We start from the raw sequence: 72,089 nt of genomic DNA, 5'->3' as shown, positions 1-72,089 counted from the left end.
AAGAAGAGGTAGGTTTTAAACCGGATCTTCGTAATGCATCTGATTTATTTGGATGTTTGTACAAAAGCTTTTATTAGGATTCAGTATGATATCCCGCCTGTCGGGATCCCGGTGGTCAGGAAAACTGGCGGCGGGCGCAGCGTGTACCCTCGCATGCACGCATCGCTCACCACGCTTCGGGCCCAGTGGCGACCTTAGGTCCCCACAGGTTTATATCCCCCCTCGGGTGGTGGAGTGGACCAATGCCTGAGTGGGGATTCTGGCCGCGGTCGTAATTCTGACCGCCGGTATTTCACCGGGTGTCGGGATTCCGGCGCCAATATCCTGACAGCTGGGATCCGACAGCCGGCAACATGAATGCCTCCCTTTTATTACTCTTTTACATAGCAAGGATCATGCAGACGGCAGTAGAGTTGAATGAACTTTTGCTCAGCTCTTTGCCAGATCCTCCCACATAAGCATCTTCCCATAAATATAAAATAGTTACAAATTTCCGAAGGTGGTAGCAAATTAAAATGTAGCACAGAGGAACATCATCATACAAAGTAAAAAAGTATAAATCAAGCAAAAAAGCAAAATCCTTCTTATGTATTAATAGTTCATCACACATCTTAGATTGTAAGCTCATATTTATAGAGAGAGCTGGAGACACATGCTGTTCAGTGTGAGCACTTAACCACTTGCCTGGTGTGGTCACATGATCTGATGCGACCAGTCAGAAATGGCTGATGTGCGGCTGCTGGAGTATAATCTTCTAGCAGCTACCAATCTCAGAGGGACCTCCTGACCCCCCTGCTTCTTGGTTCCCTCCCCTAATGCCTGCCAAGCTGCCGATCACTGGGCAGTGTAATGGAGGCTGCCCTTACTTTGCCTTTGATCACCTGGTGGTTGCAGGGAGGAGCAGCCCCTGAAAAATATAAATTTGCAATGTCATGATGACATTGATCTATTGTCGAGTGTATCATCCATCGATGTTTTAATTGATGTTTACAAAAAATTACTCATGGGTATGAGCTGCTCGCACCTAGGGCCTAATTCAGACCTGATTGCTCGCTAGGGTTTTTTTGCAGCGCTGCGAACAGATAGTCGTCGCCCATAGGGGAGTGTATTTTAGCTGTGCAAGTGTGCGAATGCATGTGTAGCAGAGCTGTACAAACAAATCTTGTGCAGTTTTCCAACCACTCCCTGAAAACGGTCAGTTGCCACCCACAAATGCCTTCTTCCTGTCAATCTCCTTGCGATTGGCTGTGCGAATGGATTCTTCATAAAACCCATCGCACAGCAACGATCCACTTTGTACCCATGCAACGCGCTTGCGTATTGCGGTGCATACACATGCGCAATTCTGACCTGATCGCAGCAAAAAACCACTAGCGACGATCAGGTCTGAATTACCCCCCTAATTGGATACCCCCTTAGTGTCTATATATAGCAGTTGTCATATTGTATACGTGAGATCTGGATAACACCAGGGTTCCATCTACAGTAAATCTGGCACCAAGTCCACATCAATCAGCAGGGTGCACCATGGTCCTAATGCAGACCTGTTCGTAGATGTGTGAAAAAATGCATATCTACGATCAAAAGCTTTGACATGCGGGGGGATGCCCAGCACAGGGCAAGTCCGCTCCGCATGCCGGGGTCCTGCCCCCACCCCCACCCCGCAGACATGCAAAAGCGGTGCTTTCACACCTGCCAAGTAGTTCTCTGCCTATGCAGCCTAGCTGCGTAGGCAGACGGCTACCCGCCATGTTTAGGGTCGCAGCGACTGCGCGTGATGTCACACAGCTGCCGTGGCCCGCCCCACAAATGGTCCGGACATGCCTGCGTTGTCCAGACCACGTGCCGAAAATTCCACCATTTCCCCCTCCCAACATTAAGCGGAGCCAGGGCCAGTGCACCCCCCTGCAAACTATAAATTAGTGCCCTACTCCCCATACTTTATAAAGGACATTGATCTCACAAAGAAGGGGTGTAGTCACGCAATAGTACTCCCAGTTCAAATGACACCACACAGTAGCACCCTGATGAAGTCAGACTGTTGGACACTCCTGTCTTGACCCTCCATATTAAGATAAGCTATTTATTACATATAAATTTTTTTTAATATACTTTCTATTCAACCTTTACTCTATTTTGCCTCTGTTGGTGCTATAGCTTTTTACAAAAGAGTTTCCCCCTTTTGTTTTTTCTGTAGATATACACATTTTTTATCAGTCCTTTTAGGTCGTATGAATAGCCCCACCCTATACATTCTTCATGATATTATGTATATTCATCTAAGAAGTGCTGTTTTTTTAAACCTTTATATATATGTTTTTTGAAAATACATTTATTGAAAAACTCTTTTAACTCCCCCCAAAAAATGTATGCTCTGCCCATATTTTTCTTAACTTTATTGAGTCTTCTAAAAAAAACTATATTTTAAACACCATTGGTCGCCGGAACCCCTAGTACCTTATACTCTATAGTATGATCAATGTTGAAGTCACTAGTTAGACCACAGCATGAATATTGGTTATGGTTTTGGGCACCTTGCTGTATAAAACAGTTCAATTATAAAGAGAAGTTAGAGTAACTAGGTTTCTTTCCTTTGTAAAAAAAAATGTAAGCTAATTAATGTATAAATATATCTAAGGTCAGTCCAAAGGTTTATCTACAGAGCTGCATGCAGGTCATTCCACAGACCATACTGAAGACAAGGGGTTGCTAGATGCAAAAAGGAGGCAGCAAGTTTAACCATGGGCATAGGAAGAGCTTTGTACTGTAAGGGTATTTAAGCTGTGGAACTCCTTATCACATTATAGAAGTATTGGCCTTACCTACAAGATATGGTATCTGTAGCTATGAGTAGTAAAATTATGGGGGTGATTGATTGTGGTTCTTAATCCAATTTCAGGGGTGTAGAGCCAGGTAGCATTATTCTTTGTGTGAGGCTAAATTACTTTAACACTTGTGGTTTGACTTTGCTTCCTTCTGCACAATTAGAATTTCAAAGTTAGCCTGATGGAACTCTGGGGCCTATTCATCATCACTAATGGGCCCTTTACACATGCAGGAAAACACTAGCTTCTGCATGTTTTTAGTAACAGGCCCATTCATTATTGGTGGTCCGATGGATTGAGAAGATGGATCTGATTGGATCCTTCCACCCGTGCCGTCCTGCTCCATGCGCATGCACAAACTTGGGTCACGCATGTGCATTAACACTGCCTGGTGTTACGAAAGACTAGTTTCTTGGACTTGCAAGATGTCATAGAGAGCTCCAACAAAAGATCTGTGGACTTGCAAGATGCCATGGAGTACTTCAGAACTAATTGGGAACGTAGGTGCCTTGGACTTGCTAGAAGTCGAAGGAAGCTCCAGTTCTATTAGGGTGAGACTCCTAGAGCCCTCAAGAGGCTGTCCACCATTAGAAACCCCCTGCTGCTCCCTTAGTGCTTGTTGCGAACACCGGTACTTAGGGGCCCCCTGGACTTAATTCCTCCTGCAGTAGGAGCTCACCCAGTAGACCAGAGATCCCAGATAACACAGAATAAAGACTGAAGAGGGAAGATGTGGCAGTGTCTTTGTAGCTGAGACACAACTTGATGAGACTTTGGTACCAATGGGTCCTAAGTGATCCTCCCGTACCAAAGGTTGCTGTAAGGTTAAGTAGGACATTGTCAGATGCAGACAGAAAGTATGTTAGGAACGGCTGTGGCTGAGCTGTATGGGGTAACAGCAATCTGGCTAGATATATTAGAGCAGAAGTTGCTTGACCTTGCAGGACATTAGTGGACAGGTCAGGTATGCAGGATTGGCCGATGCTTTGCTTAGTAGGATGTCAGCAGACAGGGCTGGTATGCAGGATTGGTTGAAGACTGGCCTTGTAGAATGTCAGCAATCGTACCAGAAGTACTGGATTGACCGTAGGCTTGGCTTTGCAGAATCTCAACTGACAGACCAGGTATGCAGAATTGATCTGAGCCTGGCCTTACTGGATGGTTATGGACAGACCAAGAGTACAGTGTTTGCCGAAGCTTGGCTCTGGCTGAAGCTTGGCTCTTGCTCGATAGAGGTGACCTCGACGCGGTGTGCAAGCCCATATCATTGGCCAATTATATGCTAACAACCTCTTATTATATATTATATATTGTAATTTACAGTAATGATTGCACCCATCTCTTCCCCTGTAGTACCATAAACTCTCAGCAGATAGTACCTCTCATTACAACCACTAGGGTGTGCAGTCTAGACCCATTTCCACTGTATAGTCTATACCAGGGCCGTAACTACGTGTGTGCCAAGGGGGCTTGGCACACAGCGCAATTGCCCTGAGGGCGCAATGGCCAGCGGCATGTAATGAGTCAAATTGACTAATTACATGCCGCCTCTGCTGTGTGCGCCGCCGCCGCGCTGTGGAGGGGAAGACAGAAGCGCCGAGCAGCGGAGAGAAGGAGGAGGAGGGAGGGGGAGCAGGGAGCCGCAGCAGCGCTATTTGATTGGTAGTAAGCGCCACTGCAGCATCCCCCTCTCCTTCTGTATTGGCTGCTCGGCGCTGCTATGGATGCTGGGATGCGGTTCCTTCATCCCAGCATCCACAGCAGCGCCAGGCAGCCAATACAGAAGAAGAGGGGGATGCTGCAGCGGCGCTTACTACCAATCAAATAGCGCTGCTGCGGCTCCCTGCTCCCCCTCCCTCCTCTTCCTTCTCATCTCACTGCCTGCACCGAGGGAGCTGCTAGCACGAGGAGCCTGTCAGGTAAGTATCTCTCTCTCTCTCTCTCTCTCTCTCTCTCTCTCTCTTAGGGGGACACCGTCTGCCATAATGTGTAAAAAGGGGTCCTGGCTGCCGCATTGTGTAAAAAGGGGTCCTGGCTGCCGCATTGTGTAAAAAGGGGGACTTGCTGCCGCAATGTGTAAAAAGGGGTCCTGGCTGCCGCATTGTGTAAAAAGGGGTCCTGGCTGCCGCATTGTGTAAAAAGGGGTCCTGGCTGCCGCATTGTGTAAAAAGGGGTCCTGGCTGCCGCATTGTGTAAAAAGGGGGACTGGCTGGCCGCATTGTGTAAAAAGGGGGACTGTCTGCCGCAATGTGTAAAAAGGGGGACTGGCTGCTGCAATGTGTAAAAAGGGGGACTGGCTGCCGCAATGTGTAAAAAGGGGGACTGTCTGCCGTAATGTGTAAAAAGGGGGCCTGGCTGCCGCAATGTGTAAAAAGGGGGACTGGCTCCCGTAATGTGTAAAAAGGGGGCCTGGCTGCCGCAATGTGTATAAAGGGGGACACCGTCTGCCGTAATGTGTATAAACGGGAGTGGCTGTCTGCTGTAATGTGTAAAAAGGGGGACTGTCTGCTGTAATGTGTCAAAAGGGGGACGCTGTCTGCTGTAATGTATAAAAGGGGCTCTACCTGGTGTAGTGGCACTACTGTGCAGCGTAATTTGAATAATGTAGACTACTGTGCACCGTAGTATGAATTGCTATTATTTTGTGGCCATGCCCCTTCCCCATGAAGCCACGCCCCTCTAAATTTTCCGCGCGCCTACGCCGCGCACTGCCCCTGTCTTACATGGGGGGGCACCACTGTCGTTTCTTGCACACAGCGCTAAAATGCCTAGTTACGGCACTGGTCTATACTATGTATATAAATACACATCTGAAGTCTGAGATTACTTCATTCTTGACTAGCACCCCTCCCCCACCTTCCCAACTGGTTTTAAGCTGGGACCTACATCTGACTGTACATCAATGATTCAGGCATTATACAAGTAAGTTCTATTATTTTCATATAGTGTCAGTTTATTTGTGGGTAAGCATTGGGACGTGGGGTCCCCTGAACTGTTCTGTCTGGGCCACTCCGGGGCATCACACCCTAACACTTATAGGTCACTATTTTTTCACTACCTCCTATGTGTGTTATTTTATCCATGTATATATTTTTCACCCACTTTATATCTAATTTGAAAACACTTTCTACACTCAGTAACTACCTCTGCTTATCCTATACTTTATTACACCTCACTATTTTCTACTAGTGTGATGCCTTTGGGGGGGGGGGGGGGTTCGTGGCTGGGCTGATTTGGGGGTGCCCTGCGCCCCGATGTGAACCCCGAAGTGTTATAGACAGAGGTGACCTCGACAAGGTGGACAAGCCCATATCATTGGTCAATTATATGCTAACAACCTCTTATTATATATTATATATTGTAATTTACAGTAATGATTGCATAGTGTATCTGTACCCATTTCTTCCCCTGTAGCACCATACAATCTCAGCAGATAGCACCTCTCATTACAACCACTAGGGTGTGCAGTCTAGACCCATTTCCTCTGCAGGGTGTTAGTAGACAGACCTGGCGTGCAGAATTGTCAGAAGCTTAGCCTTACAAAATGTTGGCAGACTGGCCAGACATGCAGCATTGACCAAAGCTAAACCTTGCAGGATGTTATCTGACAAACCAGCTTTGCAGGATTAGCTGAAGCGTGGACTTTGCAGGATGTTAACTGACAGACCAGGTTTGCCGGATTGGCTGAAGCATGGACTTGCAGGATATTAACTCACAGACCAGGTTTGCAGGATTGCCTGAAGCAGACAAAGGGGCCAGGAAGATCCGGATTACAACAAAGAGCAACAGTAACTGAGAGCTATAACCAGCAAAGTCAGGCAGGAGTGTTTGGGAGATGAAGGGAAAGTGAGCCAATCTGGAGGCTCGCTGAGACAAGTCCCCTCTAAATTACATATTTCATGCAGCTGGAGCACTGCACATCCCTTTAGCCTGACGACAACCACCCATGGGATCTCCATTTTCTAGGCAACCGTCAAGGAAGCTGCCGGGCAGAAACACTGTGACCCCGAAGTGGCTCATAACACCAAGTTGGACCCCATAAGTAATGTTATTCTGCCATAACTGTAGCAATTAGGGACTGCAGAGATACTGTAGTTGATTTTTCGAGAAGCTGTCCCCGCACTGGAGCAAATATCAGAAACCTAAATATCAGGATTGTTACAGGCATATTTACAGATATGCTCCTTTGCTAGGTATATATTAGTGATGAGCGGGTTCGGTTCCTCGGAAACCGAACCCCCCCGAACTTCACCCATTTTACACGGGTCCGAGGCATACTCGTATTCTCCCGTATGGCTCGGTTAACCCGAGCGCGCCCGAACGTCATCATCCCGCTGTCGGATTCTCGCGAGATTCGGATTCTATATAAGCAGCTGCGCGTCGCCGCCATTTTCACTCGTGCATTGGAAATGTTAGGGAGAGGACGTGGCTGGCGTCCTCTCCGTTTATGAATAGTATTTGTGCTTATTGCTTAATTGTGGGGACTGGGGAGCAGCTGTATTATATAGGAGGAGTACAGTGCAGAGTTTTGCTGACAGTGACCACCAGTATACGTTGTCTGCCTGAAAAACACTCCATATCTGTGCTCAGTATGCTGCATATATCTGTGCTCACACTGCTTTATTGTGGGCACTGGGGACCACCAGTATATTATATAGGAGGAGTACAGTGCAGAGTTTTGCTGACCAGTGACCACCAGTATATGTTGTCTGCCTGAAAAACACTCCATATCTGTGCTCAGTGTGCTGCATATATCTGTGCTCACATTGCTTTATTGTGGGCACTGGGGACCACCAGTATATTATATAGGAGGAGTACAGTGCAGAGTTTTGCTGACCAGTGACCACCAGTATATGTTGTCTGCCTGAAAAACACTCCATATCTGTGCTCAGTGTGCTGCATATATCTGTGCTCACACTGCTTAATTGTGGGGACTGGGGAGCAGCTGTATTATATAGGAGGAGTCAGTGGCGTAACTAGAAATTTTTCTCCCCCAAGCCATAGAATTCTTCGGCGCCCTCCATAATTGGCAGTAGTAATGGGACAAATATGCGCGCGCCTACGGCGCGTGCCACCAAAAAGGGGTGTGGTTTCGTTGAAATGGGTGTGGCTTCGCATAAAGGGGCGTGTCATTGCAGGAAAAGACTACCTTATACCCCAGTTTTGCAACCTGCACGCCCAGACGTTAGCCACCACAGGAAAGAAAAATAAACCTGATTCATGCCCCTTACATTATTTGTCATTTTTCCTCCTTATAGTAATGCCCAGTATACATTATGCCACATACTGCAATGGCCCTTAGACATTATGCCACACACAATAATGACATGACACAATATGCACCCACTGTAATGCCCCCGACACATTATGCCACACACTGTAATGCCTGTGACACATTATGACAGGAATCGCAATGCCCGTTATACATTATGCTACACACTGCAATGCCCCTGATACATTATAGCACATACAATGTCTGTGACACATTATGACACACACCGCAATGACCCTGAGACATTATACCACATACCACAATGCCCGTGATATAGTATACAACACACCGTAATGCCTGACACATTATGACACACACCGCAATGTCCGTGATACATTATGCCACACACTGCAATGACCCTGAGACATTATACCACATACCACAATGATCGTGATATAGTATACAACACACTGTAATGCCTGACACATTATGACACACACCGCAATGTCCGTGATACATTATGCCACACACCGTAATGCCCATTGCACATTAAGTTCTACAGTAATGCTTCTAATTACTTTTAAATTACCTGCTCGTTGCCAGGGGTTTCATGCTCTTGGTTCCATGCACGGTGCCAGGGATTTTCATTCTCAGGGTGTCATGCTTGTTGCCAGGGGTTTCATGCACTGGGTGTCATGCTCGTTGCTAGGGGGTAGTGCTTGTTGGTAGGGCCGTGCTCCCAGTGCCACATATGCCCCCAGTGCCAGATATTTCCCCACAGTGCCAGGTACATGCCCCCAGTGCCAAATATACCCCCCCCCCCTGCCACATATGTCCCCAGTGCCAGATATTCCCCCACAGTGCCAGGTATATGCCCCCAGTGCCAGATATTCCCCCACAGTGCCACATATGCCCCCTCAGTGCCAGATATTCCCCCACAGTGTCACATAAGCCCCCTCAGTGCCTGCTCCCCCCAGTGCCAGATATTGCCCCACAGTGCCAGGTATATGCACCCAGTGCCAGATATTCCCCCACAGTGCCAGGTATATGCCCCCAGTGCCAGATATTCCCCCACAGTGTCACATAAGCCCCCTCAGTGCCTGCTCCCCCCAGTGCCAGATATTCCCCCACAGTGCCAGGTATATGCCCCCAGTGCCAGATATTCCTCCACAGTGTCACATAAGCCCCCTCAGTGCCTGCTCCCCCCAGTGACAGATATTGCCCCACAGTGCCAGGTATATGCCCCCAGTGCCAGATATTCCCCCACAGTGCCGCCAGGTACATGCCCTCAGTGCCAGATATTCCCCCACAGTGCCTGCTCCCCTATTCCCCCCCCCCGCCGCTCCTTTGTGTTGGAGGGACACGGAGGACACAGCGCTCGCCTCTCCCGTGTCCTTCCTGGCTCTCCTGCGGGTCTAATAAAGGAAGTGCCGGTTCGTGAGCCAATCAGAGCTCACGAACGACACTTCCTTTATTAGACCGGCCGGAGAGCCAGGAGGGACACTGGAGAGGCGCGCGCGGTGCCCTCCGTGTCCCTCCAACACAGCAGCGGAGGGAAGGAGACCGCAGATTGACATGCGGACGCTCGTCCGCATGTCAATCTGTTCGAAGTCAGTGGCGCCCCCGCAGCCCCTCGCCCCCAAGCCACCGCGAGGACTGCGGGGGCAGTAGTTACGCCACTGGGAGGAGTACAGTGCAGAGTTTTGCTGACAGTGACCACCAGTATATATAGCAGTACGGTACGGAAGGCCACTGCTCTACCTACCTCTGTGTCGTCAAGTATACTATCCATCCATACCTGTGGTGCATTTCAGTTGTGCGCAGTATATATAGTAGTAGGCCATTGCTATTGATACTGGCATATAATTCCACACATTAAAAAATGGAGAACAAAAATGTGGAGGTTAAAATAGGGAAAGATCAAGATCCACTTCCACCTCGTGCTGAAGCTGCTGCCACTAGTCATGGCCGAGACGATGAAATGCCATCAACGTCGTCTGCCAAGGCCGAAGCCCAATGTCATAGTAGAGAGCATGTAAAATCCAAAAAACAAAAGTTCAGTAAAATGACCCAAAAATCAAAATTGAAAGCGTCTGATGAGAAGCGTAAACTTGCCAATATGCCATTTACGGCACGGAGTGGCAAGGAACGGCTGAGGCCCTGGCCTATGTTCATGGCTAGTGGTTCAGATTCACATGAGGATGGAAGCACTCATCCTCTCGCTAGAAAACTGCTGTGCCACTCCTAGATGGGCCAGGTGTTTGTGTTGGCCACTTGGGTCGCTTAGCTTAGTCACACAGCGACCTTGGTGCACCTCTTTTTTTCTTTGCATCATGTGCTGTTTGGGGACAATTTTTTTGAAGTGCCATCCTGTCTGACACTGCAGTGCCACTCCTAGATGGGCCAGGTGTTGGTGTCGACCACTTGTGTCGCTTAGCTTAGTCACACAGCGACCTTGGTGCGCCTCTTTTTTTCTTTGCATCATGTGCTGTTTGGGGACAATTTTTTTTAAGTGCCATCCTGCCTGACACTGCAGTGCCACTCCTAGATGGGCCAGGTGTTTGTGTCGGCCACTTGTGTCGCTTAGCTTAGTCACACAGCGACCTTGGTGCGCCTCTTTTTTTCTTTGCATCATGTGCTGTTTGGGGACAATTTTTTTTAAGTGCCATCCTGTCTGACACTGCAGTGCCACTCCTAGATGGGCCAGGCGTTTGTGTCGGCCACTTGTGTCGCTTAGCTTAGTCACACAGCGACCTTGGTGCGCCTCTTTTTTTCTTTGCATCATGTGCTGTTTGGGGACAATTTTTTTGAAGTGCCATCCTGTCTGACACTGCAGTGCCACTCCTAGATGGGCCAGGTGTTTGTGTCGGCCACTTGTGTCGCTTAGCTTAGTCACACAGCGACCTTGGTGCGCCTCTTTTTTTCTTTGCATCATGTGCTGTTTGGGGACAATTTTTTTGAAGTGCCATCCTGTCTGACACTGCAGTGCCACTCCTAGATGGGCCAGGTGTTTGTGTCGGCCACTTGTGTCGATTAGCTTAGTCACACAGCGACCTTGGTGCGCCTCTTTTTTTCTTTGCATCATGTGCTGTTTGGGGACAATTTTTTTGAAGTGCCATCCTGCCTGACACTGCAGTGCCACTCCTAGATGGGCCAGGTGTTTGTGTCGGCCACTTGTGTCGCTTAGCTTAGTCACACAGCGATCTTGGGCCCTCATTCCGAGTCGTTCGCTCGGTATTTTTCATCGCAATGAAAATCCGCTTAGTACGCATGCGCAATATTCGCACTGCGACTGCGCCAAGTAATTTAACAATGAAGATAGTATTTTTACTCACGGCTTTTTCATCGCTCCGGCGATCGTAATGTGATTGACAGGAAATGGGTGTTACTGGGCGGAAACAAGGCGTTTTATGGGCGTGTGGATGAAAACGCTACCGTTTCCGGAAAAAGCGCAGGAGTGGCTGGAGAAACGGGGGAGTGTCTGAGCGAACGCTGGGTGTGTTTGTGACGTCAAACCAGGAACGACAAGCACTGAACTGATCGCAGATGCCGAGTAAGTCTGAAGCTACTCTGAAACTGCTAAGTAGTTTGTAATCGAAATATTGCGAATACATCGGTCGCAATTTTAAGAAGCTAAGATACACTCCCAGTAGGCGTAGGCTTAGCGTGTGTAACTCTGCTAAATTCGCCTTGCGACCGATCAACTCGGAATGAGGGCCTTGGTGCGCCTCTTTTTTTCTTTGCATCATGTGCTGTTTGGGGACAATTTTTTTGAAGTGCCATCCTGTCTGACACTGCAGTGCCACTCCTAGATGGGCCAGGTGTTTGTGTCGGCCACTTGTGTCGCTTAGCTTAGTCACACAGCGACCTTGGTGCGCCTCTTTTTTTCTTTGCATCATGTGCTGTTTGGGGACAATTTTTTTGAAATGCCATCCTGTCTGACACTGCAGTGCCACTCCTAGATGGGCAAGGTGTTTGTGTCGGCCACTTGTGTCGATTAGCTTAGTCACACAGCGACCTTGGTGCGCCTCTTTTTTTCTTTGCATCATGTGCTGTTTGGGGACAATTTTTTTGAAGTGCCATCCTGCCTGACACTGCAGTGCCACTCCTAGATGGGCCAGGTGTTTGTGTCGGCCACTTGTGTCGCTTAGCTTAGTCACACAGCGACCTTGGTGCGCCTCTTTTTTTCTTTGCATCATGTGCTGTTTGGGGACAATTTTTTTGTAGTGCCATCCTGTCTGACACTGCAGTGCCACTCCTAGATGGGCCAGGTGTTTGTGTCGGCCACTTGTGTCGCTTAGCTTAGTCACACAGCGACCTTGGTGCGCCTCTTTTTTTCTTTGCATCATGTGCTGTTTGGGGACAATTTTTTTTAAGTGCCATCCTGTCTGACACTGCAGTGCCACTCCTAGATGGGCCAGGTGTTTGTGTCGGCCACTTGTGTCGCTTAGCTTAGTCACACAGCGACCTTGGTGCGCCTCTTTTTTTCTTTGCATCATGTGCTGTTTGGGGACAATTTTTTTTAAGTGCCATCCTGTCTGACACTGCAGTGCCACTCCTAGATGGGCCAGGTGTTTGTGTCGGCCACTTGTGTCGCTTAGCTTAGTCACACAGCGACCTTGGTGCACCTCTTTTTTTCTTTGCATCATGTGCTGTTTGGGGACAATTTTTTTGAAGTGCCATCCTGTCTGACACTGCAGTGCCACTCCTAGATGGGCCAGGTGTTTGTGTCGGCCACTTGTGTCGCTTAGCTTAGTCACACAGCGACCTTGGTGCACCTCTTTTTTTCTTTGCATCATGTGCTGTTTGGGGACAATGTTTTTGAAGTGCCATCCTGTCTGACACTGCAGTGCCACTCCTAGATGGGCCAGGTGTTTGTGTCGGCCACTTGTGTCGATTAGCTTAGTCACACAGCGACCTTGGTGCGCCTCTTTTTTTCTTTGCATCATGTGCTGTTTGGGGACAATTTTTTTGAAGTGCCATCCTGCCTGACACTGCAGTGCCACTCCTAGATGGGCCAGGTGTTTGTGTCGGCCACTTGTGTCGCTTAGCTTAGTCACACAGCGACCTTGGTGCGCCTCTTTTTTTCTTTGCATCATGTGCTGTTTGGGGACAATTTTTTTGAAGTGCCATCCTGTCTGACACTGCAGTGCCACTCCTAGATGGGCCAGGTGTTTGTGTCGGCCACATGTGTCGCTTAGCTTAGTCACACAGCGACCTTGGTGCGCCTCTTTTTTTCTTTGCATCATGTGCTGTTTGGGGACAATTTTTTTGAAGTGCCATCCTGTCTGACACTGCAGTGCCACTCCTAGATGGGCCAGGTGTTTGTGTCGGCCACTTGGGTCGCTTAGCTTAGTCACACAGCGACCTTGGTGCACCTCTTTTTTTCTTTGCATCATGTGCTGTTTGGGGACAATGTTTTTGAAGTGCCATCCTGTCTGACACTGCAGTGCCACTCCTAGATGGGCCAGGTGTTTGTGTCGGCCACTTGTGTCGCTTAGCTTAGTCACACAGCGACCTTGGTGCGCCTCTTTTTTTCTTTGCATCATGTGCTGTTTGGGGACAATGTTTTTGAAGTGCCATCCTGTCTGGCACTGCAGTGCCACTCCTAGATGGGCCAGGTGTTTGTGTCGGCCACTTGTGTCGCTTAGCTTAGTCACACAGCGACCTTGGTGCGCCTCTTTTTTTCTTTGCATCATGTGCTGTTTGGGGACAATTTTTTTGAAGTGCCATCACGCCTGACACTGCAGTGCCACTCCTAGATGGGCCAGGTGTTTGTGTCGGCCACTTGTGTCGCTTAGCTTAGCCATCCAGCGACCTCGGTGCAAATTTTAGGATTAAAAATAATATTGTGAGGTGTGAGGTGTTCAGAATAGAATGAAAATGAGTGGAAATTATGGTTATTGAGGTTAATAATACTATGGGATCAAAATGACCCCCAAATTCTATGATATAAGCTGTTTTTGAGGGTTTTTTGTAAAAAAAACACCCGAATCCAAAACACACCCGAATCCGACAAAAAATTTTCAGGGAGGTTTTGCCAAAACGCGTCCGAATCCAAAACACGGCCGCGGAACCGAATCCAAAACCAAAACACAAAACCCGAAAAATTTCCGGTGCACATCAGTAGTATATATGAATGAGGAACAATGTAGAATACTAAAATAATAATTGCTGTTATTATTATTATTATTATTATTATTATTATTAAATATTGAATTAAAGTTAAAATCGTATATCTGTAGGAATCTCTGTCCTGATTCAAACTACTGAGTACTAGGAGGTGAATCAAGGTAAAAGTTTCAGGTCAGAAACATCTTGGCATTCAATGTACTTCCTAGGCATAATGTCAATATTTTGTTTATTTGGTCAAGTGTAGTACCATGCTATACTCAGAAGATGTCGCTGTTGTTATTGTTGACCATGGTGCATTTAGTCAGAAACAAAACTTTTCAATTTAAACACTGCAAAAAATGGTAAGTCATTGACCAATACGTTATTAGGATCTGATGCAGAGCAAAACAAATGCTCTATTTTCTTGTCTAGTTTTGAACAATGGTTTGATGTGGACAGTTCTTTGTGGGAGACCTCTTAGAAGTGGAGATGTGAGATATATCAGCATTTAATAAGAGATTTTATTCCCTTGAGTCAGTTTGAAGTTCAAACATTTGGGCTTCCTGAGGCTACATCTAATGGGTCTGTTCCAGAGCCCCTGAGAGAATACTGCAAAGAGGGAATACTGTAGGCTAATGTTTCAAGAATAAGTGAGGGATGCTCACTAAATAGACTTTTACATTGCAAAATTTCTTTCTACTGGTGCTGAAAATATCAGAAGTATGTATTTTAAATCAAAGTTTATTGAATTGGGTTGTACTAGAAATGTTCGGTAAAACATATAGGCGATGCTTCATCAAAACATGGCTAAGTATATGTTCTAAAGACATTGGGCATAATTCAGATCTGATCGCAGTAGCAAATTTGTTAACAAATTGGCAAAACCATGGGCCTAGGCCCTCATTCCGAGTTGTTCGCTCGTTCTTTTTCATCGCATCGCAGCGATTTTCCGCAAACTGCGCATGCGCAATGTTTGCACTGCGACTGCGCCAAGTAAATTTGCTAAGAAGTTTGGTATTTTAATCACGGCATTACGAGGTTTTTTCTTCGTTCTGGTGATCGTTGTGTGATTGACAGGAAGTGGGTGTTTCTGGGCGGAAACTGGCCGTTTTATGGGAGTGTGTGAAAAAACGCTGCCGTTTCAGGGAAAAACGCGGGAGTGGCTGGAGAAACGGGGGAGTGTTTGGGCGAACGCTGGGTGTGTTTGTGACGTCAAACCAGGAACGAAACTGACTGAACTGATCGCAGTGGCAGAGTAAGTCTCGAGCTACTCAGAAACTGCTTAGAAATTTCTATTCGCAATTTTGAGAATCTTTAGTTCGCAATTCACTCCCAGTAGGCGGCGGCTTAGCGTGTGCAATGCTGCTAAAAGCAGCTTGCGAGCGAACAACTCGGAATGAGGGCCCTAATTCAGACCTGGTCACAGCAGAAAATTGTTATCTAATGTGCAAATCCATGTGCAGTGCACAGTGCCGTAACTAGACATTTTAGCGCTGTGTGCAAGAAACAGCATTGGTGGCCCCTCCCTCCCACATCGTATTTAAAATAGGGCTGTAGACCTGTGCCAAAAATATAGGGTTGTGGCTTCATGGGGAAGAAGCGTGGCCACAAAATAATACCAATTCATAATATGCCACACAGCAGTGCCACTTACACATATTACAGCAGGCAGTGTCCCCCTTTTACACATTCAGGCAGGCAGAGTCCCCCTTTTTTCACATTACGGCAGGCAGAGTCCCCCTTTTAACATTATTGCAGGATAGGTCCCCCTTTTACACATTGTGGCAGACAGAGTCCCCCTTTTACACATTACGGCAGGCAGATTCCCCCTTTTACACATTACAGCAAGATAGGTCCCCCTTTTACACATTATGGCAGGCAGAGTCCCCCTTATATGCAGTACAGCAGGCAGAGTCCCCATTTTACACATTACGGCAGGCAGATTCCCCTTACATCCCCCCCCCCTGCCCTTAGAGTGTAGTAGAATGTAGTGTAGTATAGTGTAGTGTAGTGTACTGTAGTGAAGTGTACTGTAGTGAAGTGTAGTGTAATATAGTGTAGAGTGTAGTGTCTGTGTAGGCACTTACATGAGGTTTACGTTCTTCCTGCGCTGTTGCCGGCTCTTGTACAGAACTGACTCCTCTGCAGAGTCTGTACACTTCACAGACAGAGAGGTGGCAGGCCGCGGGAGCGCAGCAGCACAGGGTGGATATCCTGTCCAGCGCTGCTGCTGACATTACACAATGATCAGCAGCTCCAGCTGGTCAGAGCTTGGGGCTGCTGCAGGTGCCAGGCACAGGGGAGTGGGAGGATGACCGTCAGTGGGAGGGATATGCAGCCACTCAGGGTGTATGTAGAAGGTGCACCTACAGGGAAAGTGCGCTGTGGGCAATCCACCTTCTGCACACATCTAGTTACGGCCCTGTCATTAATATTCAGTTACAATATACTGCCATACCTGGGATTCAGACCTATAACCTGTTGAACTGTAACCAAACACCTCACTCATTGAGCTATTTGATCCTGCATAAATACTATGAACACTATATGAAGCTACTGGTACTTTGTAAAAAAAAAATCAGTATTGCAATTGAGCAGCTCTATGTAGTGTGCAGCCACACATCCAATCTCTTGCAGTCACACATAAATAGATCTGCTCAGCTGCAATGCTGATAATTTTTTCACAAAGTACAAGGTAAGCTTCAAATAAATAGAATTATCTAGCTTAGAATTCTCTAGCTTTCTATGTAAGGGCAGATAGCTCAATGAATAGAGTGACTGCAATGCCACAGGAAATGGGCTCAAATACCGGGTATATCAGCATCTTCAAATGTAATAAAGGACAATGTGACTGAATAACAAAGAAATCTCAAGTTGAGTTCATGAATGTTTTATAATTATATGTGACAGAAGGGGTCAGATTAGGAGATGGGCGGTGTGGAGATGCTGGGCTTCAAAAAGGGGGGAAGCTCAAAGTGAAAGTAATTAAAACAGATAATTGACAAGTGCCACCAACTGCGCCCCCTACCCTGCAGCGCGATGTGCGGTGCCCCCTCCGCACACACCTAGTTACGGCCCTGGCAGTGCAGGTGGGGCAAATATGGCATGTGCAGAGATTAAATTTGGGAGGGGTGTGTTTAAACTGAAATCTAAATTGCAGCGTAAAAATAAAGCAGCCAGTATTTACCTTGCACAGAAACAAAGTAACCCGCCCAAATCTAACTCTCTCTGCACATATTATACCTGCCCCCCCCCCCCCCGTAGTGCAGATGGTTTTGCCCATTAGAGAACAATTTTGCTGCTGCGATCAGTTCTGAATTAGAACCCATGTGCCCTGCAGTGGGGGCAGGTGAGATAGTTAGATCTGGGTTGGTTATATTGTTTCTGTGCAGGGTAAATACTGGCTGCTTTATTTTTACACTGCAATTTAGTTTTCCGTTTGAACACACCCCACCCAAATCTAACTATCTCTGCACATGTTATATCAGTCTCCCCTGCAGTGCACATGGGCCCTCATTCCGAGTTGTTCGCTCGCTGCTTTTAGCAGCATTTCAAACGCTAGGCCACCGCCCTCTGGGAGTGTATCTTATTTTAGCAGAATAGCGAACGAAAGATTAGCAGAACTGCTACTAAATAATTCCTTGCAGTTTCTGAGTAGCTCCAGACCTACTCCTAGATTGCGATCACCTCAGTCCGTTTAGTTCCTGCTTTGACGTCACAAACACGTCCTGCGTTCGGCAAGCCACTCCCCCGTTTCACCAGCCACTCATGCGTTTTTACCGGCCACGCCTGCGTTTTTAGCACACTCCCTGAAAACGCTGAGTTTACGCCCAGAAACACCCACTTCCTGTCAATCACACTACGATCACTCCAGCATTGAAAAAACGTCACTCGAGCTTGTGTAAATCTCCAAAGTTTTGTGTTAAATTACTTAGCGCATGCACGCTGCGTACCATGCGCATGCGCATTTTCCACCTAATCACTGCGTTGCGAAAAAAGGCAACGAGCGATCAACTCAGAATGACCACCATGGTTTTGCCCATTTGCTAAAAAATTTGCTGCTGCGATTAGGTCTGAATTAGGCCCATAGTTAGAAAGGTACAAATGTTCTTATTATCTTTCATTATTATCCTTTATTGCACAAGGAAAATGACAATAATACATGCAAGCAATGCAATATGGTCAAACAGACAGAACAAGGAGAAATAAGCAAACAGATAGTAAGATCGTAAGATCCTGATTCAGAGATATTATTAAGGAATTCATGTGTAATCCCGGCGGCCAGGATGCCGGCTGTCAGTATCGCAACAGCGGCATCTCACCCTCAAGAATGCCGGCAGTGGAGTGAGCGCTACGAGGCCCCTTGTGGGCTCGCTATGCTCGCCACGCTATGGGCTCGGTGGTTCGCTGCTCTCGCCACAGGATCTATTCCCACTCTATCGTGGACCAAAGAGTAATCTGGCCATAAGCCATATCTTTATACCTGTTTACAATCAACTCTTCTCCACTATGACCCTTTCCTTCAGCAACCTCTCCTCCACCAAATACAACCAATCATCCAGTACATCTACCCCACCATCTACCTGCTTAACCTCCTACTGCCACCCTCCTTCATAACCAACTGTTGCCACACCATCATGGAGCTCACCAGGGGCGGAACTCTGGGAGGCAGTGGAGTCGGCTGCCGCCGGGCTCCTGACCTCAAGGGGGCACATCTCCTCCATTGTCTCCAGCTGCCTGACCCTGAAGATCGTTCGCTGCGAGGACCTTTCATGTCAGTGACACGGAAGCTGCCTCCTCGTATATACAGAGAGCTGGCTGTGGCTACAGCTAGGGGGAGCTCCAGAACGCAGCTCCTGCCAGGCCCTTCCAGATGAGCTGGCCAAGTGAAGCTCTCTGTTCCTCCGTTGGGCTGATAGCAGCAGGTAGGCACTGGCAGCACTTGCCTCAAGCTGCACTGTGGGGGTATGTGTAGTTGGAAGGGGTAGGGGTGCTGGGGGGTCTTTAATAAATGTTGGCAGCACTGTGTTTTATGTGTGCATGTTTAAGTGAGGGTTGTGTGTGTAAGTGAAGGTAGCATGTGTTTGTTTTTGTTTGTGTGTGTGTTTTTTTTTAAGTGAAAGAGGCGTGTGTGCGTGTAAGGGAGACTGTGTGTGTGTGTGTGTGTGTGTGTGTGTGTGTGTGTGTGTGTGTGTGTGTGTGAGAGAGGCATATGTGTGTTTAAGTGAAAGAGGCACGTGTGTGTGTGTGTGTGTGTGTGTGTGTGTGTGTGTGTGTGTGTGTAATTGAAAGAGGTATGTTTGTGTGTTTAAGTGAAGGAGGCATGTATGTGTGAGTTTAAGTGAAAGAAGCATGTGTAAGTGAGAGGTGTTTGTGTAAGTGAGAGGCGTGTGTGTAAGTGAGAGGCGAGTGTGTAAGTGGGGAGTGTGTGTGTGTTTAAGCGAAGGAGGCCTGTGTGTGTTTAAGCTAAGGAGGCGTGTGTAAGTAAGAGGCGTGAGTGTAAGTGAGAGGCGTGTGTGTGTTTAAGTGGAAGTGGCGTTTGTGTGTGTGTGTTTAAGTGAAAGAGGCGCTTGTGTGTTTTTTACATATATATATCGGCACACCACTGCGCCAAAGAATCTACATTGTGACACGCTGGTGGGTGAGGGAGTACCTTAGGTGTGCTATAAAGGTATGCTGGTGTCTATTGTATTGTGATGACTGACTTGGAGTACCGTCCACTTTGCTTGTGTATCTATATTGCTATTGGGAAAGTCACCTGAGCACGCTACTACTGTTCACCATGAGTGCCGGATAGCTACATATGAAGGTGTGTGTGTGTGTGTGTGTGTGTGTGTGTGTGTGTGTGTGTGTGTGTGTGTGTGTGTGTGTGTGCGTGTGTGTGTGTGTGTGTGTGTGTGTGTGTGTGTATACAGTATGTAGGGGGGGGGGGGGGGGGGCACCAACATTTATCATGCCTCCGGGCGACTGGGGCGAACTTACGCCACTGGAGCTCACACATAAGGGCCAGATGTACTAAGCCTTGAAAAGTGATACATTTCATGGTGATAAAGTACCAACCAACCAGCTCATGTCATTTTTCAAACCCAGCCTGTGGCAAAGCAGTTAGGAGCTGATTGGCTGGTACTTTATCACAATGAAATTTTTCACTTTTTAAGGCTTTGTACATCTGGCCCTAAGTGTCTTAAACTCTACTACTATGCCCCTCTACTTTACTGATTGCTATTAATGTCTCTTCGCATTGCCCCATCACCCGGTCAACAGCCCTGCTAAAGTGTCCCACACTTGATCCTTTAGTCTCTCTCCTACCCTCTTTTAGCATGAAGGCCTTCATGGGCAGATCCTTCTCTTGTCGCTCATGTCTGTCCTATTACATTACCCGGCATATATGCTGAGCTTGTTTTTCCTGTACACCTTGTGACTTGGACTTTATTTACATAGAAATAAACAGTGAGGGTGATGATATCACCCAACATATTAAATGGTTAAGGGAGGATATTTAAAATTAAAATACATGAACCTCTGCAGCCATGCAGATGGGGCAGATATACTAAGCCTTAGAGAGTGATAAAGTTTAGAGAGATGAAGCACCAACCAATCAGCTCCTACATGCTACAGGCTGTGTTTGAAAAATGGCAGTTAGGAGCTGATTGGTTAGTACTTTATATCTCTCCACTTTATCACTCTCCAAGGCTTAGTACATCTGGCCCAAATAATTATAGAATATATCTTACTATGTACACCTGTAAAGTACACAGACTTATACTTATGTATAGAGAAAAGGCCAAACCAAGGCAGATGTGGGCACAGCTGTCTACTGTATTCATAAGGCCATAGCATTATAATGAACGTTAACCCCATCAGTATGCTAAGAAGCTGTCCTCTATCCAAATCTGCATTCCACTAGAAGCAATGCTATGTCAGGTAGAACTTTATTGGGATACCTAGGGAGGACATTATGCTTTGCAAGCTATAACCACATAGGCACAATGACAAGGTCTGCCCATATAGGACCAAATGTATTAAGCCTTAACAAGAGATAAAGTGGGGACGGATAAAGGGGGACATTTACTAAGCTGTGATAAGAGCGGAGAAGTGAGCCAGTGGAGAAGTTGCCCATGGCAACCAATCAGCACTGGAGTAACATCTATAATTTGCATACTATAAAATGATACAGAGCTACTGATTGGTTGATGGGGAAATTTCTCCACTGGCTCACTTCTCCGCTCTTATCACTGCTTAGTAAATGTCCCCCAAAGAGTGATAAAGTACCAGTCAACCAGCTCCTGTTATTTTTCAAACACAGCCTGTTACATGGCAGTTAGGAAGCTGATTAGCTGATACTTTATCACTCTTTGGGGGGTATTCAATTGTTTGAAAAGTCAGTTGGGTGTCTGTTTTTTCCTATCTAATAGACAGGAAAAAATGGGTGTAGTATTGTATGCCGGCGGCCGGGCTCCCGGCGACCAGCATACCGGCGCCGGAATCCCGACGGCCGGCATACCGACAGCGTGGCGAGCGCAAATGAGCCCCTTGTGAGCTCGCTGCACTAGCCACGCTGTGGGCACGGTGGTGCGCCATGCGTGCCACACTTTTTATTCTCCCTCAAGGAGAGTCGTGGACCCCCAAGAGGGAGATAAAGTGTCGGTGTGCCGGCTGTCGGTATGCCGGCTGTCGGGATTCCGGCACCGGTATACTGTGCGCCATGATCCCGACAGCCGGCAAACTGAAGACCACCCGGAAAAAACAGACACCCAACCGGCTTTTCAAACAATTGAATATCCCCCTTTATCCGTCTCTACTCTATCTCTTGTTAAGGCTTAATACAGTTGGGCCTCAGTCACTAGATTCTCTTCTGCAGAACCACAGTGTCACTTCCTTCCCTTCTTTCCTTCACACTTTCACCAAACTAATACTGTTTTATAAATTACAAACAAGAAAAAGAATTGGTTTCATATGGGTGCACTCCGTCCCCTTAACTTTGATTACTGTTAAAATACATTTTATTATTTTAAAAACAGGTATCAACAGAAAATACTCAATTAGAAGCCTGTATGGCCTATCAAGTATATCATATATGTATTGTATCCTTAGCCTAAAATAGGCTGTTTGAGCGAAGAAAAGAAATTAGAAAAAGAGTGGTGAAAGAAATATATAGAAATGTGAATAAAGATTTTAAATTATTATCTGTGTCACGTCTCTCATTTTTCTTTTTTCTTTTTTGGTACAAGTTCCCTTATGTTGGGAGTAATGATGCGTAATCCACAAACAGGAGAGTTAGTTTCTAGTTTGTGATATTATGTAACTCAAAGTGGTTACATTTTAGATGTTATTTTGTATCCATAATGGCCACTTTAACTTCCTGAATTGTGGCTCATAAATCTGACCCCTAGTGGGTATAGGTATTTTGTATATACTGGATGTTAGCCTGCAGCTGAACAATATCAAAATATGATGGTTATAGTGGTTATATTTGGGATTATAATCCTCAGCCACAAATGCTGTGGTTTTCACACTTCTGGTATTGTTATATTCTCCACGAGGTGACGGTGATATTACACGTTAAATTCCTACAACCATGTAATGATAGTAATGATATTATTAAGTTATTACAAATAAATTCCTGTGCTCGCAGGTAATATTGCTACAGATCTAATTGCTGGTCATTCGTATTAGGTGCTATACAAGCTTTATTGTGAATTACCACAGTCCGCATCAATCAACAACACTATATTCCAGAAAACGTATAATTCCTTGTTTTGTTGCAAATAACTATTATTACTGGTAGAGCATGCGTGTAAATGTGTATTTTGTGCACTTAATTCAGTGGGCATCCCTGCTGTATGGGACCATTATGATTGGACCTCCTGCACACTGCTCCGATCCCACAAGGCTGTCTCCACCCCTGTCTTAATAAAAACGGCGATGAGGCACATGCACATGCAGTATCAGCCATAACTCGTGCTGGGATTAGATAAATATATAATGCATTAGGGACGTGACACACTGTCCACCAATGCGCATTTCGCTCTGGTGTCGGGCTTCCTCAGGGCATAGTTTTAGGCTAAGGATACAATAAATATATGATATAATTGATAGGCCATACAGGCTTCTAATTGAGTATTTTCTGTTGATACCTGTTTTTAAAATAATAAAATGTATTTTAACAGTAATCAAATTTAAGGGAACGGAGTGCACCCATATGAAACCAATTATTTTTCTTGTTTGTAATTTATCATATTCTGATAATTGGTGGGTTGCACCCAATACGGATAGTCTGATAAAATATGGAGACATAATTGTCCTAATTGTTGAATCCAAAGTTCCCTGGAAAGAATTATCTACTCCCTGGTGCGGAAAACCCTTTTGTTTTTCTTAATACTGTTTTATGTATCATTAAAATTTTGCTATATAAAACTGAGAAAGGGGGAGTTATTCAATTAGGGAAATTGCCGGAGCTAATTGAATACCCCGCAAAGCGTATTGGAATAGGAAAAATACTTCTGCTATAATTGCGCTGCAGTCTCAACATCTCGGCATGACTTCAGCCTGTAGGTTGGGGACCGTTTTTGTTTTTTTGTTGTTATTTTGCTTGATACAATTAAATTAAATTTATACATACAGTGCTCTTGTGTGGAATTCTGCAATTTGCTGCAGGTTTCACTGGCAAGTAATGGGTTAAAATATGCTGCTCAGCGCCACACATACAATAGTTGCTATGGCAACCTTTATAATCTGACAGACAATTCTGCTTGACATTTCTTTTACCGCAACCTTCACAAACTCACTAAAATACATTCAATAGGCAAGGGAAACCACATAAAATATATGCAAATATATATATACACATTCTGTGACACTAGCTTTCATCTCTTAGTGTGATAGGTGGGAGTGAGGCCATCTAACAACGTAACAGCATCGATGGAGGACTGATTTATTTTACAGGATTTAAAAAGAAACTGACAAACCTGCGGCCTTTCTTTCATCACATTAGAACTTTATCCTGTACAAATATACTTATGGGTATACACATAAATAAATATATATCTATATACTGTATAGATCAAGGCTGCAAGCCTCTTAGGCTGCAAGCATCTTAGTTGCGAAGTATGTTAGTGCAAAGTGTGATATAATTTTTGGAGATATACGGAGATAAACAGGAGAGAAACAAAAGGACAGCGGACTATCACCCCCACCTCCAGAAAAGAACAGCAAACAACATAATACAGTGAGTTACCTATACCACTACCAGCAACAACTGCAGCCTGCACAGCCTGGACACTGAACTACCCGTCTGATCAAGTAACAGCCCTACTGCTCTCACACATTGCACCCACTCTCATTTACACAATCTACAACCACTGTGTATCCATCTCAGCCTTTCCGTTCCTTCCATTATTTCTTAAAATTCTGTTTGCACGGTCTTTTGCTTACATTATTATTATTATTTATTTATTTATTATTACCAGTTATTTATATAGCGCACACATATTTCGCAGCGCTGTACAGAGAATATTTTTGCCCATTCACATCAGTCCCTGCCCCAGTGGAGCTTACATTCTATATTCCCTATCACATATACACACAGACACATTCACGCTAGGGTTAATTTTGTCGGGAGCCAATTAACCTACCAGTATATTTTTGGATTGTGGGAGGAAACCGGAGTACCCGGAGGAAACCCACGCAAGTACGGGGAGAATATACAAACTCCGCACAGTTAAGGCCATGGTGGGAATCAAACCCATGACCTCAGTGCTGTGAGGCAGTAATGCTAACCATTACACCGTCCGTACTGCCCAAACAGGGCAGTACACCCCACATTCTCCTTGTTCATTCTATATTACACCCACACCATTCTATTCCTTTGAACACTACTGTACCAAATTATGGCTCCTCCTCGATCCTGTCACATACCAATCCTCACTGCCAGGTCTCACCCCCCAAATTCCAAATCACCCACACGCACTCAGAACCGAGCCAACATTATTCCCATCTCCCCTGTCCCCTCCCTTCATTTCTCCTGTGCACTCTGGAATGCTAGATCAATCTGCAACAAGCTGCCAACTATCCACGACCTCTTCATCTCCCACACTTTTAACCTTCTCGCCATTACTGAAACCTGGCTCTCCTTCTCTGACACCACCTCCCCTGCTGCCCTCTCCTATGGAGGCCTCTCCTTTACTCACACGGTCAGACCTGATGGTCGCCAGGGTGGGGCGTGGGCATCCTTCTCTCCCCTAACTGCACCTTTCGTGTCATCCCACCTGAGCCCTCCCTCACCTTCTCCACCTTTGAGGTCCACACTATCTGCCTCTTCTACCCCATTCACCTCCTTGTGGCAGTGATCTACCGCCCCCCTGGCCACTGTTCACCTTTCCTTGACAACTTTGCTGCCTGGCTTCCCCACTTTCTCTCCTCTGACCTCCCCTCTGTCATCCTCTGTGACTTTAACTTCCCTATTGACATCACTAATGCTGCTTCCACTAATCTTCTCACCCTTTCCACCTCCTTTGGACTTTCTCAATGGACCTCCACCCCTACTCACAATCTCGGCCACTCCCTCGACCTTGTCTTCACCCACCGATGTGATCTCTCTGATTTCTCTAACTCTTCCTTCCCTCTCTCTGACCACCATCTGCTTTCTTTCACCCTCTCATCCTCCTTCCTCCTCTCCACGCCCAGACCTACCACCACCAGACGCAATCTCGGGTCTCTCAACTCCACTTTCATGTCTTCCCTTGAGACTTTCCTATCTCCTCTTTCCACTATAACTTGTCCCAACCAGGCAGCCTCCTTCTCTTCCCTAACCGCTGCTCTCGACTCTGTGGCCCCCCTCTCCTCTGTCCCCCTCCGCCGCTCCAAACCCCAACCCTGGCACACCAAACTAACACGTTTCTTACAAAAATGCTCACGCTCTGCTGAACGCTCCCGGAGGAAATCTCACTCTCTGCCGGACTTCCTCCATTTCAAGTTTATTCTCTCCTCCTACAGCTCTGCTCTTTCCCTCGCCAAGCAATCCTTTTTCCAAGCACTCATCTCTTCTCAGTCCTCCTGTCCACGCCGTCTCTTTGAAACTTTCAACACTCTCCTTCGCCCCCTCCTCCTCCCCTCCCATCCTCCCTCACTGCTACTGACTTTGCCTCCTTCTTCATCTCCAAAATTGAGGACATCCAACACGACATCTCCCGCCGTCACCCCTCTGCTACCCCCCTGCCCCCTTTATCCCTCCCCTCCATCTATCCCACCCTGTCCTCCTTCCGTCCCACTTCAGAAAAGGAAGTCCACTCCCTCATCTTATCCTCCCCCCCTCCACCTGCCCCCTGGACCCCCTTCCCTCCCGTCTTCTCCTCTCCCTCTCCCCCACTGCCTGCTCCCACCTTGCTCACCTCTTTAACCTGTCCCTCTCTACCGGCATCTTCCCCTCGCCATTCAAACATGCTCTGGTCTCACCTATTCTCAAAAAACCCAACCTCGACCCCTCATCACCCACTAACTACCGCCCCATCTCTCTTCTCCCCTTCGCCTCCAAATTACTTGAACGACTAGTCTACAGCCGTCTCACAAGCTACCTCTCTGACAACTCCATCCTCGATCCACTACAATCTGGCTTTCGCCCACTCCACTCAACTGAGACTGCCCTGGTGAAAGTCACCAATGACCTGCTTTCGGCCAAATCCAGGGGCCACTTCTCTCTGCTTATCCTTCTGGACCTCTCTGCTGCCTTTGACACCGTTGATCATCCTCTCCTCCTCCGCACACTCCAAAATGCTGGCCTCTCTAGCACTGTCCTTGACTGGTTTTCTTCTTACCTCACTAACCGCTCCTTCTCTGTGTCTGCCTCCAGCACCACCTCACACCCTTCCTGTTGGTGTCCCTCATGGTTCTGTCCTTGGACCCCTTCTGTTCTCCCTGTACACCTCTTCCCTGGGTGCGCTCATTAACTCATTTGGCCTTCAATACCACCTCTATGCTGATGACACACAACTCTACCTCTCCTCTCCTGATCTGTCCCCCTCTGTCCTCTCTCAGGTTTCCGGCTGCCTCTCTGCAATCTCCTCCTGGATGTCTGAACGCTCTCTGAAGCTCAACATGGACAAAACTGAACTCATCATCTTCCCCCCCATCCAGAGCAACACCCCCGACCAATATCTCCATCATTGTTGACAACACCACCATCTCCCCCATTCCCCAACTCCGCTGCTTGGGCGTCACTCTTGACTCCTCCCTCTCCTTTGCACCCCACATCCAAGCTCTGGCACAATCCTGTCATTTCCAGCTACGCAACATTGCTCGTATCAGGCCATACCTCTCCCAGAGTGCAACTAAACTCATCATCCACTCACTGGTCATCTCACGACTTGATTACTGCAATGTTCTCCTCACTTGCCTCGCTTGCGCCCATCTTGTTCCCCTCCAATCTGTCCTGAACTCCGCAGCTAGGCTTATCTTCCTCTCCCGCCGCACCACATCTGCCACTCCCCTTCGACAAAATCTACACTGGCTCCCATTCCCCTACAGAATCCTCTTCAAACTCCTCACCCTCACATACAAGGCCATCTCTAATTCCACTGCTCCCTACATCTCCAACCTCCTTTCCCTTCATACTCCCTCCCGCCACCTACGGTCGACCAATGACCATCGCCTCTCCACCGCCCTGGTCACTGCTTCCCATGCACGAGTTCAGGATTTTGCCCGTGCTGCACTCCTTCAGTGGAACGCACTCCCCCGCTCCATTAGACTCTCCCCGACCTTGCAAAGCTTCAAACGGGCACTAAAAACCCAATTATTCATCAAAGCATACCCTCCCGATGCATAACCCAGTGCTGAAGCCGCGCCTCCACCCCCCTGCCTCATGCCGTGAACATCTCAGCTTTGCTTGCATACTGCCATCAGGCTACCTCCCACTTGCCTGCACCTCTTGTCATCTGTCTGTCGCCCCTCCCCACTAGATTGTTAGCTCTTCAGAGCAGGGCCCTCTTTCCTCTTGTTATCTAAGCCCTCCTCTCGACACATTTGACTCGCAGCTCTCCCCTACTCAACGACCATCTTTATCCTGCTAGTAAAGGCTCATCTCTATCTATGGCCATCAGCCTCTAGTAGTACGATGAGCACTCCATCAATACTTACATCTTAGCTGTATTATGTCTTGAGAACGTGTGGTGCTCTATTTTACCTGTACTCTATTTCTGTTATTTATTTACTGTAATGCTATGTTTGTCTCCCTGTACTGTCCTTTGTACGGCGCTGCGAAACCCATGTGGCACCTTATAAATAAAATGTAATAATAATAATAATAATAATAATATACCTATACTAATATATATATATATATATATATATACACAGTATATGTATGTATATATATATATACATATACATATACACCCACACATACTGTATATATTTATATATATAAAACAAATGTTCTGTAGGCGGCACTCACGACTCCAAAGAAAAAAAGAGGACGCTGTCTAGCTTGTATATGTTTACAAGCTAGACAGCGTCCTGTCTCTTTTTCTTTGGAGCCATGAGTGCCGCCTACAGAACATTTGTTACATATGGGTGACTGCATGGTCACTAATGGAGGGCACCGGCATTTTACCATCTTTTATACATTGCATTGAGGAGTGCCGCTAACCGACTGTCTATATATATATATATATATATATATATATATACAAACAGAGATCCCTGCACTCTCACAGACCACAGCCAACTACTAGGGTGCCAATCAAAGTCCAACCCCCTTGGGGGTGTGACCCAAAGTACAATACAGTATTTTCCACTAGTGGGGAAAGAATAGCACTCGCTAGATTTGAATCAGCCAAGTGAAATTATATTATACCGGTTCCAGTTGTCTGCACTGCTGATCTGTGATGTTATGCTGCTCGTTTGACTAAGCTGTGAAGTCCTTGAAAAAGGTCCTGGTGTGGACCGAAACGTTGGAGGAGGAAATCGCTACTTGGAACTGTGAGATTGACCTTTACATTAATATATAATTTCACTTGGCTGATTCAAATCTAGAGAGTGCTATTCTTTCCACACTAGTGGAAAATACTGTATTATATACCAGTCTGGACGCCACCCCGGGTGTTTGCAGGACAGGGCACAACAGTTCGGGTGCCCCAGGCTAGGGCAACCTGGGTTTAGGACTGGACCAAGAGGAAGCCCAGGGAGGTGTTGGGACTCAGCAGATTGTCTCTTTAATAGAAACATAGAATTTGACGGCAGATAAGAACCACTTGGCCCATCTAGTCTGCCCCTTTTTTTTATCCTTTAGGTAATCTCAACCCTTTTAGAACCTTAATTCTTTGTAAGAATATTCATATGCCTATCCCAAGCATGTTACATTGCTCTAAAGTCTTGGGCCCTCATTCCGAGTTGTTCGCTCGGTAATTTTCTTCGCATCGCAGCGATTTTCCGCTAACTGCGCATGCGCAATGTTCGCACTGCGACTGCGCCAAGTAAATTTGCTAAGAAGTTTGGTATTTTACTCACGGCATTATGAGGTTTTTTCTTCGTTCTGGTGATCGGAGTGTGATTGACAGGAAGTGGGTGTTTCTGGGCGGAAACTGGCCGTTTTATGGGAGTGTGTGAAAAAACGCTGCCGTTTCTGGGAAAAACGCGGGAGTGGCTGAAGAAACGGGGGAGTGTCTGGGTGAACGCTGGGTGTGTTTGTGACGCCAAACCAGGAACGTCAAGCACTGAACTGATCGCACTGGAAGAGTAAGTCTCGAGCTACTCAGAAACTGCACAGAAAAATCTTTTTGCAATATTGCGAATACTTCGTTCGCAATTCTGCTGAGCTAAGATACACTCCCAGAGGGCGGCGGCTTAGCGTGTGTACTGCTGCGAAAAGCGGCTAGCGAGCGAACAACTCGGAATGAGGGCCTTAGCCTCTACCACCTCTGATGGGAGGCTATTCCACTTATCCACTACCCTTTCTGTGAAGTAATTTTTCCTTAAATTTCCCCTGAACCTATGTTGTGTCAAAGATTATCTGGCAGTTGGAAATTATATTATTGTATTGCTGTTGATACACAGAAGTACCCCGCAATTTCATACATGAGATCCTATTCATGTAGGTCCGGTCCAGGTATTGGAGCAAGCACTCCCAGCAATCAGGCACACCTGTGCCACACTATTATAAAGCTCGTTAGGGCAAGGACTCCTGATGCCAACAAGTGGCCAGGCGATAGAGGGCGGGCCAGTGGATCAGAGACAAGGAGCTGAGATTGTGTACATGCTTTTTGTGAACTGGTGCCAAATTAAGGTACCCATTGAAACTTGCTGTGAAAAGTCTGTTTACTATTCTGTGGAAGTAAATGGACTGCTTTTCTTTCATACAACTGTGTCAGTGTCTTGTCGCTTGTTACTATATATATATATATATATATAAAATTAATGCAGCGCTGACAAAAAGTGCAAAGTGATCATAATTAGTCATAATAAGTAATTAGTCAGTTGCAGGATGTATATACCTCCAGTGATCCTATATATAGTATAATAAGAGAATTAGTTACAATAATGTAGTATTGTATAGAGATATAGAGATATAGTATATACCGAGGAGCTACTTAGGGTCCTAGTGGTGCTGAAACATCCAGGCAGTCCTCTAATTTTTAGTACCATGGGAAATGTTCAAAGTCCTAGCAAGCGTAGAATGTATATATATATATATATATATATATATATATATAAAAAAATTATTTTTTTTTATTACACAGTCTAGATGCGAAAGCCTTCACTCACTCATCACTACTTCTCTTACTTCCGGATATGTTAGGAAGATGAAATGTGACATAGGTATTCTGCAGGTGGGAAATAGGAAAACTACGTCATTAAAATTAAAAAAAACCTCCCATAAGGGTATGAAAAGGGGGTTGACATAATGACGTCATTACCAATGCGTGGTTTGCGTTGTGGGAACTATAACGGCCAAACGGACAATCGGATCAAAATTTGGGTTTTACCTCCAGTGTGTTTATTACAATTTAAAATCCAGGCCCCCATATTCCCCAGATGTGCCTCTACCTATGGAGAAATTATCCTCTGTTGAACAATAGCGTAAACTTCTTGGACATTTTAAAAAAATTTTCATGAGCCTGGAAGAGTGATGTTTGCAGCCAGCCAATCAGCAGCCACTTACATGGGAACAGGCCAATAATTGACTGTGAGCGGCCTGACTGTTAATCTACATTAGCCTGGCTGTTCCCATGGAAGTGGCTGCTGATTGACTAGCAGCTCTGCAAATTATGGAAACCACATAGATTCTGTCATTTGCGGAGAGGAGCGATATGTGTATACACATATAGCCAGAGCCGGCCCTAGGCATATGCAAACAAGGCAAATGCCTAGGGCATTTGGTATGCCTAGGGGCACAAGCAGCTTCTGCTGATTAAAATGATATGCGGTAGTGATGAGCGGGTTCGGTTCCTCGGAATCCGAAACCCCCCGAACTTCACCCATTTTACACGGTTCCGAGGCAGACTCGGATCCTCCCGCCTTGCTCGGTTAACCCGAGCGTGCCCGAACGTCGTCATCCCGCTGTCGGATTCTCGCGAGATTCGTATTCTATATAAGGAGCCGCGCGTCGCCACCATTTTCACTCATGCTTTGGAGATGATAACGAGAGGACGTGTCTGCGTCCTCTCAGTTCTTTCTTTGTACAGTGTGCTGCAAATATCTGTGCTCTGTGTTCTGCAAATATCTGTGCTCAGTGTGCTGCAAATATCTGTGCTCAGTGTGCTGCAAATATCTACGTTCTCTGCCTGGAAAACGCTCATATCTAATCTGCATTGTAGGAGGACATTGCAGAATTTTGCTGACCACCAGTTTATATAGCAGTGCGGTACAGTAGTCCACTGCTCTACCTAACTCTGTGTCATCAAGTATACTATCCATCCATACCTGTGGTGCATTTTAGTTGTGCACAGTATATATAGTAGGAGGACATTGCAGAATTTTGCTGACCACCAGTATATAATCTATAGCAGTATGGTACAGTAGGCCACTGCTCTACCTACCTCTGTGTCGTCAAGTATACTATCCATCCATACCTGTGGTGCATTTTAGTTGTGCGCAGTATATATAGTAGGAGGACAGTGCAGAATTTTGCTGACCACCAGTATATAATATATAGCAGTACGGTACACTGCTCTACCTCTGTGTCGTCAAGTATACTACAAAAGTTCAGTAAAATTACCCAAAAATCAAAATTAAAAGCGTCTGATGAGAAGCGTAAACTTGCCAATATGCCATTTACGACACGGAGTGGCAAGGAACGGCTGAGGCCCTGGCCAATGTTCATGGCCAGTGGTTCAGATTCACATGAGGATGGAAGCACTCATCCTCTCACTAGAAAACTACAGTGCCACTCCTAGATGGGCCAAGTGTTTGTGTCGGCCACTTGGGTCGCTTAGCTTAGTCACACAGCTACCTCATTGCACCTCTTTTTTTCTTTGCATCATGTGCTGTTTGGGGACTATTTTTTAAATCTGCCATCCTGTCTGACACTGCAGTGCCACTCCTAGATGGGCCAGGTGTTTGTGTTGGCCACTTGGGTCGCTTAGCTTAGCCATCCAGCGACCTTGGTGCACCTCTTTTTTTCTTTGCATCATGTGCTGTTTGGGGACTATTTTTTTAAATTTGCCATCCTGTCTGACAATGCAGTGCCACTCCTAGATGGGCCAGGTGTTTGTGTCGGCCACTTGGGTCGCTTAGCTTAGCCATCCAGCGACCTTGGTGCACCTCTTTTTTTCTTTGCATCATGTGCTGTTTGGGGACTATTTTTTTAAATCTGCCATCCTGTCTGACAATGCAGTGCCACTCCTAGATGGGCCAGGTGTTTGTGTCGGCCACTTGGGTCGCTTAGCTTAGCCATCCAGCGACCTTGGTGCACCTCTTTTTTTCTTTGCATCATGTGCTGTTTGGGGACTATTTTTTTTAAATCTGCCATCCTGTCTGACAATGCAGTGCCACTCCTAGATGGGCCAGGTGTTTGTGTCGGCCACTTGGGTCTCTTAGCTTAGCCATCCAGCGACCTTAGTGCAACTCTTTTTTTTCTTTGCATCATGTGCTGTTTGGGGACTATTTTTTTAAATCTTCCATCTTGTCTGACACTGCAGTGCCACTCCTAGATGGGCCAGGTGTTTGTGTCGGCCACTTGGGTCGCTTAGCTTAGCCATCCAGCGATCTTGGTGCACCTCTTTTTTTCTTTGCATCATGTGCTGTTTGGGGACTATTTTTTGAAGTGCCATCCTGTCTGACACTGCAGTGCGACTCCTAGATGGGCCAGGTGTTTGTGTTGGCCACTTGGGTGGCTTAGCTTAGCCATCCAGCGACCTTGGTGCACCTCTTTTTTTCTTTGCATCATGTGCTGTTTGGGGACTATTTTTTTAAATCTGCCATCCTGTCTGACACTGCAGTGCCACTCCTAGATGGGCCAGGTGTTTGTGTCGGCCACTTGGGTCGCTTAGCTTAGCCACACAGCTACCTCATTGCACCTCTTTTTTTCTTTGCATCATGTGCTGTTTGGGGACTATTTTTTAAATCTGCCATCCTATCTCACACTGCAGTGCCACTCCTAGATGGGCCAGGTGTTTGTGTCGGCCACTTGGGTCGCTTAGCTTAGTCACACAGCTACCTCATTGCACCTCTTTTTTTCTTTGCATCATGTGCTGTTTGGGGACTATTTTTTAAATCTGCCATCCTGTCTGACACTGCAGTGCCACTCCTAGATGGGCCAGGTGTTTGTGTCGGCCACTTGGGTCGCTTGGCTTAGCCATCCAGCGACCTTGGTGCACCTCTTTTTTTCTTTACATCATGTGCTGTTTGGGGACTATTTTTTAAATCTGCCATCCTGTCTGACACTGCAGTGCCACTCCTAGATGGGCCAGGTGTTTGTGTCAGCCACTTGGGTCGCTTAGCTTAGCCATCCAGCGACCTCGGTGCAAATTTTAGGACTAAAAATAATATTGTGAGGTGTGAGGTGTTCAGAATAGACTGGAAATGAGTGGAAATTATGGTTATTGAGGTTAATAATACTATGGGATCAAAATGACCCCCAAATTCTATGATTTAAGCTGTTTTTGAGGGGTTTTTGTAAAAACACACCCGAATCCGACAAAAAAATTTCAGGGAGGTTTTGCCAAAACGCGTCCGAATCCAAAACACGGCCGCAGAACCGAATCCAAAACCAAAACACAAAACCCGAAAAAATTTCCCCTGCACATCACTAATATGCGGCATGCCTATATTCTGTGTGTGACTGCGGTGGTATCTGCATAAGAAATGCTACGTTACAGTGTATTCCTGGAATTCACTGTAACATAGTATTTCCTATGCAGATACAGTCACAGTTGCATACAGAATATAGGAAACCACATATAATTTTAATCAGCAGCTTGTGCATCCTAGTCACATAGCAATGCAAATAACATGCATTTTCATCAAAAAAGGCGCACAACGTTAGCAGAGCTGCCAGCTGACTTAGGAAAGGCATCACCTGCTGCATGGCGTATTGAGGCAAAGTGTATGAAGACACATCTGTATCCAAGCAGAGGCAGAGGTCACAGTGTAAGTGGCCGTGTGAGTGCTGTGTGTGAGTGGGCTGGTTGTGCAATAGTGTTCTGCACATGTGTAAGGGGCATTATGTGTGTCATGTGTATAAATGCATTAATATGTGCGCCAAATGTGTAAGAGGCACTCTGTGTGTCATTATGTATATAAGGGCATTAATAATGTGCGGCATGTGTGTAAGGGGCATTATGTGTGTTATTATGTGTATCAGGGCATTAATAATGTGCGGCATATGTGTAAGGGGCATTATGTGTGTCATTATGAGTATAAGGGCATAAACAATGTGCAGCATATGTGTAAGGGGCACTATGTGTGTCATTCTGTGTATAAGGACACTAATAATGTGTGGCATATGTGTAAGGGACATTGGGGGTAATTCAGAGTTGATCGCAGCAGCATGTTTGTTAGCAGTTGGGCAAAACCATGTGCACTACAGGGGTGCAGATATAACATGTGCAGAGAGAGTTAGATTTGGGTGGGGTGTGTTCAAACTGAAATCTAAATTGCAGTGTAAAAATAAAGCAGTCAGTATTTACCCTGCACAGAAAGAAAATAACCCACCCAAATCTAACTCTCTCTGCAAATGTTATATCTGCCACACCTGCAGTGCACATGGGCCCTCATTCCGAGTTGTTCGCTAAGAGTCATCGCATCGCAAATTTACGAAATGTAAGTATCTGCGCATGCGCAAATGCGTGATTACGCATGCGCGAGTACATACGTACGACAACTGTGCAAAATTACTTAGAAAAAAAAAAGCCGTAACTGGCAACCGAAAACGAGGAGTGGCGTGGGCGTTGCGGAGGCGCGACTTCGCAATGCTCCGACATGGGCGTGAAAGTGGGCGTACAGTGTGGGAGTATGCAACTCGCAATGGGCGTGTTTTTAGCAAATAAACATTGTCGCTGTTAAAACTAACATAGGAAACCGTAGCAACATTCACGCAGCAGCAGAGTAGGTTTGCAGTTACTCTACATTTGCGAAGTACTGGTACAAGTGTGTATGCAGTAATTAGCAGTTAATTGGATATCACATTCATCTGATGTCCAATTACTTGTTAATTAATGAGCAGATGAAAGTTACCAACCAGCAATTGTCTGAACACACATTACATGTTTAGTCTACTCACATAGAAATCTCACACACTGCCAAATAAGGGTTTTTTTTTTTTTTGGAAATTGTTGTGTAAGCCTTTTTAAAACTTGTTTTAATGTGTGTAAGACTCCCAAATACAAGCAAATGAAAATTTTTGTCAAAGTGTTTGAAATCTGCATAATTGTTTAAAAATAAACCAACACCAACATAATGCAGCATACACTTTAATTAAGCCTTAAAAGTCACAATAATATTTGATTATAATATCTGACAATGTTTGAAATGATGTCCTGTTGACCCTAGATATTTATAAAAAGCGTCGTGTCTGTTTACTTAATATGGACATTAAAGTGTGGTGCAAAGCATACCTTTTTTTTGTGTTTTTTTCAATTTTTAAGGAGAATTAGCAGATTGGTCTACAAGTGTCTATATGCTGACCTAATCTTTCTGGAACTTCATTACCTGGAAGAAACTGCTCAAATTTTTGAAATATATTTTTTATTACTATATAATTTTTTGACAACATTTAAACATGGCTCCACATGAGTCGCACAGGCAGAGATGGACCAAGCAGCAAGCAGATGGCACTGACAATCATTAGATAGCAGAACTCAGTACTCTGCAAAAGTCTGCTTCTGCCAAAAGTATATATTTAAAGCATAAATAAAACATGACACACCCTGCCACACACACATTTTAAACCAAATGAGAAAGAATTAGGATCCACCACACAAACACAACAATACATAGCACACTAGTAAGAGGAAGATGGCTCTGGTGTTTATACACATAAACTCACAGGCTACAATTCATCCAAACAGAAAAAATACATTTCACTAAGAGGGAGTTATCCATTCTGGTCACACAAGCCAACTCCAAAAATACAGAGAGGCAACATCAAAAACATGGGTGCTGCCCATCTGGAGAGACATCATTTTCTTCTTTTTCTCCCCGCCTGAGGCTGTTCTTCTTTGGAAGGTCTGCGGAGCGACCTTCGTTGGGCCTGCCCAGTGGGCTGTTCTTCCTGGGCAGGGGCAGGGGAGGGAGCCGATGTGGGTGGCTCTCTGCCACTGTGGGCAAGGGAGACAGCGATGGCCTGGAGCCCTTGCAAGATGTTATTTGCAAGGGTTTGGAATGAGGAGGCAAGTTGTTCTTGGCCCTGCCTGATCTCTGCCAGACCTTGGCAGAGTTGAGCAACACCTTGCTCAACACAGGTTCGGTGCTCAGTGAGCCGGACAGCTATCTGGCTTACCTCCCGGATGACCCCGTCTTGAAACCGATTTAGGCTCTCACCATACCTAGCGATTTCAAGCAGGATCTCCGGGATAGCAGAGGGTTGGGTGGGGGGGCCAGTAGGAACCTGCAGAGGTGGGATTTGTTGGCCCACACTGCCAGACTCACTAGGTCCCTCCACCTCAGCCTCAACCACATAACCGGCCTGTGACTCAAACTGTTCACCCCCCTGTGCTGTGTTTTGTGGCAAGCAAATAGAAGAATGTGTGGGAAAAAAGTAGGATACAAAATTAGTTTATTATTATAAATACTGTCAAAATTACAGACAAATAAATGTGTAAACTTACCTTCCAAGTCATGTCCCGTCAGGATCTCAGGCAGGTCCGTGTCCATATGAGACACCCCTTGGCCCTCCTCATAACTGACACAGGGCATCGCCATCTCCTCCAAGTCAGTATACTCCACAGCGACAGGTGCTCCTCCACCTGTAGCCCTTGAGGCATTCCACTCCGCAGCCCTCTTTGCCTTCAGGCGGGATTTGAAGTCGGCCCACCTACATATGTATTGTGAAAGAGGGACAAAGTAGAGTCTTATTATTTGTCTAAGCTAATATATAGGACACGTGTTCTGCTTGTGTTTGCTAGACATAACATCACATGCAGGGGCGGATTGGGAACAAAAAACGGCCCTGGAAAAATTTGTACTAGTGGCCCCACATGGGCAGCATCAGGGGTTTAAGCTCTAGCCATGGGCCATGGCAGCAGCACCCTACCCCCATGACTTTCCAGATAGTGGGCATGTCCAGCATCAAGGGGGAAGTTAAAAATAAATAAAATTAAATATTATTAGCACATTATATGATACACATTCAGAATTTAGGAAACTATATAATTCTTTAGAAAGATATATTTTCTTGCTTATTACACCAACCGTATCCCAATCACTATTCACTCAGTCTTATATGTCAGCCAAGCAGGCAGACAGAGCATACACTAGATCATCTGCAATCACAGGCTAAGTGGCAAAGTCATTTTCACATATGCAAATTATTTAGCATCTTATTCATTATGTCTATAAAAAGGACCACATGTCCTCAAACAGAACAGGCCCTGTGGATGCACCGGCCCACCGGGAATCTTCCCTGTAAACACTATGGCCAACCCGCATCTGATCACATGTAACTACATTTTTTAGTCAACTTAGCACAGAAAAAGGACTGTCAATATGCACTTACCGTCGTCTCACTTCCTGTGATGTTCTGACGACAGAGCCAACTTCATTCACAGATTTGGTGATGTCTCTCCAGATTCGTTCTTTTGAAGCAGCCCCCATGTTTTTTGGCCCTCTATGGATTTTGGACATGGCCTGCGTGACCAAGACACGCAACTCCCTCTTAGTGAATGCAGGCTGTCTTTTCTTCCGTCTGGAGGTAGCCTGTGAGGTTTCTTGTTGTTCATCACCATCTTCCTCCTCACTAGCAGCTTCTGTCTGTTGTGTTTGTGTGGCTAAAGCCAATTCTCCCTCAGTTTGGTCACTTTGTGTGTGTGGCAGAGTATCCCCAGTCAATTGTTGTGGTTCAGAAGCAGACATTTGCAGAGTACTAGGTCCTGCCTCTTCAACATCCGCAGAGGCGTATTCCAGCATGCGCCGTTGGCAATCTATGCGTCTTTTCCGCAATGCCATCTCCTGCTCTGCAATGCGGTCCATCTCTGCAGCGATTTGCTCACGAGAAGCCATGTTTGTGATGACGTGTGTACGCCGAGGTGTGTGCTTATATACCTACGTGCGAATCGTTAATTCACACAGCTGTACACTGTTATTCTGGTTAATGATTGCACTGCTTATTTAAGGGCCTACTTTGCACGCTGTGAGTGTAGGTAGTTTGGAGTTTCAGTTGTTTGTTGGCTTGTGCGTGAAGGTGCTTGTGGAATTTGCAGAGTGAGTAATTGTCAAGCATACCTTTGTCATTTTGTTTGCGTTTTGAATCTAGACAGTGTTGCATTTGTTATGCGGTTTTTCGTTTGTGAGTATTCTTGATTCTTTTTTTTTTGTTTGTTTTGTTAAAATTTTTTCGTAAAAATTTATTGTTTTAAATATTTTAAAAACATAACTATTTTGCTAGTCCATTTGTGAAAATAAACCTGTGCTTCTTTGTTTTGACTGTCATTTGTGTTCTCTTGTAGGTGTTTGCTTTTGGGAGAAATATCCCTGGTTTCATTTATTTTCTGGGTGTGCTACTGAACACCAAGTCTTTTTTTTTTTTTGGAGCAGGTAAGTGCCCTTGGCCTGTGTTGGTGCCTGTTTAGTTTTAATGGTCTGTATGCTGTTTTTTGACTGTCATTTGTGTTCTCTTGTAGGTGTTTGCTTTTGGGAGAAATATCCCTGGTTTCATTTATTTTCTGGGTGTGCTACTGAACACCAAGTCTTTTTTTTTTTTTGGAGCAGGTAAGTGCCCTTGGCCTGTGTTGGTGCCTGTTTAGTTTTAATGGTCTGTATGCTGTTTTTTGACTGTCATTTGTGTTCTCTTGTAGGTGTTTGCTTTTGGGAGAAATATCCCTGGTTTCATTTATTTTCTGGGTGTGCTACTGAACACCAAGTCTTTTTTTTTTTTGGAGCAGGTAAGTGCCCTTGGCCTGTGTTTTGGTTTGCTGTTTGTGTTTCTTAAAAGTGTGGTGATTCTGTTTGTTTTCCATTTTGTCTAAAATTGAATTTTTGTTTCCCAGGATTGATCTGCAAAGTAGTGTTTGTGTTTCCTGGACTAGCTACTAAATGTTTTTTTTTTTTTTGTTTTTTTAATTGGTGTTTGTGATGACTTTTGATGCTCAGAAATGTTTAATTTTGTTTTTTTTTTATTTGTAAAAATAACATATTTTTTTAATTTTTCTTTTTATTAATTTCACATTTTGGCCATGAATTCAACACAGAAAAAATGTACGCTCCTGCAGTAAGTTTCCCCAACATTTTTTACAACATTTATTGTTTGAATATTTTTTATAAGTTGTTTTTGTATTTTTCACCTCGTTTTTTTTCTTTTTCAAAAAAGTGTGTTATGTCAATATTTATTGCTGCAGAAGCCCTACCTCCCCAACCCACGCCAGCACTCCCACCCCAACCGCCAGCCCCACAACCACAGCCGGCTCCTCATCAACCAAGGCAACGGAGGCGTGCTAGGCCACCAATTTTCCGAACCCGTGTCCTACTTTTTGGTATGCCAGATGATGTGGTGGTGCGTAGATACAGGCTGCCACCACATCTAATCCTAGACACTCTCTCCATAATAGAGAGTGATCTGGAGTCTGAAATTCGGTATCCTACAGCAATACCACCATTGACACAATTCCTTGCAGTGTTACATTTTTTGGCTACAGCCTCATATCAGCATGTTGTGGGAGACCTGGTTGGCATGTCGCAGGGCCAGTTCAGTAAGGTCCTGCGGCGTGTCTGCCAGGCTTTCCTAAAGCGGGTGAAGCAATTCATTGATATGCCTTTGGATGTTGGTGCCCTAGATGTGGTGAAGCGGCAATTTGAGGAAGGTGGTAGTCGCTTCCCACATGTTATTGGGGTTGTGGATGGCACACATGTTGCTATTCAGCCACCAAGACATAATGAAGAAATTTATAGAAACAGGAAACTGTTTCATTCTCTGAATGTAATGGTTGTTTGTGGGCCATCCCTCCAGATCCTTTCCCTGAATGCAAAATTTACTGGAAGTTCACATGATGCATATGTCATTAGACAATCAGGGATATGGCAGAGATTAAGATCAAGTCAACGAGCAGACATGTGGTTATTGGGTGAGTTGTTGCTCAAATATTTTTTTCTAAAAAAAGTAACTTGACAAATTTAATATTTCTAAATTTTGGATTTTCTTCCAACAGGAGACCGTGGATATCCTTGCACCCCCTGGCTCATGACTCCTTACCGTAATCCCAGGCCAGGACCACAGATGGCATTTAACTCCGCGCTTACTGCCACTAGGCAGCTGGTGGAGCGCACAATTGGTGTCCTTAAAGGGCGGTTTCGTGTGCTCCACCGCACTGGTGGCGACATCATGTATTCGCCGGAGATGGCAAGTAAAATAGTGGTCCTGTGCGCAATACTACATAATATCGCGGTAAGGAGTAGTGTAGAGCTTCCTCAGGCAGAGGAATTGCCTGATGAGGAGCCAGGGGTTGTTCGACATTTCGGTGGGGGGAGTGTTACACGGAGGGGGAGCCAAGTGAGGGCAAGGATTGTTGCCGAATATTTCAGGTATAGTGTTTTGAAATTTTCTAGTTTTAAAATTTTTAAAACACAGTATGCTTATGTTTTTTTAACAATGATGACATTTTGTATGATATTGTAAAGTGATTGTGTAAGGCTTTTGTTGTGTTGGAATGGGTAATTTTTGTTGGCGTCAAATTCCGCAAACACGTTAAGTTTACAATGTTTAGTTAGAAAACCAAATAATGTAATGTTGCTAAATAGTGTCCTTATTTGTTTTATATCCTCAAATCCTGATTATGTAAACAAACACACAAACAAATGATACTCAATGTTTCCCACTTTGTGACTGTCCAGCTGAATGATCACACGAACTGTGGTGAGTACACAGATATGTATAGTAATTTTAAATAAACTGTGTCTCTGTGTCTGTGTTTTTTTTTAAATTTTGTTTGATATTTGCTTCTGCGAATGCGTATTTCCGCTCGTGCGAAATAACACTCTGCTCTTCACAGCATTGCAAAGATCAATAAAGTTATTAGAAATGACAACATAGATTTTGGACCAATCACATGCTAACAGACGCTATAAATATATGCCCAAATAAGGAAAACGCCATTGCCATGATGCGTGCAGCACCGTTCACCAGGCGGGAGCTCCGCGTGCTGGTTGCGGTGATGGACCGCCGCGTAGGCCGCGTTGGGCGCTTCATCCCCAATCGGGTGAAGCGCGAGGCCTACGCGGAGGTCCGCCGCCTGCTGCGGACTCGCGTCCGCAGCAGGCGGACAATCATACAACTTGAGAGGAGGTGGAGTGATCTCCGCAGGAGGACTCCCGATCTGTTGGCGGAGATCCGCCAGCAAATCCGAACTATGCATACACGAAGTAAGTTACATTACATAAGATTATTAGCATAAATTGTGCTAATGGGGGAAATTCCAAGTTGTTTGCAGCAGGAATTTAGTGAACAATTGGGCTAAACCATGTGCACTGCAGGGGAAGCATATGTAACATGTGCAGAGAGAGTAAGATTTGGGTGGGGTGTGTTCAATCTGCAAAATAATTTGCAGTGTTAAAATAAAGCAGCCTGTATTTACCCTGCACAGAATAAAATAAGCCACCCAAATCTAACTCTCTCTGCACATGTTATATCTGCCTCCCCTGCAGTGCACATGGTTTTGGCCAATTGCAAACTATATTCCTGCTGTAATCCCCTTGGAATTACCCACAATTTACACTAAGTGGTAGGCTAATTGCAACCTTGAGTGTCCTTTTTTGGAAAATAGGACAGTGTGTGTGGTTAGGGCAAACAGTACTGACTGTAGCAAACTGTCACCAAACAAGTGCATGTTTTCAAGAAATAAGAACCAGCCAGGAAACTGTACACAAATACTTGATCAGTGCTGGCTATATAATAAGGTGCCTTGAATAGTGATCTGGTGATGTTGCCTAGACCAATCACTATGACTCAATGGACTAGATTAAGGAATGAGCTTCAAAGTAAAAGTTTGGACTCATTTTGTTTGCTGTGGCCAACATGAAGAGGATCTTAACATGTTTGCTTTTCAATTTTTAAAAACACTGAATTTTACATGGAACAGAACATTGATAATTCAAATTGTTTACTATGTAATTTCTCATGTAAACTAAATGTTGTCAATAATATCATTATAGGACAACAACAACGGCACAACTCTCCGCCCCCTTCCCCTTCCCAGTCCCCCTCCCCTTCTCACTCCCCCTCCCCTTCACAGTCCCCCTCCCCTTCCCAGTCCCACTCAGCTTCCCAGTCCCCCTCAGCTTCCCAGTCCCCCTCATCTTCCCAGTCCCCCTCATCTTCCCAGTCCCCATCAGCTTCCCAGTCCCCCTCAGCTTCCCTGGCCCACTCCACTTTCCACTCCCCTTCTCACCACACCTCTCCATCTCTTTCTGGGACCCCTTCTCCTCCTTCCCATACCCCTTCTCCTTCAACTTCTACATCACCATCTCAACCCCCCTCACCCTCTATTGCATTAACTTTCTCTCCGCCCCCCTCGCCCTCTCAATCAGACCCCCCCTCTGAAATTGCAGTCCAAATCCAGCCTCCTTCCCCCATCCAGCCTCCTTCCCCAATCCCTCCTCCTTCCCCAATCCCTCCTCCTTCCCCCATCCAGCCGCCTTCCCCCATCCAGCCAACATCCCCACCCAGTGAATGGGCAGAGGAAGCCCCTGAAGACAGTTCAGGGAGTCTTCATGTTGCCGTGGAAAGTAAGTTTTTTAAATTTTTTTTACAAATGATTACCCACTTACACTTACAATGACAAAACATGCAGTGTTGTACTGTTTGAATTCTTGGGCCAAGGACAAATATTTGTGTTTTTCTTCATGGTGTACATGTTGCCTTTACATATTTGTGAGTGTCATTATATGTACAGTGTGTATGTGTGCAATGTTTTGTGTGTCCACTCTAGGTTGACACTCATTAGGTAGCCAGGGTTGCCAGGACAACAGGGTTTATATGTGTTACATTTTCTGGTAAACAGTTAGACCTGAGTGGAGTTTAGTATGTTGTTGGTCTTTTACACTTGTGCCTGTGTAGTCTTAATATTTGCACTTACAAATCACATGCTTCACTTTGTTATGCAGCCTAATGACACACTGATTTGTGGTGTGAAAGTTACATTCACAAAATGACTAATTGTTCAAGTCAAACCTGTTTGCACTTATTTAGTAAGGGCAGCTTTCAGGGAGTGTGGGAATGCTAGGATATGTTGGCCTTCTGAAGATGTTGATATGCAGTGTGATGAGGCAGGACCAAACCCCTTAAAAAATAAAAATAAAAAAAAGATGAGAATGAATGCCAACATGGTGTAACAGTGACGAAGATGGAAGTTATCTTTAACATGGGATGTCGCCCATAACAACCAATACAATTAATCTTTACAATTGGGGAACCACTTCTACAAGATAATAATCTTATTTTGGCTTGTTTGCTATGGGCGACGCTACATCTTAAAATGAACTCACATAGTAGTAAATGTAGCCCATGGTCAAGAAAACTGTAATAAGTAACAAAAAAAGACTGAGCAGGCTTGTGTGTTTTTCTGCTAATGATTGTACCATAAAACAGCCATGATGTATCAACTTTGCCATTAAGCAGGCCTGTCCAAACTGCGCAACTGCAACTGTTGAGAAACTACACATCCCAGCATGCCCTGACACAGGTTTGGCATTCCCTGGCCCCAAAACTGAGTCAACGCATGCTGGTATATGTAGTTTCACACAAGCTTGAGGGATGCAGTTTGGACCTGCCTGCATTAAAGTGTGCTTTGTGCCTTGCTTGGATAATAAGCAATGTGAGTAAGTTAGTAATGTTTATGTTATCTCTTAATTTCAGATGTTGCCGTTGGAGATCCCACATCGTTGCAGGAGATTGTTTCCAACATGAGGCTCCATCTCCAGGCCTTGTTGGGTCTTGTGGACGCAATGGAAAAATTTTGTTAATTTTGTGATTTAAAAAAAAAAAAAAAAAAAGGATATTATCATTATTCCAGTAAAAAAAAATAATAAACTACTAAATTTAAATACTTCAGCGGCTCTTTATTATTTATTAATGCAATAAAGGAACAGCAGATTGCAGAACAAACATTTTTTACCTTAAACATTTCAAACATCTAACGTAAGTTATTTTAAAACACCAAATAAAACATGTTATTGGCTAAATAAATATGCAAACACCTTCATTCACATACAAAAACTCTACTTTAATAAATTCAGAAAACACATTAGACCAAGCACATTGCAAACATCTATATTTATATTAAACATGTAAATAAAAGGAGGCTCTTTTATGGCTACAAAGTGCACTTCAGGTATTTAAACAAATACTTAATTGATCATGAACATTTCAAATCATTCACTAATTGGATTTGTTATTGAGGAGGGCTTGTGGACTTTTAATTGGAAGGTGTTAGTCCACTTAATAGTATAAAAACAAATTGTGCTGCGTTTCTCAGCAAAAGTGAGCACTTTAACTGAAAAATGTGTAAATCTACTACAACTTAGTATTTTTACGAAGAAGTATGTGTTAATGCGATGGGTTCGCATTGCTGCGAGGATTTCGCATTGCTGCGATGTCATTTGGCGTACGCCCACTTTGTGTAATAATGCGTGCGAATGAGCAAAAATACGTTGGGGGCGGATGTTCGCAAATTTACTACATTAACGCAACTTTACTAATAGGTTGTGCGAACGAAAAACTTAGCGAACAACTCGGAATGAGGGCCATGGTTTTTTCCAACTGCTAATAAATTTGCTGCTGCGATCAACTCTGAATTACCCCCATTATGTGTGTCATTATGTGTATAAGGGCATTGATATTGTGCAGCATATGTGTAAGGCACATTATGTATATGAGTGCATTAATAAAGGTTGGCATAATGTGTAAGGACAATAATAATGTGTGCCATATGTGTAAGGGGCATTACTGTGTGGTATTATGTGTATAAATGCATTACTAATGTGTGGCATTATGTGTATAAAGTACTCTACTGTGTGGTGTAATGTATAGAAAGGGCACTACTGTGTGGTCTAATGTTAATAAAGAGCAATATGGTGTGGTGTAATGTGAATAAGGGGCACTACTGTGAGGAGTAACGTTTATAAGGTAAAGTGGTAGTACTGTGTGATGTAATGTGAATTAGGGACACTATGGCATGATAAAATGTGAATCAAGTTGCAGTACTGTGTGGCGTAATTTGAATTTTGGGTACTATTGTGTGTTCATGCTCCTTCCCAGCAAGAACACACCCTTTTTCAGACTGTGCACCGAATGTGCACACTGTTCCTATTTAAAATATAGGGGGTAGGAGCACCAAAATGAGGACTGCTATGGGTGAGGGGTGATGGTGCTGGGAAAGAGGTACAGGGTCAGAGGCGAAATTAGCGGCGGTGCTAGAGGGTACCAGACAAAATTCTGCCTAGGGCATCATGGTGGTTAGGGCCAGCTCTGCATATAGCTCCTCTAAGTCCGGCCTGGTTCGGGTAATGCAGGTTTTTATTTAACCCACTGGATGCCTACTGGAGAAGAGGACCAATCACCACAAGGATAGAGGAGTATGGATTTTTTAAATCATTATTATCCGTGTAGCGGATTTTACTGGAGAAGATGTCCTATTATCGGCCTGGTTTACTAGCTTGTTTGTACAAAGGTCAATAATACATTCTAATCCACAGAACACAGTCATATGAAATGAGTGAGCCAGCATATTGGAACCCTGTGCAGGAAATAGGTGCACTGGCAGCGAGCACTCAGTTTACATCCGTCTATGGAAATGGGCTACACTAAAATACAGCTGTGCTTAAATATAAAGCTACTAACATTCAGAAATCTATTTAGAAGCATCAGAAATTGTGGGGGTTATTACTTTGGTTAATACTAACTTACTTATTGGGCCTGACTCTGAGCCACATGCTGTGTCGATGTCGGACATAGCGGAGTAATTTATATACTGTGTATGCATCTAAGGCGCATCCCAATTGTGTTTGTAAAGACTCACAATTTCCAATGAACACACAAGGAAGTGTATTGAAAATGTATTGGGGCTTTCCTAGGTGGTGACATGGAGGCGGCTATTCAAGCTATTCAGAATCATGGAGGTAGACCATCTTATGGACGTGTTACGGGCACATTGCTGAAGTGTTTCCATACACAGAGCTTAATAGCTAACTGGAGGCGATACTCAGATAGAGGATCTCCAACTAGCATGGGGCTGGTACCAATACTTTTAGTAAAAGTTTAGTCCCCTGCCAAACTGCATGAACTCTATCACTTCTCAGCAAAAATCAAGTACTTTTGCAAGAGGGAGACACTCTATGGATCCTTTAATCTGCAAATGCCCCATAATGACGCATTTTCGGTCACTGATGCTTATTTAAATATGTAATCCTGCAATACAAATCCAATCATTGCACGTGGGTGAGTAAGTGAAGAAAAAGGCACATGAAACCACAAGTTAGTAGGTCATCTTTGTCATGAACCTGACTGTACTTCTCATGTTCCGTGGCTTATCTCAGCATATCCTGTAAACCTGCATTTGCTCCAGCTCAGCATGCAAACTGCAATCTGTGTTACATACTCCTGATTAGCCACCTGAGTAGGAATTTCTCTGTGAGTAATCAGCCAGATCCTGTGTGCAGCATTTGATTCTCCACTGTGCTCAGCTTTCTGGTGTTTGGGCCTAAATGTGAGTATCCTTTGTTCATTTTTAGAAGTTTAGGCTTCAGTGTTTTCATGGCCTTCTAGGCCTTAATCCACATCAGAGCCTAACGAGGAGTACTGCAGTGACAGGGTCTGATCATCTTACCATGATCTATCCAATACTGTGCCAGACTGAGACTCCCTTAATCACCTGACTCTATTCGCCAATCACCAAGCACCAAGAGGTATAAGTAGAGAGACCTGCATTTCAGAAGCTGCCATTTCCTTGAGTCACAGCTCAGTGTGAGCCTAGTAGCTGAGCTTCCTGAGCTAAACTGAATAGCTGCTCAGCTTCCTCATTGCAGCATATCCCTAATCACTGGTACAGCTAATACAAGTGATCCTGAAGGGCTGCTCGGCTTCATCATCGCAGCACATCCAGATTCACCGGTACAGCCAATCCCAGTGATTCTAAAGGGCTGCTCAGCTTAATCATCTCAGCATTTCCAGATTCAGTGGTAAAGCCAGTCTCAGTGATTCTGAAAGGCTGCTCAGCTTAATCATCGCAGCATATCCACATTCACCAGTACAGCCAATCCCAGTGATTCTGAAGGGCTGCTCAGCTTCATAATCGCAGTATATCCAGATTCACTGGTACAGCCAATCCCAGTGATCCTGAAGGGCTGCTCAGCTTCATCATTACAGCATATCCAAATTCACCATTTCCAGTCCGTTCCATCTTATCCTCAGCAGGTGGCCAGTCCAGGCCAGCTTATCCTCAGTCGGTAGCCAGCTGGATCCAGCAGTGTATCTCCAGCCAAACCCCTTTCATCATTAGTTCCAGTCGAACCCTGCTCAACGCTCATTCTCACCAAGTAAGGAGAGTGTAATACTAATATCTACAATATTCATCCAGTTCTCAGTTGCTTAATCTTCTGCTACACTCCTCCCTACTGAAGTACATTCACCATTCAAAGTCCCTGGTGTTCCAGTGGTCAGAATACGGCTCCCTCTGCCGAGTCTCGGGTTCGACTCCCGGTCAGGGATTGCTTCTTACCTCTACATCTCACCGTTTCCCTCAGACCAGCCAATTCTACACATAGGGGGTCATTCTGAGTGGATCGCTTGCTACGGATTTTCGCAGCGCAGCAATTATGGTAGAATGGGGCTTTTGTGGTTTTGCACAGGTTCTAGCGATACTTCCAGTCACACTGGCGGACACAAGGAGAGTGACAGGAAGTGGGAGTTTCTGGGTGTCAACTGACTATTTTCTGGGAGTGTTTGGAAAAATGCAGGCGTGGCCGGGCATTTGCTGGGCGGATATCTGACGTCAATACCGGGACCTTCATCGCAGCAATCATGCACAGAATAAGTAACTACAGGGCCGGTCTTGTTCTGCACAAAATGTGTTTGCTGCCGCTCTGCTGCACAGGCGTTTGCACTCCTGCAAAGCAAAAATACACTCCCCCGTGGGCGGTGACTATGCGTTTGCACGGCTGCTAAAAGTAGCTAGCGAGCGATCAACTCGGAATGAGGGCCATAGTCCTCCAGTTACCAGTAGAGACTTCACATAGACTCCGGGGGGTAAATTTACTAAGATGGGAGTTCTATTTAAGATGGAATGTTGCCCATAGCAACCAATCAGATTTCAGGTATTATCTTCTAGAAGGTGCTAGATAAATGAGAAGTAGAATCTGATTGGTTGCTATGGGCAACATCCCATCTTAAATAAAACTCCCATCTTAGTAAATTTACCCCCGGGTTCATAAAACAAACAGACATGACAATCTTCTTGGCATCTTTGTAAATGACCCTTAAATAGGTTTTCTACTTGGGTTGCTGAGTCTTAATCGATCCAGTCCTTCACATATATTGCCCCCCTTACCCCTGCTCACCCCATTACCTGAATCACCCATCCATATCACTTTTCATTGCTGCAGGCTACTTGCAAAGGCCATCCTATTTGCTGTACTACAGTTGCAGGATTGATTAAGAAGAGGTTGTACAAAAGTGGCAAACCTTTTTAGTGTGTGTGTGTGTGTGTGTGTGTGTGTGTGTGTGTGTGTGTGTGTGTGTGTGTGTGTGTGTGTGACTGTGTGTGTGTGTGTGTGTGTGTGTGTGTGTGTGTGTGTGAAGGGCACAATAAATTACAGGAGTACTATGTGTGCGCTCTTAAGGACCAATAAAAGTGAACACTCCAACAGCTAAATATAATAATTTTTTTAATGGCGAGTCTGGAGTCAATTGTCGAGAATTAATATTAATGATTATGTGTTGCCATAATAAGTATTCTATGATTGCATAAGTGGAAACAAGTTATAGCGTCTCAGATCTATTACTGTCTTAGTATCAGCAGTCTGCTAATAGCTTTGGATTATAGGCAGTTCCATACAATAACCATATAGTAAATTATGCCCAATGATTTGACTTTCATTTATATTAATATACTGTCACTACTAGTCCTAGGCGCTAAGTTAAAACCTCAGCATTTATATTTTATAAACAGATTTCTCTACCCAATTGTGTATAAATTGTCAATTTGCATAATTCTTTTTTATTCTCTAAAAAAACAAACTGGTGCAAAATTTTACAGTGAGTAAACAAGGTATTCTCATACCATACGTAGTAAAGCACAATTATAGAAAATGACAAATGGCTCTTTCTGTAGAGAGGATACATATCTCATGTGCGACTTTCCTGAGCGGATATGATGAACATAGGAATAGACAACAACCAGAGCCCTGATTAAATTTGTCGTGTTAGCACAGTAAGATCAAAATCTGTATCACTACTTACCAATTCCAAAACATTCATATCTCTTTACTAATTAAATTGCAAGTTGATGGATAGCTCGTATATAAACAGCCTGAAGTTTGAGCCCAGGAATATACAACACATTTTTACTTACACTGTGTGATGTACAATCGAGCATTAATGGCTCATTGCATGAAATATCTTTAGTGGTACATTTCATTTGGAAGTTTTGCTGAAGGAATATAAGCATTTGTAGAACTCTTTTTGCAAAATGTTTCTAATTTTCAGACATTCTACTTTTGTCAGCAAAATTATTATATAAAGAGAAATACATGTGTCGACCATATTAATGTGTCAACTTTTTCCCCATGTTGACAAATAGTGGTCGACCTATTGACTTTCAACCTTAGTACTGTCGACCTACTACCCAGATACCATAGAAATCCAATTGATAATTCAAGATGAGATATTATTCACATGCCTTACACTCCATTATTCAGGATTTAGCTATGCAGGGAGCTCAGTTTCCTTGCAACTTGGGGCAAAATGGATCAGGATGTGATGTCAATGGAGTAGGGCTTAGAATTGTGCAGGGGGGGGGGGGGGGGGTTGTTTTGTTTTTTCTTAATTGTGCAGTTTACACATTTACAGCCATAAATGAGGCCCAGATTTTGAAAGGTGCAATAGATAATGCGTCAGTACAAAAATTTATTTCAATGTAAGTATTAAATGTACTTTGAAAGTAATACAATTTAAATAATATTTTTTTTGCTACAAGAGCTAGTGGTATAATTTTTGTGCTGCATACTTTAGCTAGGGGAATCTGTTTTCATTTTACATTGTAAGAAAGTGAAAACTATATTTTATTATCCACCAACATTTATGGCCATAAAATAGGGATAATGAGACAAATGATGTGACTTTTAGCATTTATACTGCAGAGTAATAGTATAAGTGTGCTGTATATTACTAGAGGTTTGGTATATTATAAAGGGCCAGAAAAATATGGTGAGGGTTTTTTATTTTAATGAAAGCTTTTCATATATTTATACAATGTATCTTTTTTATTTTTAATGGCTAAAAGCAAAATCAACCCCATTTAAAAGGATTAAAATAGGAGAACTGCTCTGTGTCTTAGAACTCTCTGGAATTGGTTTTCTCTGCAGGGAATGACCTGTGATTGTGTAGCCAAGATCCTTGATGAAGGGGCAGATTGGAAACTGAAAGTGGCCCTGGAAAAAATCTGAAAGTAGCCTTATGTAGGCGGGACCTAATGAAATGTATAATGTGTTAGAAAAACATTAGCCCTAGTCATAATACTATACAGAGAACATCTATATGGATGCTTCACAATACCAAAGATATCCACGTGACCACCATACAGAACAGACAGCATCCCAGTATCCTCAATACACTACAATGAGCATCTCAGTGACCTCCATACGGTACAGACATCATTACATTGACTGCCATACAGCATAGGTAGCATCCCGGTGACCGCTATACAGCACAAACAGCATCTTAGTGACTGTCATACACAACAGACAGTACAGTATCTGCCATATTTTGTTAACCTACTACTCAGGGCCAGTTCTAGCCCTTATGGCGCCCGGGCAAAAATAGGGGCGTGGCTTCATACAGGGCGGGGTCAGTTATGCCCCCTGTAGAGTTGTGCCCCCATTTGTGCCCCCTGTAGAGTTGTGCCCCCATTTGTGTACCCTGTAGAGTTGTGCCCCCAGTTGAGTAGCGCCGCTTACAAAAAAATATACAAAAAATAAATTAATTAATACTTACTATCCCTGTTCCTGATTCCCGACCGCTGCTGACCTCTGCTGGTGCCGCTCCTCGGATCTATGGGAGAGACGTCATGACGTCTCTCCCATAGCACAGCATAGATACTAGAGGTCAATTATGACCCCTAGTGTCTATGTGCCAGTCCCACAATGCTGTGCGGTGCGCGATGACATCATCGCGCACCGCACAGCAAAGGTCCTCTCCACGAAGGGAAACTAGACGGGTAGCATCTAGTATCCTTCACATCCCCGCACAGCACTGCAACGGGGGGTACTGACCAACAGTAGCGGATCTTGCCATGGTGGCGGCGCCCTCCGGATGGCGGTGGCGCCCTCTGGAAGGCGGAGCCCCGGGCAAAAATCCTGTGTGCCTGTAGCAAGATCCGCTACTGCTACTACTACATGCTAGAAGTCTTTTCTGGGCACAAAGAACATAAAGAAAAAACACTACTTTATAAGTCTCTACTGTGCTAAGAGAACTATAAGAGAATGAGGAGAAAGCCAAACAACTGGAACCTTCTCCTGGTAATCTTTGCAAACTAATGCCATCTACAGGTGGTGTAAGTTGCGGGTGCCAAACTCCGGAATGCTTTGCCATGTGGAACTTGGTAAATGGGGGCTGCGGTGGTGTCAGAAATAAAACTGTTGTAGTCTCTTCATAGTGCATTCAGGAGTTCCTTAATATTTGTTGGTATCCCATAAATATGATTTGATAAATAGGCGGCGGCCCCTTTATATGAAAACCTTCACACAGTGCAGTACCTGTCATTTCGCTATTTATCCAATCCCTAAGAGTCTGAAGAAGAGGAACATGAGCTCGCATCTACCCACTCCAGAGGTTTTGAATGCATGAATCACCAAGTCTTTAAAATACAGAAGTTAGATCTCCCAGGAGCTACAAGTTTGCGCTGCCCAATGACAGACAAGCATCCTGCAAGTTAGTAACTCACTTCAAAGCCAGGTCCTCTGATTTATTTGTCCACAGTAAGTCTGGCAGTCTTGCACTGCACAACACCTCCTTAGAAACAGCCTCAGCCATGCCGTCTCTCCGCTACCTAAAATAAAGGCCCAAAATAAAATCACCAGTAAGAAAATTCCCAGTGAACCCTATGTCTGATCCACTCAGTTTCATAGTACACAACAGTTCCACTGAGGTCACTATACTTGATCAGTAAATTATTGGTTATCCAGAAGGACCAGTCAGAGACATCTGTACCACATCTTTTATCCTTTGATATCTTTGCCAATAATTTGCATAAAAGAGTGATTTTATCCACTTTATTATGTAGCTTTCATGCCTCTCCAGCTCTATAGTACACTCTTGATGAAACTAGTACTAGCACAATATCTGTAGTTACCAGCTGATCAGAGCAAGAAAATAACACTGGGCTTGTGGTTATAAACTGGCTGGAGCAATGAATTAGCTATCAACTATCTGGTGTTATTAGTACAATGTCTACATCCTTGAACATATTTTCCTAACATGAGCGACAAATGTTATTCTGTTACATGTATTGAGTGTGTTCTATGCCTTAAATTGTAAGCTTGATTGGGAAGGGCCTTCTAATTTATGTCATTGCATGTAATTTGTTTGAATCATGATCCCCTCAATTTACAGCAATGTGTAATATGTTGAAGCTTTATAAATAAAATATAGACCATTTATTAAAATAAAAACATAATAATAACTGTCATAATGTTTATTTTATAGACAGCAATGCAGCTTGAAATATTGTTGTATAGTTACTTTGCTAGAAAAGGTTAATACTTTTATCAATTTGTTTTTAACAGATGCTTAGGAGGGATGTAATAGCTTCTGATTTTGAAAAAACGGGCGATTTTCTGGAGAGTCTCAAGTTGTCATATGTAATAAAGTCTGCCACTAGATGCAAAGTTGCTAGACATGTTCCATGTCTAGCAACTTTGCATCTAGTGGCAGACTTTATTACATATGACATCTACAGAATGTCAAAATGTCACATCTGAAATGTCAACATGTCAAATATTGACATTCTATAGAATGCCAACATTAGGGTTAGGCTGCGGTAGCCAAGGGTTAGGATTAGGCTGCGGAAGTGGATGGTTAGGGTTAGGCACTAGGGGAGGATTAGGGTAAGGCTTAGGCTGCTGGAGGGGAGAATTATGGTTAAGCACTAGGGGGAGGGGTGGATTCAGTATGATTTACTGGCGGCCGGCAATATACCGACAGCAGCATCCCAGCCACCAGTATGCCGGAAGTGGGGCGAGCGTAAATAGCCCACTTGCGGGCTCACTATGCTAGCCACACTGTGGGCTCGGTGGCTCGCTGCGCTCACCACAGGATCTATTTCAACTCTGTGGGTGTCGTTGACACCCACAGAGTGGGAATAGTGTTGTAGCCCTGGTATTCCGGCTGGCTGCATAGCTGGCAGCCAGGATTCCGGTATCAGTATTCTGACCACCGGGATCCCAACAACCAACAAATTAAACGGATCCTAGATGGGTAGGCTGTGGGAGGGGAGAGTTAGGGTTAGGAGGATAGGATTAGAGTTAGGGGCATTACTAACTGCTGGATAACAGCTGGACATCATCATCATCTGACCACTGGACCCAGAAGACACCACAGGAGGCTCGCTAGCAGGTAAGTGATTGCTGTACTAATGTTTTGTCAACATTCTAATCATGTCAACATTTGAACGGTGTTGTCATGCTGCATTTCCACATTATGACCATATTGACATTATGATAGTCAATATAATGAATGTTGACAAAGTACACCCAACCAATTTGTAATGCTGTCTCAATGTTTCACATACCTCAGGACACTTAGCCATAACTGCCAATTGTATGACTGTCTCCTCACTGTCTTCTCTTCCCCTTACTGGATCTGCAACACACTTTATTTAAGAACTATACTTTAACACACTCTTTTTCTTCCAGACATTATTTCAAAATAAGATTTCAAACTTCCTTAATTTTTTCTCTTGCCCATGTGACATATTTCAATAAGACCAGTTTGTTGCTGCATCATCCAAAAACTTGTTTTAAAGTGCACATTTCTTTTTAATGCAAATCTCTCATTGAGAACTGGGTTTATAGGTTGAAAATCTTCCATAGTCTCATCGTTCTCCAGGCAGACCCAGCACCACACTTTTGTATTGACTACAAATCTTTTTGTATTTGACATTTTCATTTTCTGAAACATCATAATGTAGCTTAGCATATTACATAGAACATATTGCGTTATAGCTTCATCGCCATCTCCCAGAGCCATGGTTTGGATGCAAGTGCAGCTAGGATCTAACAGCAGCCAGAGTTTGCCATCAGAGTCTCAGCTTCAGGTTAAATACTGGGAACACACAATGTGGAATTCTGGAATAATTTTTAAGCATATCTAATACCAGACACAGCAGTGTCAGGTACGTGTATTAAAGGCCTTATGTTCAACTTTTTCCATGGAACTGTGCATCTCCCTCTCAGGCAGGCCAAGTAAGATCTACTTTTAGGTAGGAAATTTTTTCCATTCTGAACATTTTGGACTGTGTCTATATAAGGACCTACCAGTAAGATTTCAAGTGAAAAAGAATGGTTCTTTTAAGACAATGAACTTACTAATTAATATATACTGCTCTGTAACCTATATTTTTGATATTTTTTCTATTTACAATAGCTTGCTTTTATAACATAACATAACATAACATAACATATATATTTAAGAACTATTAATAGATCTGCAGATCAAGAGCTAGATGCATCATCGCTTGGAGAGTGATAAAATGCAGAATGATTATTTATTACCAGTTATTCATATAATGGTAATAAATAATTATAGAATGATAAACTACCAGCCAACCAGCTCCTAACTGACATTTTTCAAATAGGGCCTGCTGTGACATGTCAGTTAGGAGCTGATTGGCTGGTGCTTTTTCTCTCTCCATTTTATTACTCTCCAAGCGATGATGCATCTAGCCCCAAATCTAAATGTTCATATTGTTTTAACTTTATGGCCCAGATTTATCAAGCCTTGGAGAGTGATGAATTGCACGGTGATAAAGTACCAACCAACCAGCTCCTAACTGTCATGTCACAGGCTGTGTTTGAAAAATGACAGGTAGGAGCTGATTGGTTGGTACTCTATCACCGTGATATTTATCACTCTCCAAGGCTTGATAAATCTGGGCCTATTTAGTCTTTAATCAGTCTTATTAGATACACTTTAAAAACAAAACAAAAACATTGTAGCAGATGATATTCTATTTCATCATATGTTTAGTATTGAGGGGGGTAGTTATCAAAGCATGGAGAAGGATAAAATGGAGAGAGAGATAAAGCACTAAACAATCAGCTTCTAATTGTCATTTTACAGGCTGTTTTTGAAAAATGACAGGAGTTGATTGGTTGGTAATTTCTCTCTCTCCACTTTATCTCTCTCCATTTTTTGATAAATACCCCTTTAACATTTTGCAACAATTATACCTCCACCAACTAGTAGATACTTATCTAATGTATGACCATTTAGGAATATCTGATTGCTTTGCTCCAAAGTCCCATTTCTTCTTCCTTATCAAAGAGATTGGGATAACCTGATACAAAAATAAACAATCAATACATGCTAACTCTGTGGTCGTGATACAGACTTGGTAGCAAATTGGGCATAAATTCCTAAAAAAAAAAAAAAAAACTTTTATGGCAACTCATCAACAGAGGGAGTCTATTTGCTCCTGGTCTGTGGCATGCGCAAAAAAAAAAATTGCCTGACAGGCAATATATATATGTTTCTGTCGGTCTGCATTAGTTGCATTTGTATGAACACCCCCTTACTGTACTTTAGATATAAATATTTGGAAAGTCACATTTAATTTAAAACAAAGAATAAAAATTTACATAAGATGACTATTAAAAAAAAGGCTTATTCTAGTGCATAGACAAAACAAATAGCAAAAATTAAACTAGGCATAGGGATGAACTCATCAGTAAGGGTTAAAAATCGCTTTTCATTCAAGTGGCAGTGAGGAGCCTAAATTTTTTTATAAGGTACATATTTTTATTTTTTAAATTTGACACCATCGCTTTCTCAAAACAAAAATTACTTTATTTCAGTGTCACAATTTAATTAGCCTGCCAAGCAAGGTTTCGGAAATCTCCTAATCTTTTTGCATATTATTGAGAAGCCCTTTGAGCCATGATGTTCAGGAGACAATCACATGTGGAAAAAATAAGTGGAATTACATTAGTTAAATGTATTCCATATACAAAACCCACTATGCAAATAGAATGTTCAAGGTAATTAAGCCAAAGCTCATTCTTTTACGTAGCTCAAGGGAAGAAGAAAACAAAATAGGAAAAAAATACATTGTAGTTACTTGCTAAATTAACTAGAGACAATGGAGGACTGGCAGTGATTTAGCCTATAGGTTAATTATGTGCATGTATGCCATATAAAATGTGAATATTACTAAAATCATGTTTAATAAATTAAGCACACTTGGATTATGTAGAAGTAATACATATTGAGAATATGTTTAATTAATGCAGTATCAATACTGAGTTCTGCAACAGACAATTGTCAGCCAATTTCGTCCAATCCATGCATTCGTAACTTCCCCAGAATGCAACAGAATACAAATGCTATTGCCCTGCTAGAGTAATCAGATTAATTATTGGACATCAATGTTGTTTTTGGGCTGTCCAATCTATGATAACAGAAAAATTGTTCTGTATGAGCTGTGATAGTGCAATAAGGTTCCGGTATGAATGGTCGACAATGTTAAGGTCGACAGTCATTAGGTTGACCACTATTGGTTGACATTGACATGGTCAACATACACATGTTCGACACATGAAAAGGTCGCCATGGATTTTTTAACTGTTTTTGGTGTAATTTTTTCTTAACATGACCAGAAACCCCAATTAGTGTACCGCGCCCCCTTGTATGGCGAGCATGCGGGCAAGGTGCCTCGCTCCACTACTGCTGCGCTCGACACAGGTTACTATTCCCAATCGATGGTAAAGTATGAAAAATGTTAAAATCTATTAAAAAAAAACAAAAAACCATGTCGATCTTTTAATGTGTCGACCATTTTCACATGTCGACCATATGTCCACGTCGACCATGTCAATGTCGACCAATAGTGGTCGACCTAATGACTGTTGACCTTAACATTGTCGACCATCCAAACGGATACCGCGCAATAAGTATGGACACCATTAAAAAATACACAATGTGGAGGCACTAGTATTTCACTATCTGTAGAAGGTGAAGGAATTTGAGAGACAAAGATTGGAAACCGCACTGGTCTTATGGTGTATATGTATAATGATAGTTATCTGTAAATACTGATAATAAAATTTAGGGTTCAAATCCTTATTTCGGGGAGCAGATACGTACGGTAACACATTCCTTTTTGTATCAAAAGACTACCCATCAGTGGTGCTCCCCCGAGTCAGTTAAACATGGTGTGAACTTTGAAAAGAAAAAAGAAGACTCTTTTTGGGAAGCACTCATATACAGATAATATTGTACGACTCAATGTCAAAAAATAGCTAGCTAAAATACAAAATTTTTATTAATTCTCATTAAAAATGATTATTGGGGAGTTCAAAATGGCGCCAGTATATGTTTAAATAGTGACTTTGCGAAAATATGGGGAATGATGTACAGGATACAAGGTACCAATACCTAATTCTGGCCGAGATGGGTATATCCAGCTGTGGATCAGTCTGTGATTATAGGTTGCTCATTTGTTGGAAAAATGACCGTCATTTGTAAACTGCTATATATCCCAATTGGGAATTTTAATCCTAGCAGATGATTGAATCATAGGTCATAACCGAGACATAAGATAGTGCTCTATTAATAGTGACAGGTGGGCGGCAAATATTTGCAGTACCAGGGTGTTCCTTAGTAGTCTCCTATCCAAGTACTTAACCCGGCCCTCCACTGCTTGGCTTCCAAGATCAGATGAGATTGGGCATCTCCAGCGGGGTATGACCGCAGACCTTATGCTCACCCTTGTCACGCTGTGTCCAAAATTGGGCACAGATAAGAGCCAATTATTAATGTCGTATGAGCCACAAGTTTGAGAGAAACACAGCTGGTTTGATGTGAAAAGAAGGGGGGGATTTCTTATCACAGATGATAAGGTATACTCAAGGTTTAAATACCCATCTAAATAGTCAGGGCTTAAGTCGTCGCAGTATACATAGGGAAAAGACCTCTATGTTGCATAATTATCACATGCATATAAATCTGACATTGAATAAATGATATTATTATAATCATGCAAAAGAAGGGAACCTCCAAATTTGGTCTCCAAAGCCACAGATTGCATGCGTAGTTACACTATAAATTCTGAAAATCACCTGAGCAATGAAAAATACAATTCTCAAAAACCAACAGCGAGTTAATATCAACTGAGTTGACACAGTATGTATTCATATGCAGTGTAAAGGAAAAGAAAGAAGGCGTTTTGTTTTTGTTTTTAAATGGGGTCCAAGGTTTAACAGATGTATCCACATCTGCTTTTTTGATAAGGATATGGACCCCAATGCAGTTTGGTACTTATTCCTTTACTGTTGATAATTAGTGTCACTCAATTTTGTATAGCAGTCTGTGTAACATATAGGTAGGATTTTGATAAATACCTGTCCATGCGCTGATGCATAAATAATAAATATCCAAACCTGATATACAATTTTTTGGTTTAGATCCTACTTGTATGGAGAGGGAGATCCTGATGTCTGGAAGGTGCCGGCCGCGTCCGCCCGCGTCTGCCCACGTTGGGCTTGTTGCCGGGCTCCGGCCGCACTGTGCTTCCTGTTGTTCTGGTTCCCTAGGCAACGGACTTAGCCGAGAGCGGCTCGTTGCGGTCACGTGTGCGCACCACGTGACCGTGAGGATGTAGTCTCCTGACGTACGTTTCGCATGAAGCTTGGTCACAGGGCGTCAGTAGGTTCTAGCCTATTGGTTGGTCCTTATATTGGTGATACTGTGTGCTGATTGGCTCTAAGCAATAGATTGATAGGTAATTTGGCCTATCATAGTCAGTATCGTATTTGCAGGTTCCCATAGGATGGTGTGTCCTGATTGACAGTTAGAGGGACCATTGAGCAATAAGATGAGCGATCATATGGTTATTTTAATTAAAAAAAGAGCTGATAAAATTAATTCTTTTGGTTGATGTTTGCAGAGGATAAGGATATAGTGATAATATCATTTGTGGAACAGTTAATTACAGTATAAAACTTTGAAAAAGTGGAAGACACAGATTGTTAAAAGCATGCACAGCACTTAATGTGCCTGTGCCAGTATTAGAGTAATTATATACATAATAAGAAGGAATTATATACATAATAAGAGGGAAATACAGTTACAATTTTTATAAAAGGTTATTTTCTTATATATATAAATATATGAATTTAAAAATGGGGTATAGATATAGTAAATTGGTGAATAAGTGATCGTGACTGCTGAGACCTAAAAGTGTCAGATTATTTGTTATGATAATGATATGCAATTGTGTTTAAAAAAACATATTTGTGAAAGTTAAAATTATAAGAATGCTTATAAGTGGGGGGGGGCGGGAGGGGGGGGGGCGTGAGGGGGAAAAAAAGGGGGGGGAGAGGAAAGGGAGGAAGGGATTATTTTTAGGGGGAGGGGGGGGGGTTGTTGGGGGGGGGGGGTGGTTGGTTTTTTGGAAGGGGGAGGGGGCGGAAAATTTGTTATTGTGGGGACAAGTGATTGTAAGAGAATTAATTAATTGAAAAATATAATAGATATTATTAAAATTTAATTTTTATAAAATTCATTAATAAAATCATTGGTGGTTGTGGGCTATATTGTGAATTAATTATAGTATATGTACAAAATGTGCATTTAGTAGTTACATTTTTATAGGGAAAGGGGGGTAAAAAGAAAGAGAAAGAAGAAGAAGAAGAAGAAGAAAAAGAAAGACAAGAGGAAGGAGAAAGGAGAAGAAAAAAAAAAGAGGAAAAAAAGGGGGATGTTCGAGCACTGGGATTGCCGTATTTAGTTTAAGAAAACTCCATAATTGATGTTTTCATTCATACCAAAAGGGTGAATGGTGCCTAACTTGAAAATCCACTCACATTCTTTCTTCAAAAGGATGTCTGTCAAACTTCCACCACGTATTCCGAGTTTGATTTTTTCAAGTCCGAAGACCTTGAGATCCTCCCATCTGTTATCATGGTGTTGGTAAAAGTGGCGTGCTACTGTAGTGAGTGGTTTCATCTTTCTTTTATCAGAGGTGGCATTACGTATAGTCCCAATGTGTTCTAAGACACGTTGTTTCAGTGGGCGAGTGGTCATACCCACATATTTCTTGTCACAACTGCATTTGATGCAATAAATGACACCTTCAGTCAGACAATTTATATAGTCATTAATTTTGAATTCTGTCCCATATTTGTCTTTTACTTCCTTCACTACTTCAATATGTCTGCAAGCTTTGCATTTACCACAGGGATATGTTCCTGTTGTGGTGATTTTCTTTGTAGGTATTCTTTGAAAATGACTTTGAACCAGATGGTCTTTTAAATTTCTGGACCTTCGCCAGCTCATAGAGACACGTGTACCGAGTTTTTCTGATAAGTCGGGGTCAGTATGCAATACATGCCAATGTTTTTGTATTGCTTCACTGACTTCCTTCCATTCATGGCAGTAGTTACCCACGAATCTGATAGTATTTGCGTTTTGTGTAGTTTCTCTCTTCTTGAAGATAATGTCATCCCTGGAGACAATCTCTGCATTCCGAGAAGCTTTTTTTATGGAAGTATTACTGTACCCTCTTTCACGTAGTCGTTGGGCCAGTTCTATGCTCTGTTTTTTGAATTTGTGATCATCTGAGCAGTTCCTGCGTAGACGCAAGAATTCTCCTTTTGGTATATTTTCTATGGTGGGATGAAAGTGTGAACTAGTCTGGTGCAGCAAGGTGTTTGTCGCGGTAGTTTTACGGTACAGACTTGTGGCGATCATTCCCTCTGAGTCCTTGTATAGCATTAAATCCAGAAATGGTAGCTCCGTTTGGCTGATGTTATGGGTGAGATGAAGATTGAGATTATTGTCATTTAGGCACTCTATGAACTGATGTAACAGTTGTAGGTCCCCTTCCCATATCAAGAAGATATCATCTATATATCTTGTCCACATAATGATATTAGATGTAAAATCATCATGGGTATCCTTGAAGACGAATTCTTTCTCCCACCATCCTAAGAAGATGTTCGCATAGGTGGGCGCACAGGCCGCCCCCATAGCAGTACCCCGTGTTTGGAGGTAAAACCTGTCATTAAATACAAAGAAATTATAATGCAATACAAAGTGCAACAGTTTGATCAGAAAAGTATGAAATTCCTCCCAGCCTTCATTGTGCAGAAAATATTCGACTGCTGCTATACCTTCTGTGTGACCAATTGAGGTATATAGCGCTTCTACGTCTAATGAGACTAAGTATTGGTTGTCCTCCAATTTCACGTCATGCAGTTTCCTAAGTATATCTGCTGTGTCTTGTATATATGAGGGAAGACCCAGTACAAGATGTCTGAGGTGCAAATCCAGAAAGATGCTAGCCTTTTCAGTTAATCCTCCTATACCTGATACTATTGGTCGTCCAGGTGGATTTAGAATATTTTTGTGCACTTTTGGCAGCATGTAATATGTAGGAATTTTTGGATTCTGAATATGCAAGTATTCATATTCTTGTTTTGTAATTACTCCTTGTTCTCGGGCCTGAGTGATAATTTTAGAGTAGACCGACATGTAGTTATCCAGGGGGTTAAGAAGTATCCTTTTGTAACAGTCAGTGGATTCTAATTGGCGCAATGCTTCTTTAATATAGTCTGTTTTTGGCCAGATCACAATATTACCTCCTTTGTCCGAGGGCTTGATTAGGACATCCTGCCATGTTTGTATCTCCCTCATGGCCTTTCTTTCTTGATACGTCATATTTGAGTGGCGATGTTTTTTATTGGTGTGAATGATATCAAATTCTTTTGCAACTAGTTTTTGAAATATCTGAACTTCTGGACATATTTGTTCTGGTGGGTAGTATGTAGATTTCTTCTTGATAGCTGGTCTGATGGGTGGTCTGTGGTCCGTGCGATTTGACCCATATTGGTCTTGCTGTAATTCATGTAATGCAGCCAGTGCTTCTTCCTCCATTGCTTGAAGATCTGGGATTGCGGTTTCTTCTGTTTCTGGGGTTTCTCCTCTTGTAGTAGTGGGAGTTGTTTTATCACTGTAGAGTTTTGTCAATATTAATTTCCTTCCAAATAGTTTCAGGTCCTTCTCCCATCTGAACCTTTCAAAGTGTCCTGTGGGAGAAAATGTCAGACCTTTACTTAGTATGGATTTTTGTGCATCCGTAAGTATATGTTCGGAGAGATTGATGATTTTAAGTTTATTATCATGTTGTGTGTTTTCCACCATAGTCAAGAGACTGGTGGTTGTCATCTCCTCTGTGTGTTTCGGGTCAGAGGGGGTGAGAAATCCCATTGCTGCTGGCCTCTTCTTCCTCTTCCGCCCCCTCCTCGTCTTCCTCCTCTTTGTCTTCCCCGTACCCTCCCTGTTCGGGGGTTCCCTAAAAAAGAAGTGGAAGAGGTAGTAGAGGGGGGGGATTGTATTGGCTGCTACTTGTTTGTCCTCTGGATCCCAGATGTTTGTCGGGTATGTAGTCAGCAGTGTCTTCTGTTCCAGATGTTTCCGCCTCTGAGGATGAATATTCACCTGTATATTGGGTTGTATTTCTTTTCCAGTTAGACCTTTGCCATTTGAAAACTCTTCCCGAGGCAAAGTCCTTTTTGTCTCTGGCGTATTTTGTTCGTTTACGATCTATGATGGATTGTTCATATGCCTGTAATTCTTGTTTGTTATGTTCAAAGCACTTCTGGAATTGTAAGTCCTTTTCCCAAGTTTCTAATTTTTTACCCAGGTCTTCCAAATCACGTTCGCATTCCTCCAGTATCAAGTTGTTATGTTTAGTTAAAATGTTCATAAGATCGCTTGAACACTTTAGGAGAGTATTTTCCCATTCCTTCTTTAAATTTTCACTCGCTAAATCGAATGCCGGAAAGATTCTTGGACGAAGGCCTCTGGGCGATATTTTATTTTTAATATAATTTTCCAGAGTTGTGAGGTCCCAAGTGGTCCTAATTTGTTTACGTAGCAGCCCATTCAGTTTGTGAAAGTCAGATTCCCAACTAATGTGAGGTTCATTATCTGTGATTTCACTCGGAAAGATATCATCTAGATTATCCTTATTTTTGCGTCTTAAACTCAGCTCTTGTTTAAGATTAAAACTCATATTTCATGAGAGAACTCCCGAAGAAAAGAGATAGAGAGAAAAAATAATAATAAGGAACAGAGATTTCCTAAAGAAGGAATATCCGTTGCCTTTATATTACCGTGCAGATGTTTCCGAGAAGACTGGTGACCAGTCACAAGTACAGTTATTTGAGAGACAAAGATTGGAAACCGCACTGGTCTTATGGTGTATATGTATAATGATAGTTATCTGTAAATACTGATAATAAAATTTAGGGTTCAAATCCTTATTTCGGGGAGCAGATACGTACGGTAACACATTCCTTTTTGTATCAAAAGACTACCCATCAGTGGTGCTCCCCCGAGTCAGTTAAACATGGTGTGAACTTTGAAAAGAAAAAAGAAGACTCTTTTTGGGAAGCACTCATATACAGATAATATTGTACGACTCAATGTCAAAAAATAGCTAGCTAAAATACAAAATTTTTATTAATTCTCATTAAAAATGATTATTGGGGAGTTCAAAATGGCGCCAGTATATGTTTAAATAGTGACTTTGCGAAAATATGGGGAATGATGTACAGGATACAAGGTACCAATACCTAATTCTGGCCGAGATGGGTATATCCAGCTGTGGATCAGTCTGTGATTATAGGTTGCTCATTTGTTGGAAAAATGACCGTCATTTGTAAACTGCTATATATCCCAATTGGGAATTTTAATCCTAGCAGATGATTGAATCATAGGTCATAACCGAGACATAAGATAGTGCTCTATTAATAGTGACAGGTGGGCGGCAAATATTTGCAGTACCAGGGTGTTCCTTAGTAGTCTCCTATCCAAGTACTTAACCCGGCCCTCCACTGCTTGGCTTCCAAGATCAGATGAGATTGGGCATCTCCAGCGGGGTATGACCGCAGACCTTATGCTCACCCTTGTCACGCTGTGTCCAAAATTGGGCACAGATAAGAGCCAATTATTAATGTCGTATGAGCCACAAGTTTGAGAGAAACACAGCTGGTTTGATGTGAAAAGAAGGGGGGGATTTCTTATCACAGATGATAAGGTATACTCAAGGTTTAAATACCCATCTAAATAGTCAGGGCTTAAGTCGTCGCAGTATACATAGGGAAAAGACCTCTATGTTGCATAATTATCACATGCATATAAATCTGACATTGAATAAATGATATTATTATAATCATGCAAAAGAAGGGAACCTCCAAATTTGGTCTCCAAAGCCACAGATTGCATGCGTAGTTACACTATAAATTCTGAAAATCACCTGAGCAATGAAAAATACAATTCTCAAAAACCAACAGCGAGTTAATATCAACTGAGTTGACACAGTATGTATTCATATGCAGTGTAAAGGAAAAGAAAGAAGGCGTTTTGTTTTTGTTTTTAAATGGGGTCCAAGGTTTAACAGATGTATCCACATCTGCTTTTTTGATAAGGATATGGACCCCAATGCAGTTTGGTACTTATTCCTTTACTGTTGATAATTAGTGTCACTCAATTTTGTATAGCAGTCTGTGTAACATATAGGTAGGATTTTGATAAATACCTGTCCATGCGCTGATGCATAAATAATAAATATCCAAACCTGATATACAATTTTTTGGTTTAGATCCTACTTGTATGGAGAGGGAGATCCTGATGTCTGGAAGGTGCCGGCCGCGTCCGCCCGCGTCTGCCCACGTTGGGCTTGTTGCCGGGCTCCGGCCGCACTGTGCTTCCTGTTGTTCTGGTTCCCTAGGCGACGGACTTAGCCGAGAGCGGCTCGTTGCGGTCACGTGTGCGCACCACGTGACCGTGAGGATGTAGTCTCCTGACGTACGTTTCGCATGAAGCTTGGTCACAGGGCGTCAGTAGGTTCTAGCCTATTGGTTGGTCCTTATATTGGTGATACTGTGTGCTGATTGGCTCTAAGCAATAGATTGATAGGTAATTTGGCCTATCATAGTCAGTATCGTATTTGCAGGTTCCCATAGGATGGTGTGTCCTGATTGACAGTTAGAGGGACCATTGAGCAATAAGATGAGCGATCATATGGTTATTTTAATTAAAAAAAGAGCTGATAAAATTAATTCTTTTGGTTGATGTTTGCAGAGGATAAGGATATAGTGATAATATCATTTGTGGAACAGTTAATTACAGTATAAAACTTTGAAAAAGTGGAAGACACAGATTGTTAAAAGCATGCACAGCACTTAATGTGCTTGTGCCAGTATTAGAGTAATTATATACATAATAAGAAGGAATTATATTCATAATAAGAGGGAAATACAGTTACAATTTTTATAAAAGGTTATTTTCTTATATATATAAATATATGAATTTAAAAATGGGGTATAGATATAGTAAATTGGTGAATAAGTGATCGTGACTGCTGAGACCTAAAAGTGTCAGATTATTTGTTATGATAATGATATGCAATTGTGTTTAAAAAAACATATTTGTGAAAGTTAAAATTATAAGAATGCTTATAAGTGGGGGGGGGGGGGCGGGAGGGGGGGGGGGCGTGAGGGGGAAAAAAAGGGGGGGGAGAGGAAAGGGAGGAAGGGATTATTTTTAGGGGGAGGGGGGGGGTTGTTGGGGGGTGTGGGTGGTTGGTTTTTTGGAAGGGGGAGGGGGCGGAAAATTTGTTATTGTGGGGACAAGTGATTGTAAGAGAATTAATTAATTGAAAAATATAATAGATATTATTAAAATTTAATTTTTATAAAATTCATTAATAAAATCATTGGTGGTTGTGGGCTATATTGTGAATTAATTATAGTATATGTACAAAATGTGCATTTAGTAGTTACATTTTTATAGGGAAAGGGGGGTAAAAAGAAAGAGAAAGAAGAAGAAGAAGAAGAAGAAAAAGAAAGACAAGAGGAAGGAGAAAGGAGAAAAAAAAAAAAAAAAAAGAGGAAAAAAAGGGGGATGTTCGAGCACTGGGATTGCCGTATTTAGTTTAAGAAAACTCCATAATTGATGTTTTCATTCATACCAAAAGGGTGAATGGTGCCTAACTTGAAAATCCACTCACATTCTTTCTTCAAAAGGATGTCTGTCAAACTTCCACCACGTATTCCGAGTTTGATTTTTTCAAGTCCGAAGACCTTGAGATCCTCCCATCTGTTATCATGGTGTTGGTAAAAGTGGCGTGCTACTGTAGTGAGTGGTTTCATCTTTCTTTTATCAGAGGTGGCATTACGTATAGTCCCAATGTGTTCTAAGACACGTTGTTTCAGTGGGCGAGTGGTCATACCCACATATTTCTTGTCACAACTGCATTTGATGCAATAAATGACACCTTCAGTCAGACAATTTATATAGTCATTAATTTTGAATTCTGTCCCATATTTGTCTTTTACTTCCTTCACTACTTCAATATGTCTGCAAGCTTTGCATTTACCACAGGGATATGTTCCTGTTGTGGTGATTTTCTTTGTAGGTATTCTTTGAAAATGACTTTGAACCAGATGGTCTTTTAAATTTCTGGACCTTCGCCAGCTCATAGAGACACGTGTACCGAGTTTTTCTGATAAGTCGGGGTCAGTATGCAATACATGCCAATGTTTTTGTATTGCTTCACTGACTTCCTTCCATTCATGGCAGTAGTTACCCACGAATCTGATAGTATTTGCGTTTTGTGTAGTTTCTCTCTTCTTGAAGATAATGTCATCCCTGGAGACAATCTCTGCATTCCGAGAAGCTTTTTTTATGGAAGTATTACTGTACCCTCTTTCACGTAGTCGTTGGGCCAGTTCTATGCTCTGTTTTTTGAATTTGTGATCATCTGAGCAGTTCCTGCGTAGACGCAAGAATTCTCCTTTTGGTATATTTTCTATGGTGGGATGAAAGTGTGAACTAGTCTGGTGCAGCAAGGTGTTTGTCGCGGTAGTTTTACGGTACAGACTTGTGGCGATCATTCCCTCTGAGTCCTTGTATAGCATTAAATCCAGAAATGGTAGCTCCGTTTGGCTGATGTTATGGGTGAGATGAAGATTGAGATTATTGTCATTTAGGCACTCTATGAACTGATGTAACAGTTGTAGGTCCCCTTCCCATATCAAGAAGATATCATCTATATATCTTGTCCACATAATGATATTAGATGTAAAATCATCATGGGTATCCTTGAAGACGAATTCTTTCTCCCACCATCCTAAGAAGATGTTCGCATAGGTGGGCGCACAGGCCGCCCCCATAGCAGTACCCCGTGTTTGGAGGTAAAACCTGTCATTAAATACAAAGAAATTATAATGCAATACAAAGTGCAACAGTTTGATCAGAAAAGTATGAAATTCCTCCCAGCCTTCATTGTGCAGAAAATATTCGACTGCTGCTATACCTTCTGTGTGACCAATTGAGGTATATAGCGCTTCTACGTCTAATGAGACTAAGTATTGGTTGTCCTCCAATTTCACGTCATGCAGTTTCCTAAGTATATCTGCTGTGTCTTGTATATATGAGGGAAGACCCAGTACAAGATGTCTGAGGTGCAAATCCAGAAAGATGCTAGCCTTTTCAGTTAATCCTCCTATACCTGATACTATTGGTCGTCCAGGTGGATTTAGAATATTTTTGTGCACTTTTGGCAGCATGTAATATGTAGGAATTTTTGGATTCTGAATATGCAAGTATTCATATTCTTGTTTTGTAATTACTCCTTGTTCTCGGGCCTGAGTGATAATTTTAGAGTAGACCGACATGTAGTTATCCAGGGGGTTAAGAAGTATCCTTTTGTAACAGTCAGTGGATTCTAATTGGCGCAATGCTTCTTTAATATAGTCTGTTTTTGGCCAGATCACAATATTACCTCCTTTGTCCGAGGGCTTGATTAGGACATCCTGCCATGTTTGTATCTCCCTCATGGCCTTTCTTTCTTGATACGTCATATTTGAGTGGCGATGTTTTTTATTGGTGTGAATAATATCAAATTCTTTTGCAACTAGTTTTTGAAATATCTGAACTTCTGGACATATTTGTTCTGGTGGGTAGTATGTAGATTTCTTCTTGATAGCTGGTCTGATGGGTGGTCTGTGGTCCGTGCGAAGGTGAAGGAATAACAACATTTTCAATAAAGAATATACTTTACTAAAACAACATAAAAACATACATAACACATACAATAATATCCATTCCATAATAGAAACTATTTCTAGAGCAAAAAAACAGAGACTGGAACTGCTCTTAACATTCAATTAAAGATTTTATTCACTCCCACAATAAAAGAAATATATATATGTATGTTCATACAATCACAGGCCGGATTTCATATACTGCACAGATCATAAATATGAACCTTCAATGCCTCTATAGCGCCTAATTGATATACAGAAATATCTTAAAAACGTATATCAATTAGGCGCTATAGAGGCATTGAAGGTTCATATTTATGATCTGTGCAGTATATGAAATCCGGCCGGTGATTGTATGAACATACATATATATATTTATTTTATTGTGGGAGTGAATAAAATCTTTAATTGAATGTTAAGCGCAGTTCCAGTCTCTGTTTTTTTCTTGTTGTATTAAAGTGGTGGCAGAGGAACCAAGCCCCAGGAACGTTCGGCTAACATCCGATTTAAACACTAGCGCCCAATTCTGTATTTCTAGAGCAGTCTTCATAAACTCAAACTCATACAGTCAAACTCACGTAGTGAATATAGCAGAAGTAGATGAAATTGTTGGGAATAATCTTATTTTCTGCTGATGTAAGAAGAGCAAATAGTTTGTAACAATCACTTTGATACATGAAATATACCTTAGATCCAAATTTTCTTGAAGCAAGTCCCTCTAGAGAAGGCATGTCAAACTCAAAATTCCAACTGTGCCGAATAATCAAGGTCTAAGTCTTGTGTGGGCTGCAAGAAAATGAAAGCGTCTTATATGGAATTTTCAAAGGTTTTTAGATAAACCAACAATAAAGTATAATCCAAGGGATGTCAAGTATCGTGAAAAAAAACATTTACTTGAATGCAGTTGACACTCACCTGGACAAAGGGGCAGTGTGGTCCCGAAACGTTGGTGTCACTGTTGATGTCTTGAATATATGATTTAAGGACACCGAGTGCCGCTGTATTTTTTCAATGTTGTGTATATATATATATATATCTATCTCAGTATATAGGTGGCACTCATCGCTGCACCGAATAAGTAAGTCAAGAAGAGTCTTAGTCCTGAGACAACTATAATGTCTGACTTTCTGTCTCTAGTCCACACTCCCTGTTTAAAGGGTGGCAGCCGTAATCCTGGTGACCGATGTTCAATTGGTCTGTCTTATTGGATCTGGAAAAAAGTGAAAACAGCGCCTTCTAGTGTAGTATATAAATATCTTTTGAACCTTCACCAGTTAAAATGACACCCTTGTAATGCACAAGTACCATCATAAGTGGATAAAACCACTTCCGGGGGTAGCATAATAAACAAACATTCTTCCTATTGCCACCACTTCCGGGTTATTCTTACATCACTTACATCACATCCGAGAGTGGCATAATAAACAAACATTACTCCCTGTTGCCATATTCTACTGAGAGCGTCATGACGTCCTTAAACGTCCATAGCAACTCACGCGAGTGTGCAGCCGCTCATCCCACTATCGTTGCCATGTCAACGCGTTGTTGACTGCGTGACGTCACCTCTGCAGCGTGAGCGGTAGTAATTCTATGTGCTGGTTAAAGTCCCGTCCCGTCCCACCTCCATCAGTATGAGGGATACAGCGGTCACAGTGCCGCCTCCTCGGCCAGAACGAAGGCGGGCCGTGTCCAGGAAATCACACCAGCGTTCGCCATCTTATTGTAGCACTCATTCAAGAGACAATACATAGAGGACCATATTCAGATAAAATCGTCTGCATAAATGATAATAAAATCAAGTACAGATAATATAAATACATATAATGAATAAAAACAAATACCGGGGAGACATCTTAAAAAATAACATTAAAAACATGGTGATGTATAAAGAATGAGGAATTCTAAAAGGCTTAGTTTCATAGAAGAAGAATAAAAGGCTCATAAAAAGGTTGCTATTTCATAACTATCGTTCAGACTGTGTGGAGACAATGTATTCAATTCAAAGATCCTGTATATTTCCCGTTTGGATCATTTGTTTTCACAATCCCCCTTCTTGGGCCTAGCTGGACTAGTTCAATAGCTTTGAATTTGAGGCAGCTAGTATCTGAGGCATCAAAGGATTTAAAATGTCTTGGAATGGTATGTGTATCGACTTTGTTTCTGATACTTCTTACATGTTCCTGGATTCTTATTTTCAGCGGTCTTTTCGTTTTGCCCACATATTTGAGGTTACATGAACATTCTAAAACATAAATGACCCAGGTGGTGTTACAATTTATAAAATTAGAGATAGGGAATGACCTAGAGTCATTAAAATACATGATTGTGTGTGTGTTGGGATGTGCAAATTTGCAAATATTACAGTGGTTGCACTTGAAAAACCCTTTTAATTGACTGTCAAAGATTCCTCTCTTTTCTACTTTCTTCATAGTGAGCATGCTGGGTGCCAGTTGATCCTTCAGGCTTCTTGCTTTTTTGAATATAATTCTTGGTTTTTCTGATAAAATTCCATCTAAGATAGGATCCATTTTTAATAGGTTCCAGTGTTTTGTGAAGATTCATCTTATATCTTTCTCACGATCATTGTACTGGGTGATGAAACTGATACCATTGCCGTGATCATCCTTGTTTTTATATAAGAGCAGTTCATCTCGGTGTTTTAAAACAGTTTTTCTTATAGCATCCTCTGTCAAACTCCTCGGATACCTTCTATCCTCAAAACGTTTGGCATACAGTTGAATTTGTTGTTCAGAGTGTTCATC

At 43.1% G+C, this 72,089-nt stretch overlaps 1 protein-coding gene and 2 pseudogenes across 1 annotated transcript; 1 reads left to right on the top strand and 2 right to left on the bottom strand.

The window, feature by feature from the left end:
- The first annotated feature begins 39,989 nt into the window (after window positions 1-39,989).
- Window positions 39,990-43,311, top strand: LOC134927314 (putative nuclease HARBI1). Its single transcript, XM_063921577.1, has 5 exons — window positions 39,990-40,006; window positions 40,106-40,856; window positions 40,941-41,313; window positions 41,623-41,644; window positions 42,940-43,311. The coding sequence occupies exons 1-4, from the start codon at window positions 39,992-39,994 to the stop codon at window positions 41,624-41,626; spliced, it is 1,143 nt and encodes a 380-aa protein (XP_063777647.1). The 5' UTR covers window positions 39,990-39,991; the 3' UTR covers window positions 41,627-41,644; window positions 42,940-43,311.
- Window positions 43,312-58,847: 15,536 nt separating this feature from the next.
- LOC134929950 (5S ribosomal RNA) lies at window positions 58,848-58,968 on the bottom strand (annotated as a pseudogene).
- Window positions 58,969-65,050: 6,082 nt separating this feature from the next.
- Window positions 65,051-65,171, bottom strand: LOC134929949 (5S ribosomal RNA; annotated as a pseudogene).
- Between the last annotated feature and the right edge of the window lie 6,918 nt (window positions 65,172-72,089).

The sequence above is a fragment of the Pseudophryne corroboree genome, chromosome 5, assembly GCF_028390025.1.
Source record: "Pseudophryne corroboree isolate aPseCor3 chromosome 5, aPseCor3.hap2, whole genome shotgun sequence".
NCBI classification, from domain to species: domain Eukaryota; kingdom Metazoa; phylum Chordata; class Amphibia; order Anura; family Myobatrachidae; genus Pseudophryne; species Pseudophryne corroboree.
This window is presented reverse-complemented; position numbering and strand designations above follow the sequence as displayed.

What these genes read in the sequence shown, in the direction of transcription:
- LOC134927314 (XM_063921577.1), top strand. An exon ending in AGCAGACATGTGGTTATTGG is followed by an intron (nt 40,857 to 40,940) that starts GTGAGTTGTTGC and finishes TTCTTCCAACAG; the next exon opens with GAGACCGTGGATATCCTTGC.